This window comes from Lontra canadensis, unplaced genomic scaffold (genome assembly GCF_010015895.1).
Source record: "Lontra canadensis isolate GAN:19392208 unplaced genomic scaffold, GSC_riverotter_1.0 scaffold36, whole genome shotgun sequence".
Lineage (NCBI taxonomy): Eukaryota > Metazoa > Chordata > Mammalia > Carnivora > Mustelidae > Lontra > Lontra canadensis.
In genome coordinates this window covers 13,657,551-13,728,165 of record NW_022631030.1, presented here as the reverse complement: position 1 = coordinate 13,728,165, position 70,615 = coordinate 13,657,551, and the positions used below count along the sequence as shown (strand labels likewise).

Here is a 70,615-nt window from a genome sequence, read left to right as displayed (position 1 = left end):
ATCCCTTACCTTTTCTGAACCGCATTTTCAGACTATAAAATATAGTGATATTTAATAAGCCTGTTTGAAGAGCACTAAGATAAGGAATGCAGAAGAGCTTTATAAACTAAATGTCGTGCAATAGAAAGGTTGGAAGTGAGTTCTGTGTCCCATTATGAAGGGGAGTAGTCTTTGTCTCCATATATATATATATATATATATTTAAAGATTTTATTTATTTATTTGATAGAAATCACAAGTAGGCAGAGAGGCAGGCAGAGAGAGAGGGGGAGGCAGGCTCCCTGCTGATCAGAGAGCCCGATGCGGGGCTTGATCCCAGGACCCTGAGATCATGACCTGAGCCGAAGGCAAAGGCTTTAACACACTGAGCCACCCAGGTGCCCCTCCATATATTTTTAATTCAACATGATTTCGTCAAGTGTGCCCAGTATCTGATTGTATCTAGGTAAATTGGGAAAATAATCAGCAGTTTTAGCTTCTTTTGGGGGCCTGTATAACAAATCTTTGAATATCACATCCAGGATCATCCGGACCTTTTGACAGGGGACCTCACTCTCAATGACATCATGACTCGAGTAAATGCCGGCAGGAAGGGCTCTCTAGCAGGTAAAGATGTCCTTTTTAGGTATATATCATCGGACTGTTGTGTTACGTTATATGAGCCTGTCTGTGTGGCAAAAGTAAATGAGACCACAGCTTTCTTCTTGTTGATAGCTTTTGTTTAGTTATTGCTTCTTACGGACTTACAGATGGAAAATGAGTATAACGTCAATACGCTACATCTTTGGCTGTTTAATAGGTATTAAAATTAACTTGTGAAATCTCTCAGTGGGTTTGGTTAAAACAAAACAAAACAAAACAAAACAAAAAATAACTCAATGTCTTATTACTTAAGACTTTTTTTTCCCCATCTACTGGTGGGTGTTCGGAAAATAGCATTTAGATGGGACCCTCACTTCCTGATGTAGAAAATGCAGTTCTGTGATTTGTGTTGCCTTTTCTTCTAGCCCTATATGACTTGGCTGTCCTTAAAAAAAAGGTTAAGGAAAAAGAGGAGAAGAAGAAGAAGAAAATAAAACTGATCAAATCAGAGGCAGAGGATTTGGCCGAACCCTTAAGCAGTGCTGATGGGATCCCACCTCTCTCCCAGGCCCCTTCTCCGCTGGCTATACCTGCCATCAAGGAGGAGTAAGTGAGCAACAGAGATTCCTGCTCAAGGGTGAAAGATGCCCCCGCGGTTTACCCAGCACTGGTGCGTGGAAGGAGCCTGTGCATGTTGATTTTGCAAGACCAGAGTCCCGGGGGACCTGCTAGGGAGCGCGTTTGGTGTGGTCCTTGATTGAATTTTTGTGTAACTGTTAGAGGGTTTGGAGGACCTAAGCCGTCTGGGGATGTGTTCTTGGTCTCTTCAATTGTTCTTACATATTTTTTCCCCTCATTAGGCCCCTTGAAGATCTCAAACCTTGCCTTGGAATCAATGAAATATCTTCCAGTTTCTTCTCTCTTCTGTTAGAGATCTTGCTGCTAGAGGGGCAAGCTAGCCTTCCTATGGTAAGAGTTTTGGAAAGGTCAGATGTACATTGGAGTTTTCAAATTGTAGAAGATTGGCAGTGTTCAGCTGGAGAGAAATTCCGGGTTCCTCTCAGAGCTCTGCAGCTCACTTGCTCCGTGACTTGTAGATAGGCTCCAGCTTGCTCGGGCGTGTCTGCAGGGTTCCTGGTGTGGAACAGAACTCTGACTGGCTTCTGCCTTTGTGTTCCCTTAGCTGGAGGAACGGGTTTTGGATTGGCAGTCCTCTCCTGCCAGCTCCCTCAACAGCTGGTTCTCTGCGGCCCCCAACTGGGCAGAGTTGGTGTTACCAGCTCTGCAGTATCTTGCTGGGGAAAGTCGGGGTAAGATACTTTTTTCCTCAGGGTCAAGTATCCCCCTCCTGTTTAATTCAGTTTCCTGTAAACTGCAACATTCCTGGTTAAATCCGTGTGGTTTTATGTACTACTGTGCTGTGGGGGTCTCCACTGTCCTGATCCACTATGAAACATTCAGAAGTTCTCTTGGGGCTCAGGGATCGCAGTTATTCGGAGTTTTGCGCTCTTTCTGACCTGTGCCACTTGTTCATGTGATCCATTTCCTGGCAGCCGTACCTTCCAGTTTCTCTCCGTTTGTTGAGTTCAAAGAGAAAACCCAGCAGTGGAAATTGCTTGGTGAGTAATTCATTCTGCTCCTCATAGCAGTGGGTTTTCATCCTTTCCCATCCCCGCTCAGCTGCTTTTGCCTTCCAGTCCGTACAGCCCAATAGGATGTTGAGAACAGCAGTATTAAGCCTTACTTTGCTCAGTATAAAGAAGCAAAATATCTGTAAAAAAAGTCCTTCGTGACTCTTTTGGTATCTCAGGGTCTAAGTTTCACCCCTCCTCTGAATTTTGGCTCCCCCAAGTTGGGGTGGATGGCCTTTCTAGGACAATGCACTCTGGTGCTGGCTGGGTTTATATCCGTGGGGCTGTTTTACAGTAGGACCCATAGTCATATTAATTGCACCTGTTCTTGTAGATTAACCTGCAATAGTGTAACTATTTTTCTTTCCTAACAGTGGGCTTTGCTATTGAGGATAACATGCAGCAGGATGTCAGACAGCCCTGAATACACTATTTCCAAGTAGCAGGATTGTTTTTTTCTTTTTTAAATTTATAAAGTCCCACTTACTAAGTTTTAGTATCATGTATCTGAAGCACTTTGAGGACTCTTACCAGTGATGGTAATCAGAGGAAAATTCCATGTTGATTTCCTACTGAAACTCACTAACCTTTCTCTTTTCCCCCTAGAGTGGTCTGTGAAGGGAGAGAAGGTTTTAAATGCAGTAGATTAATTTATTCCTTATAATGTTTATTTGGCTTTTAGATGTCAGGGATTGTGTTAGGTGCCAGAGTATATAATGAACAAATATCCATTCACATGAAAAAACAAACATATACATTCTGTGAGGGGAAAGTACCAGAAAGATGGAAGTTTATGACAAGGTGTCGGTGAGGAAGGAACATTTCAGCAGAGATGTTAATGATGCCTAGGAGGGAGGGAGGCAGACGGAGGGGAAGAGCTTTCCATGTGGGGGAAGCAGTATGGGTCAGCTAGGGAAGATTGGATTAGAGAAAATCACACGGGCCTACGTAGAGATGATGAGAATCTGGAGGCGAGGAGAGAGAATGGACAAATTGAGAAAGTTGTAGGTGGTTAAAGCCATACGACTTGGTTATGACTGGCTGTGCGGAGTAAAGGGAGAGTGCTGTCAAGCATCACTTCTAGATTTGTGCCTTGTGGTGAAGCTGCCATTCATTGTGGTAGGCAGCTGTGGAGGGTGAGGGTGGAGATCCCGAGTTTAGTTTTGGACGTGCTGAGTGTGAGCTGCCTTCGAGGTATTTAAGTGTCAATGTTGAGTAGGCAGTGTGGGTGAGAGGAAGTAGAGTGTGTGGGTTTAGAATCCAGATGGGAGAGTCAAGGCAGGGAGTTGTTGGCATATCTACAGTAGTCAAACCCAGAGGCATAGGGAGGCAGTGTGAAGTGAAGAGAAATGAGAACCTTTGACTAGGCCTTGAGAAGCTCCACGGCAGGGCAGGCTGAGCAGGAGAGCATATGCCAAAGTGACTGTAGACTTGGGGGGAAACCATGAAGTAGTTGGATCTTGGAAGCCAGGGAAGGACCCAGTCAGGAAGTGGGGAGTAGTCATTAGCCTTGATCATCCTAAGGTTCAGTAAGATAAAGCCCATGGATTCGAGGACATGGAAGAACTGGTGAATTTCTTGTAAGAGTGATTCCTTATCAGGATGACGCGCATCAAGGACAGTGGGGAGCTGAAGGCAACCCGTGACTGCTGACTGTGTTGCTCTCTCTGACTCTGTCAGCCTACTGGTGGCTGGAAGTCAGCCTGGAAGAGGGCCTATGCCCGGGGTGACAGACCTTATACGACCAGCTAATAAGGATTTTAAGCTTGTGGACCAGCTAAGACAGGTGGCCAGTTTGCTGACCCGTATGTAATGTACCCCTTGGAAATCTGCGGGTGCTACCAGTCAGGGTCCCCTTTCCTATAGTCAGTTAAATATTGACCATCATACCTCTGGTTAAAGAGACGATGAATCTAAACACCTTCTTAGAGGCTTAACAGGGGAGGGGAGGATAGTAAGGGGGACTTGTGGCCAAGAGAGGCATTTTTTTTCAATGAGAGAAACTCTGAGTCTAAGTGTTGATGTGAAGAGTACAGTGGAGAGAGGGAGATTGAAAATGCAGAAGAGAAGGGAGAATTCACCATGAAAACGCCTGAGAAAGAGGGAAAGGGATTGGCTTTGGTCAACAGGCGAGAGTGCAGTTCTTACTGTGGGGGCAGGTGGTGGACACCCAGCAGTCGGCTGGCGGGCTGTGTTTTTAAAAGTTCCCAGGTGATGATTCTGTGGATGGGGCTGGGGTTGAGGAACACTGCATTAGGCATGTGGAGGATGGAGGAGTTTCAGGTAATGACCTTCTGTGAGTGTGGGAGTGAGTGGCTGGAGTGCAGTGGAGGGAGGAGGTTGTGTGGACAGAACCACGAGGTTTGCATATTGGCCATACTGTCCATCTGGATGTGCTAGTTGCCCAGTGTGCTGGCAGGAAGTGTCATGGTAAGGGGCCAGGTGAGCCAGTGCTCCGTGAGAAATGACTAGGTCAGTAGCTGCAAGAAGCAGGGGGCAGGGTGGAACAGGTGGATGGGTGATGGTAAGAGTCTTGGGACCAGGCCTTTGTTTTATTTTGATTTTCCAGAAGAGCTGGGGAGAGGTAGTCTGGCAGCAGTGATGGGATGGAAGGAGGAACTTGCTCAGCAGGGCGTGGCTGTGAGGATAGGCAGCCAGTACACCCCAGGGTAGACTGTGGAGAAGCAGACTTCACACCCAATAAGGATGTGGAGGGAGTGATTGAGAAGAGGATTAGGAGCAATTCTAGAAGGCAGAGGAGTAGGGGAGTCTTTCCAGGATGAGAAAGTGCAGTACTTTCCGGGGACAGTGGGGACTGTGCCTGACGAAGGAGAGCATGTTTGAGTCCTCAGAAGTGTCATCTCAGCTGCTTTGAGAAGGGTAGGCCCTGGGGGGCTGCATTCTTCCCACAAGCAGACCCAAGTGCTGGTGGTCTCTGTGGCTTCTAGCCTGGGCAGGAGACATAGGGACTGTCCTGTAATGGGTGCTTCCGCAGGAGACCAAACAAAGTAGTAGAGGAGGAGGGCACAGAGGGACGAGCTTATTTCTCTAGGTGGGTCAAGGGGGTCAAGCTTTTCTCCTGCCTGAGGGCCTGCTTATTGCTGTACCAGTTGGTAGAATGCTTCTGTTGCCCCACTATGAGAAGAAGCCTTTTCTGACCCCACAAAGATAGGAAAATTTCCCTAGGGTAAGCTCTCATGATATTTTTTGTGATACCTTACACTTTGAGATTTTATTAACATGTATTCTTTTCTCACTTGACTATAAACTCCATGAGAACAGAGATGAGTTCACTGAGTAACCCTGCCTAGCATGCAGTGTGTCCACATGGTGGCTGCTCAGCAAATACCTGGGGAATGAGCGATTCACTCAGGAAACATCAGAAGTGTGGGTCCAGGCAGACAGAGAATGGAAGGCTATACAGGCTGAGGGGATAGTAAGTGCAAAGGACCATTACACCATAGGTTCCTGATGGGTTCTTTCTCTGGCATAGATACAGCAGGTAAGAAGAAAGTGGGATTCTGAGTAATACCTTAGATTGTTCTATTATTATTGTTGTTGTTGTTGTTGTTGTTGTTGTTGTTGTTATTTGCCTTTTTATTTTTTTGATAGGCCAGGCCCAAGATAATGAAAAGGAATTAGCCGCACTCTTCCAGCTATGGCTAGAAACCAAAGACCAGGCTTTCTGTAAGGTACGGTTTTTAAGAAATAACCAGACTTTTCCTTGCGGTTTTCTAGAGTCCTTAAATTAGCCAAAATTCTTTAGTGTGTTTACCTGTTAATGTTTCTTCTTTCTCCAGCAAGAAAATGAAGACAGCTCAGATGCCACAACACCTGTACCTCGGGTGTGAGTATAATACTTTAATGGGGGGTGGTAGTCCATGAAATTATAGTTTAAGGTCCTGCCATGGTTTTGGTGACATTTCTTAGTATGTTAGTGTTATAGTGAACTAGGTGTCCCCTGATTCTGACCTGCTTTAACATACCTGAGAGGGGTAACATGCTCCCATCAGTAAGAATGGCTTTCCAAGCAAAGGATTCTGAACTGGGGAGAGGGTTGCATGCATAGTAGAGGCTCTGAAGAGCTTGTGATCCACCTTGTCGGAGGGCGTAGTCCTTTCCCTGGATTCTCCTTCAGTTCCCATTTGAGAAGGACCTGATCTTTCTTATTCTACCTATGAAGAAGTTGAGGCATGAGGTTAAATGACATGCTGAAGGTTAGTGACAGGACCGCCTATCTAGAATTTAGGCCTCTTGGCCTCTAATCATGAGCTCTTTATATCACATCGTTTTCACATGATAGTTTCCAGTCTGATGTGGTCCTTTTTGTCCTCCCCCCACCCCCACCCCACCAAGCCTTGTTGAGATAGAGTTGACATACAATATTGTGTAAGTTTGAAGTATACAACATGTTGAATTGATACATGTATATATTATGTATCGATTACCATAATATTAGTTATATTCATTATGTCACATAATCATCAGTTCATTTTTGTGGTGAGAACATTTAAGATCTCTATTAGCAACTTTTAAGTGTATGAAACAGTATTGATAACTAGTCATTTTGCTGTACGTCAGATCCCCAGAACAGACATGTGTTCTAACTGGAAGTTTATACCCTTTGACCAACCTCTCCCCATTCCCCATTTCACCCATCCACCACCCCTTGATTACTGCCATTGTCCTGTTTCTGTGAGTTCGGCTTTTTTTAGATTCCACATATGTGAGATCATAACAGTATTTGTCGTCTCTGACTTATTTCACTTAGCATAATGCCTTGAAGGGCCATCCATATTGTTGCAAATAGCAGGAGTTCCTTCTTTTTTACGGCTGCATAATATTCTGTCTTATGGAGTATTACATACCACATTTTCTGTGCCTATTCATCCATTGATAGGCAGTTGGGTTGTTTCTGTGTGTAGCTATTGTAAATAATGCCATGATGAACATAAAGGTGCACATACCTTTTCAAGATCGTGATTTCATTTCCTTCAGAAGTACACCCGGAAGTGGGATTGCCGAACCATGTGATAGTTTTAATTTTTTTTTTCAACCCAACTTTTTGAGGAATGTCCATAGGATTTCGGTGTAGTGGCTAAAGCAATTTACATTCCTGCCAGCAGTGCACAGTGGTTCTCTCTTCCCTGCATCCTTCCTAATGCTTATTTCTTATCTTTTTGGTAATAGCTGTTCTAACACGTGTGAAGTGGTATCTCATTGTGGTTATGATTTGCAAATATTTCCTCCCATTTGGTAGGTTGCTTTTTCATTTTGTTTTTTCCTTTGCAGTGCACAAGATTTTGATTGAAATAGTCTTACTTGTATATTTTTACTTTTATTGCTTGTGTTTTTGTATCATGTCTAAAAAATTGTTGCTTAGACCAGTGTCTAGGAAGCCTCTTTCATATGTTTTCTTCTAGGAGTTTTACAGTGTTAGGTGTTATGTTTAAGTCTTTAATCCATTTTGAGTTAATTTTTGTGAGTGGTATAGGATAGGATTCCAAATTCAGTCTTTCCCATGTGGCTTTCCACTTTTCCCAACACCCATTTATTGAAGAGACTGTCCTTTCCTTACTGAGTATTCTTGGCTCCATTGTCAAATATGGAGCCAGTGGTTTGACTGTATACACAATGGTTTGTTTCTGGTCTTTTGATTCTGTTCCATTGGCTTATGTGTCTGTTTTTATGCCAGTGCTGTACTGTACTATTTTGACTGTTATAACTTTGTAATAAAGTTTGAAATCAGCAAATGTGATGCCTCCCAGGATTGCGGTGGCTATTTGAGGTTGTTTGTGGTTCCATATAAATTTTAGGATTTTTTTTCTATTTCTGTGAAAAATGGTATTGGGCTTTTAATAGAGATTACATTGACTCTATAGGTGATTTAAGGTAATTGGACTTTTTTTTTTTTTTTTTTTAAAGATTGATTTAGAGAAGAGCAGTGGGGAGGTGGAAAGGGAGAGAAAGTCCCAAGCAGATTCCCTGCTGAGCGCAGAGCCCAAATCAGAGCTCTTATCATGATCCTGCGATCATGATATGAGCCAAAACTGAGTGATATTCTCAACCGATTGTGCCACCCAGGTGCCCCCGTAATGCAGACGTTTTAACAGTATTTTTCCGGTCCATGAACATAGGCAATCTTTTTGTTTATTTGTGTGTGTGTGGGTTTTTTTTTTTTTTTTTTTTCTTCAGTTTCTTTAATCAGATTCTTGTCGTTTTCAGTGTACAGATCTTTCTCCTCTTTGGTTAAATTTATTTCTAAGTATTTTATTGCTTTGATGCTGTGGTGTGGTTCTTTAGGTCCCTGAGCACCAGCACAGAGGGCCAGCCTGAATGTGGCAGAACCGTTGTCTTACATAACAGTGTGTAGAACTCATTTTCTCTTGGGAGCAGAAAAACTGTTCTTGTCATGTTACAAATTTGAAGTCCTTTGTTCCTCTAAGGCTGAATTTTTTTGTTGCCATTAGATCGGGTTTACTTAGCAACAGTACTGAAAACAGGTAAAAATATCAGCCTCTTTCTCACCTATCTAATAACTTTCTGGATTTCTAAGACTCAGGTAATTTTTGGAAATACAGGAGTTACTTGGTAGGGTCTGGAAAGTGGACTTTTTGGCCTTTGCAGGAACAGAATACTAATGAAGGGAAATTTTTTTCATGGTGCAAAGGACTGGTTCTGGGTACTGGAGAAGGGGTGATGGATACAGAATTCTTTATGTTCCAGAAGAACTGATTATGTGGTGCGGCCCAGCACGGGGGAGGAGAAACGAGTTTTTCAGGAGCAGGTAAGGGATTGCTAATACCCACTGAAAATCCTTTCATCTATGGGACCATGCAGAGAAAGCTCTGAGCCTGGCTCTCCTTGAGTCCATATTAGAGGAAACTCACACCCTTAACCTTAGATCTTCTCCTGGTTGAGATTGTTTGCTGGGGTGGAATTGGTGTGAAGAAGACAAATGATTTTGTTTTCAAAACAAATGTTTTGATGGGCTTTTGTTCCAGACAGCAGAATACCTCTATATTTCTCTCTCTGTCCCTTTGCTGGTGAGCTCTTTGGAAATCATCCTTTTCCCACTACGTTTGGCTCAGTATTCCTAGTGCAATAACCTCTTTCCTTGTTTTAGTCTCTCCAGGTCAACCCCTTATTGTATGAAAATGTTAGAACCCCACTAATTGTGACTTAGGAGCCCTGTCTCTTTTCTCTTGGTAGGAACGCTACAGATACAGCCAACCTCATAAGGCGTTCACCTTTCGCATGCATGGCTTCGAATCTGTAGTGGGGCCTGTGAAGGGTGTTTTTGACAAGGAGACCTCACTCAACAAGGCTCGGGAGCACTCCCTGCTACGCTCTGACCGGCCTGCCTATGTCACCATCCTGTCTCTTGGTATGTGCCATTTGTCTCTTGTCAGGGATCCCTTCTTTCTGTAATCAGCTGTGTCCCCTGCTAACTCCGAGAGGGGCTTTGAGGGTCAGATCAGTTTTAGGAGGCCTTGGAGTTTGGGACACGAAGGGGGAATTCTGTCCGCAGAGATTGATGTGGGAATCCGTGATTCTCCCCTGAAGTCTAGGCTCACATTTATTTTCCATGTAGAAATTTTTCACAGGCCAGCTAAATAGTTAAGTTTGGGAATTTGCTTTCTCTAGACTGAGCATTTTAAAGATGAGGTTTTTAACTTTTTTATGCCGTGAAGCTTTTTGGTGGTCTGGTAAATCCTACAGACTCCACCTCAGGATTTGGTATTTAAATGCATAAAATGAAATGCATAGAGTTACTAAAGAAAATGGTCCTGTTAAAATATTTATCAAAATGTTAAATTTATGATGCAGAAATATGTATGTTTTTATTACAATATTAAATGACAACTCTCAGCAGCAGGTCTTTTATCTCCTATAATTTCCAAATAGTGTTGAGTGGAAATGATGCTGTGATGTGATAATGAAAATACCTGATTTCTGATCCTATCACTGCCAACATAAGATTTGTTACCTTTGCTCATAATTGAAGGAAATGCTATATTTCAGTCAGATGTGGAAAATTTTTTCCCACCTGAATTTACGGACTTTAGTCTTGCCTGAACATATGAAGGGTGTAGGACACTGCCCCCTTATTACTGTCATAATAGATGATAATGCTGAGTCTGACTAAGGCTGAGGCACTCCTCCTCAGTGAGCTGCTTAGAGGACAGTGCTCTTCAGTGGCAGCCATGCTTGACTCTTGGACTTTTCCATTTTCTGATGCCATCAGTTCGAGATGCTGCGGCCCGGCTGCCTAATGGGGAAGGTACCCGGGCAGAGATCTGTGAGCTGCTCAAGGACTCCCAGTTTCTTGCCCCAGATGTCACCAGCACCCAGGTAAGATGGAAAAGAGATCGTGTTTGTTTCAGAACGTATTTAAGAAAACTTACAAGAAAACATAAAATGTCATAGTTTTTTTTTTTAATTGAATGAAGAAAAGGAAAGGAAGAGGTCCTGAGAAAGGGGAACAGTGATGACCTAAGACCCTGTGGAACACATATTTCTCTCGCACTTTCCTTCAGCTTCTGTGGCTTCTTGGTTCCCGCTCCTTCGGGGAGCAGCTCAGTCTCTCAGGAATCTTGGGAGTGTTCCTAGGTGCTGCAGTGAGCCGTCGGCAGTATGGCCAGCAGGCCGGAGAGGGTCTGTTTGTCACCTGCAGCTTAACACCTGGCGATTTGCCTCTGGTGTCCGAGTCTGACGGGTCCCTTTCCCCTTTGCTCTGGTTCTCAGGTGAACACAGTGGTGAGTGGAGCGCTGGATCGGCTGCATTATGAGAAAGACCCGTGTGTGAAATACGACATCGGGCGAAAGCTGTGGATCTACCTGCATCGAGACCGGAGTGAGGAGGAGTTCGGTGCGTTGAGGCCCCGAGCAGACTAGGGGTGCTTCGGCTTCCCGCCCCAGGGCCATGACACTTCCCAGTGACATTCAGGCAGGACCTAGCCTGCTGGGGAGGCCACCAGCCAGGGCTTGGCTCTTAATGAAGCCGCCCTGCGTACTGTGCTGAGGCTTACCACTCTTGTTCGCAGAGCGGATTCACCAGGCACAAGCTGCTGCAGCGAAGGCGCGGAAAGCCCTTCAGCAAAAACCCAAGCCCCAGTCCAAGGTGGTAAGTGATCTCTGAGGACAGCTGCCTTGAACCGCAGCGCCGTGCCATCCTTGGGTGACTTTGGTTAAACTGCACCTGCATTTCTCTTCTGCCTGTAGAAATCCGGTAGCAAGGAGAGTTCACTGAAGGTCCTCAGCAGTGGTCCCTCCGAGCAGAGCCAGATGAGCCTCAGTGACTCCAGCATGCCACCCACCCCGGTCACACCTGTGACCCCCACCACTCCAGCTCTGCCTGCCACTCCGATCTCCCCTCCACCTGTGTCAGCAGTGAACAAAAGTGGCCCTGCTACTGTCTCAGAACCAGCTAAATCTAGCTCAGGGTAAGGTCCTCCATTTTTTCCTCCTGCTTTCTCCCTCTAAAGGCCTTTCGGATGCGTGGCTTCAAGTGTTTGGTTTTTGTCAGGTTCCCCTCCACTCCCCTCATTTCCCCATCTCCTTGCAGTGTTCTTCTGGTGTCTTCACCAACAATGCCACAGCTAGGAACAATGCTTTCCCCGGCTTCCAGCCAGACTCCACCAAGTTCTCAGGCCCCCGCCCGTGTCGTGAGCCACTCTGGCTCGGCTGGACTGCCCCAGGTACGGGTGGTGGCCCAGCCGGGCCTTCCCACTGTGCCTCAGCAGTCCACGGGGCAGACACAGACGCTGCCCCAGATGCCGGCGGGACCACAGATTCGCGCTCCAGCCAGCGCTCCACAGACCAAAGTCATGCCCCAGGTAAACAGGGACAGCAATCCTGGACCCCACCATGGTCTCATGAGTCCAGTGGGCAGGCTGGGGAGGAACCAAGGAGCCTGACGCAGCAGCTCATTTAATGTTCACAGCCGAGTAAGCATGACTGATAAGTTGTGTTTTACATGGTGGGAATCAGAACTTCCGAGAAGTTTAGTGATTTACCCAGGATTGTAATGTCAGGACACTCGTGGAGGTGGGATGTGTTTCTAAATCTCAGGTTCCTAACGTTGTGCCTTTCATCTTAGTCATGCCATTAACTAGTTGGGTAAGTTTAGAGAAGAGTCTTACCTCCTGCCTCAGTTTCCTTTACCCTAAAAGGGGTATAATATTTGTTCTCATTGTGTAGGAATAAAATGGGAGGTTCAGCCTGAAAGCTTTCTGAAAATTAAGACGCTCCACACAGATACAAGAACTTTACAGTGTCTGCTTATGAGTGTAGCGAGCCTTAAGCAGTGGTAGAGTACATGTGTTCTTAGAGGGACACTTCTGGCTGGGGGCATGCTGGAGGCAGCTTGGTGGGCTGGGCTGCATTTCGGTTTCTAATCAAGCTCTTGGTCTCACACTTGAACTAGACAGTTATGGCCACTGTTCCAGTCAAAGCGCAGACTGCGGCAGCCACTGTGCAGCGTCCTGGCCCCGGGCAGACAGGGCTCACTATGACCAGTCTCCCTGCCACAGCCAACCCCGCAAGCAAGCCAGCCACGAGTTCTCCCGGAAGCTCCGCTCCAAGTGCTTCCACGGCTGCTGTCATTCAGAATGTCACAGGACAGAACATCATCAAGCAGGTTGGTGGAAATCTCTGGGTGGATTCGATGCCTTTGTCCTAAATCAGGACTGTTGGAGATTTTAATGATTTGTAATCTTTGATCTTTAGCTCATGGGTATTTCAAGGGTAAGTTCCCTGGTGTAGTCTTTTAGATGCCAAAGATTTCTTCTATTTCTTTTCCGTATAAATTAGCAGTTAGTTTCTGGATTCAGAGTAGATGTTCCATGAATTTATTTAATGACAATCTTGTGGTATAACATATACTTTGTTGGTGTTTTTGCTTATCTCTGATAACAGTAGGATACATTTGTACTTTCCTGCTTGTGAATATGCAAGGATGATCATTGAATTTTTGAACAATTGGTAAATAGTGGGGCACTTGGCTGACTCAGTCGGTGGAGCATGTGACTCTTGATCTCAGGGTTGTGAGTTATGGGTGCAGAGATTATTTAAAAATAAAATATTTTTTTAAAAAATCACAAAAAAACCCACAAAGAATTATTAGGCACAGTAGCAGTGATGTGCTTTTCATGTGCCTGCACTGTGCTTTTATAAGGACTGTGTAATTTAATCCTCATAATGCCATGGGATAGATGCTTTTATTATCCTTCTTTTATACATGAAGAAATGGAGTCATCTAATGGTAAAATAATGTCATTGTTTTCATTGAACAAATATTTATTGAGTGCTTTTTTTGTGCCAGGCACCGTCCAGAGTATTGGGGATGTAGTGGTGTATTCCAAGAGACCGAATCCCTGCCTTATTGGAGCTTATCTTCTCATAGAGCTGGGGGACAGAGCTGCTTCCGGGACAGGTGTAGTAGCTAAGGAGAGCAGTAAACGGAGAGGGGTAGAGAGTGACAGTGGGCCATTTTAGCTAAGGCCATTTACTCCGATGAAGTAAATGAAAGTGCAGGGAATCCGTTGTTTTCACGTCATACGCTTGAGGAGCAACGGGAAAGCCATTGTGTGTGAAACTTAGCAAGCAGGTGTGAAAGTGTTCGAAGGGGGTTGCTTGGGAAGTTGGCTGTGGTTAAATCACATCACACTTTGATTTTAATTTTAACGTGGGGAGCCACTGAAAGATCGTGGGCCAGAATAAGTTGATTGGTTTATGTTTAAAAAGCTCTCTGGCTGCTGCGTAGGATGGACTTCAGGAGACAGGAATGGAAGCAGGGAGACTGGGAGGTAGTCAAGGCAGTCCAGGAAGATGGTGCTGGCTTGTGTGCATCATCGTTGGAGGTCGGAGAGGTGCTGGGATTCTGGATATACGGTTGGTGGTCGAGCTTGTGTGATTCTCCGGTGGGCAAATTAGGGGGGTCTGTTGAAAGAAGGGATTTGAGTGTGTTCCACAGCTTCGGGCTTGAGTGATTAGGTAGATCTCTCATTAGGTAGATGATTAGGTATCATCTCCCGAGCTTGCAAACACTGAGGGGCAGATACTGGAATTCAGACCTAGAGAACAGTGTGTTTATGAAGTCAGCACCTGTATTGGCTGTGAAAGTGTGAGAGACGTGAGGCTGCAGGCGGATCACTCTCTGCTTGCTTGACTGGCCACCAGTGGATTGGTGGCTGTTTGGGAATGGGTTCAAGAGAGAATGTAAGGTGAGGAAATAGAGACAAGGAGTATTGGCAGTTTTTCAGCAATTCTGTTTTTGAAGAGAGCAGAGAAGTGGGGCTGGGAGCGGGGGTGGCATGTAGAGTAAATGAAGGTCTGTTGCTTTTTAGTAAATGAAGGTCTTTGCATACTGATGGCAGTCATCCAGTAGAGGGGGAAATGCAACGTAGAGAAGGTCCTTGAGGCTAGAAGAGTTCATGTGTTACACATGGGACAGTGACCTTAGATAGGAGTTGGTGTAGGAATCCAGGAAGTCTGGCTCCAAAGCCCATGCTGTGGACCACTGGTGCCATTGTCTGCTCTTGAAATTAAAGGTCATCATAACTGTAAATAAAAGACATTTTTGAAACAGTTGGGGAAATGCAAATATATATTATTAGGTACTATTTATAGATGATTATTAGGTTTTAGTAGTTGGGTGTGTTGGGGTGGAGGCTGTGGCCTAATATGTGATCTGTCTTGGAAAATGTTCTGTGTGCACTTAAGAACGTGTATTCTGCTCTTTTGGGATGGAATGTTCCATATATGTCTGTTAAACCCATCTGGTCTAATGTGTAGGTGATTTTTTTTTACTTTAAAAAAAAGTCCTTTTCTAGGTTAGAAGTGAGTACAGAAGTATTGATCAATAAAATGATATAGTGGTTTACTTTAAAATATTCCAACTCCTCTGTCACCCCCTCAAAAAAGGAAAAGTGGGGCAGATGAAACAAAATTGGCAAAGTGATCACTTTGAAGCTGGGTGCATGGATTTGTTATACACCGTTCTCCACTTTTGTAAACGTTCACCAGTTTTCAAAACAAAAAGTTAGAAAAATATCTGAAGCACACATCCCCAGGAAATGGAGGTTTGTCTCATTACACAAGCTTCTTAGCACCGTGGATCCCCTTGTCAGTGCTCTTTTTTCCCTATCCAGGTGGCCATCACTGGGCAGCTCGGTGTGAAGCCCCAGACGGGCAACAGCATTCCACTCACAGCCACTAACTTCCGTATCCAGGGTAAGGATGTCCTGCGTCTGCCACCCTCTTCCATCACCACAGATGCCAAAGGCCAGACGGTTCTGCGAATCACTCCGGACATGATGGCCACATTGGCCAAGTCCCAGGTCACGACAGTCAAATTGACCCAGGACCTCTTTGGGACAGGAAGCGGCACTGCGGGCAAAGGCATTTCTGCTACCTTACACGTCACTTCCAATCCGGTCCATGCCACGGAGAGCCCTGCCAAGGCCAGTTCAGCCAGTGCCCCTTCGTCCACTCCAACAGGTACCACCGTGGTTAAAGTGACTCCTGACCTCAAGCCAACAGAAGCCTCAAGTTCAGCTTTCCGCTTGATGCCAGCACTTGGTGTGAGTGTGGCAGACCAGAAGGCGAAAAACACGGTGGCTTCTTCAGAAGCAAAACCGGCTGCCACGATCCGCATCGTGCAGGGCCTGGGAGTGATGCCCCCCAAAGCAGGCCAGACCATCACAGTTGCGACCCATGCCAAGCAAGGGTCCTCAGTGGCCAGTGGGTCTGGAACTGTCCATACTTCAGCGGTGTCCTTGCCCAGTATGAATGCTGCTGTGTCCAAGACTGTGGCCGTGGCTTCTGGGGCTGCCAGCACGCCCATCAGCATCGGGACGGGAGCCTCTGCAGTGCGGCAGGTCCCTGTCAGCACCACGGTGGTTTCCACGTCCCAGGCTGTGAGTAACACGGGGAAGAGTAGCCCTTTTGCTTAGGGAGCTTCTCTTTTTAGGAACGGAGAGTACACCCTCTCTGTATTGCTTCATTTGACCCAAACAGGCTTACCTCCTAGTAGGCTTTTTTAAGCCTACTAGCTAGCCTACTAGCCTACTAGCTTTTTTTCTAAACAAATTTATGAAGTAGTATATGTGTTCGTTCTCATAAAGGATTAAAACAGTACAAAAGTACTTAGAGTAAAAGATAAAATTTTTTCAATCACCCTCTACTTCACTCTTCATGAGGGCTCATTACTACTGGTATTTTGGCATTTATCCTTCGTGTCCTTTTCCTGAGCGTTTTCATGCAGTATGTACACATAGTTTGAAAAGAAATCCCTGTGAGAGACCTTAAATCTGTATACCGTTCTGTGCTTTGCCTTACTTATTTAAAAATATATCTTGGGGATTATTCTAGATCCCCTGTGGATATTGATAGCATTCTTTTTACTGATACATGGTAATCCTGTATTAGTGCATATTCGTATTTTACTTTTCTAAGAAGGGGTGTGCTTGAACCTCTGTTCTGTTGAAGACCAGTGCTGTGGTGAATGCAGAAAAGCATCTGCGGAGTGGAGGATGCTAGAAGGGGGCAGGGATACACACGGAAAGCTTTGTTAACACCAGTCACGCAACCAAAAACCTCACACCACCTTACACTCCCCTTGGCAGCTCTCCTAACCAATGCTGGGTATCCTGGGATTTGTTTTAACTTTCTGTCACTGGTGAAGAGAGTTCTTCTGTTTCATTTCTCTGATCTTTAGAGGAGCTGGGCATCCATTTTGCCATGTGCTGTCCAGGGGTAAATAAATCTTTGCCAGTTTTCTTCTGGGGTGTTTGGCTTTTTCCCGTTGTTTGAGGTGGCTCTTTATTTCTTCTGGATGTTATTCTTGATGTGTGTAGAAAATACTTGGTTCCAGCCTGTCATTTTTTAACCTTGCGCACAGAGCCTTTGCTCTACAGGTATTTTATCAGTTTAGATCAACATTTTTTTTTATGGTTCCTGGGTTTTGCGTCTTGTGCTTTTCTTACTCCAGGGAATAAAGATATTAGCCTTCATTTTAATAAAATATTTTCAGGGTTTTAGAAAAAGTGTAGTTGATAATGCATTTGAAATATGTTCAGTGAATGGCATGTCGTAGAGATGTCATTTTATATTTCTTACTTTATTCCAACATCACTGACCAATTTATCCCTTACTCACTAACTTGAAATACTACACTTATCATAAAGCCAATTCCCATGTCAACATAGGTGTGTTTCTGGGTGCGTGTTTTTATTCTTTAGCCTGTGGATAGGGAGCATTCTTCTGTAGAGTGGGGTGCATATGCACAGTATTAAACACAGTTTTACTTTTCTAAGCAACATACATAGTAAATCCTCAGGAATTTGGATAAAAGCCAGAGTGGTGGAGGAAGGAGGACATTAGTAAAACCAGCCGGCCAAAAAACCCTGAAATATAGTGTGGCTTAAAAGAAAATATTTATTTAGGTTCTCATATCACAAAAGTTAAGGAAGCAAGAAGACAGTGTGTACTTGATCCACTTCTGTTTCTTTGAATCCTTCTCCTAACACAGAAACGTAGTAAGCCTGTGGCATCTACTCCGTCACAGCCCAAGAGCCTGTGAGAGGCACGAAGCATAAAGCAGTGATTTTTTTCCCGGTCTAGTCAGCGAGTTAGGCTGTTCACAAAGGGACGATTCCAGCTGGTGTTATGGTGGTCTGAAAGGTTGAAAGCAGCTTAGGCATTCTTTTTTTTTTCCTTTTAAGATTTTTATTTATTTATTTATTTATTTATTTGACAGAAATCACAAGTAGGCAGAGAGGCAGGCAGAGAGAGAGGGGGGCAAGCAGCTCTCCGCTGCGCAGAGAGCCCGATGCGGGACTCGATCTTAGGACCCTGGGATCATGACCTGAGCCGAAGGCAGAGGCTTTAACCCACTGAGCCACCCAGGCGCCCCAGCTGAGGCATTCTTAAGAAAATGAAACCATAAATAAATCCACCTGGAGGTACCATCTCAAGTTATTCTCTTGTCTGTTGACATCGTTGAGCTTTCTGATGGGCTACAACTTGTGCATCAGCTGGAGATTGGTATGGGGACCTGTGACACAGTTTTGTACCTGAGTGTCTGGCTTCTTGAGAAATAGCTTGCCCTTGGGAAGTGTTGATGCCTTTTCTGAGTATCCTAATGACCACCCCACTTGAACCTTTTTTTTTTTTTTTTTTTTAAGATTTTATTTATTTATCAGACAGCACAAGCACAGGGAGCAGCAGGCAGAGCAGGCAGAGGGAGAAGCAGGCTCCCTACCAAGCAGGGAGCCTGATGCAGGACTCGATCCCAGCACCCTGGGATCATGACCCGAGCATGACTGAGCCACTCAGGCGTCCCTTGAATCATTTTTTTTTTTTTTAAGGATTTTATTTATTTATTTGACAGACAGAGATCACAAGTAGGCAGTGAGGGAAGCAGGTTCCCCGATGAGCAGAGAGCCTGATGCAGGGCTCAATCCTGGGACTCTGGGATCATGATTTGAGCCAAAGGCAGAGGCTCTAACCCACTGAGCCACCCAGGCGCCCCTTGAATCATTTTTAAAAATCAGATTTACACAAGATTTTACTGTGTTTAAATTTTATTACCAGCCAAGGGCTAAGCAGGCAGCCTGAACATCGGTGATAAAGTGAGCTAATCTTCGCCATCCTGAAATGCAAACACTCTAGGCTTGTTCACCTTCTACTTTGTTCCTTTTCGGCCTTTATTGGCTTTGGGGTTGGACTTTTCACTTGGTTGAGTTTATTATTAATGTCCCTTAACTAACCTCTCTTATCTCTGGGAGAGAGGGAAAGCACCTGGAAAATGTGACTTGTTCCCAATCTAGCATGCAGAGCTGTGTGCACCGCGCCAGTGAGACCCGCTCCAGGGAAGCAGGACTGGGCACTTTAGTAACTGCGGCGTGCCTCTGTCCTTCGTCACACTTCCTGCCCATAGTAGTTGTGTGCCAAGTATCGGGAGGTACATGGATGATTGAGAGCCTACCCTCTACGGAGCTCAGACTCCTACTGTGCTTAAGTGAACACGATGCTTCCCTTTGCAGTTTCGTACACGTGTTTATGCTGATGGCAGTGGTTATCTGTGTTTGTTGCTGCTTTAGGGTGCATGAAGGAGGATGGTTAACGTCAGAAGAGACCTAAATAGAATAAATGAACACTACTACAGCCTGTCGGCAATTATAGGAGAGCAGCTTGGGCCCACCCCTCAGAAATACTGGGCCCCTGCAGAGTATAGGAAATGAGAGCATCGGGGTGCTTGCTCCTAGTTGGTGGCCCAGTAGGTGACACTTGGTGGTTTTTCTTCCCTCCTATGCCGTGAGCCTTATTTCTTTTTTTCTTTAGGGGAAGCTGCCCACGAGGATCACGGTTCCACTGTCTGTTATTAGCCAGCCTATGAAGGGCAAAAGTGTGGTCACGGCCCCCATCATCAAAGGCAACCTTGGAGCCAAGTAAGTGCTGGCGTGAAGGGCAGGGCTTCCACATGGCTCCCTGCCACACAGGGGAAGGGCAGCTTGTGTTTCTGGGGCTTTTGGATATTTCTGCTTTGTTTTGCTCATTAACATATTTATTGAGTACCTAGTATTGTTTAAAAACATGCTGGGGACACAGAGCCATGATTAAAACAGACAAAAGGCCATGCTGTTTTCAAGCTTACATTGTAGAGGGAGGAGTGAAATAATGGGAGTAAAATACCATGTAGCATGGTGAGATGTACTATGGAGAAAAAAGGAGGGGGATGGGAAGTGCTGGGATGGGTTGGGCTGGTACTGTGGCTCAGATGGCAGTTCGCAGTGTGGGTGTTAGGGAAGGCATCATTTTGACACTGAGCCCTGTGTTAGGGTAGTTCAGAGGAGGAGGACTTACCTGGGGGCTTTGTGTGGTCCTGACCTAAACAGGGATAAGGGGCATGATGAAATCAGATAGTCTTAAGACAGCTCTCTTGGGGAAGAGTTTCTTTTCTGGAATGCACATTTCCCTGGAGTCCTGTCCATTATTTCTGCTGATCTGGGTACAGTGTCAGAGCTGTTGTATTCAGAGCGCTGAGGGCCTTGGGGCTTTATGGGAAGCCTAGAAGCTAGGAGAAAGGTGGTCTCACCAGCTGGTTTCCATTTCAGTCCAGAATGCAGGAATTTTCACATGACTGCAGATATCCCTGTTATCCTTAAGCATGCAGCCTGCTTCTGGGCCAGAGGTGACACCTTGCCTATCAATGACGCCTCACCCCTGCTTTCCCTCCACAGCCTCAGTGGGTTGGGCCGCAATATCATCCTCACCACCATGCCAGCGGGTACTAAGCTCATTGCTGGCAATAAGCCTGTGAGTTTCCTCACTGCCCAGCAGTTGCAGCAGCTTCAGCAACAAGGTCAGGCCACACAGGTAAGGGCCAAGGCGAGCTGTTGGCCATACCAGGCTTCTCTCCCTGTCACGGTTTCTTTGCAGCTGAGGGGCTCATCTGTGACCTCCTAACCGGACCTTCTGTCTTTGTACACAGGTACGCATCCAGACTGTCCCCGCATCCCATCTTCAACAGGGAACAGCTTCTGGTTCCTCCAAAGCAGTCTCCACTGTCGTCGTGACCACAGCTCCATCTCCTAAACAGGCACCTGAACAGCAGTGATTCAGGGAGAGAGAGATGGCATCCGTGCACGCACTCATGCACGCCCGCCCGGTCTGCCCTCCTGGCCGAGACGAGCAGGGAGGTGGCGGCGTTCTCAGCTTGCCTGGTTGGGGAAGGCCGGCAGTGGCATGACGGCATCCGTGGCCTGGAATCTGCCGCCATACTCCATGGTGGAGCACACCGGAAAAGTCCCCGCCAGACTTCCTGGGGCCGTGCGGTTGCGATCGGGAGAAGCTCCTCTGTCAGGGTTGCGTGAGGTCATTGTTGTGCCACACGAGCCCCAGTTCTCTTCCTAAGAGCCAGACACCAGGGGCAGGTTCATAGCCACAGAGTGTGCAGACGGGCAGGAAGCCATGTTCTCTGTGGGGATTGGATTTTCTAGCTTCTGCTCTTCTCTGTGACTAGTGGTCTAGATAGGAGTTTTGTGTCCAGAAATTTTTATGTAACTTATTTTTTTAAAGAACCTATTGTACATGTTTATCCAATAGAAACTTGGGCTTTAGCCCTCTTCCCCCGCCCCTCAAACTGAGGACTTACTCTTGACCATAATGAGAGAATAGCAGGATTCTTAGTAAGTTGGTGGCTGACGTGATCACTGCATAGTAGTGGGGAGGCTTTAAGGTGGTCAGGAACCCTAGGGAGTGAGAGAGTGCGGGTTCCCCAAAATGGTATGAATTTGGCACCATCTCATAAAGATGAGGCATCAGGATCTTGATTGTGGTCCTTACCTTCACCTGCTGACTTGGTCCTCCTTGTCAAGCCTGTTCAAACCAAAGTCCAGAGTCAGTGGACAGAGTAGGCAAGTGCCAGCAGAAATGCTGCTGTCGCAGCTCAGACGTTATTACAGTTCAGAGATGATAGGTTTGCTTTGCTCCAGAGCAAGAGTCTGCAAACCACAGCCTCGGGGCTGGCTACCTGTTTTTGTAAATAAAGTCTTATTGGAACACAGCCTGTGGCCATTTGTCTCTGTATTACTCATGGCTGCTTTCAGTGAGAGGCAGACCTGAGTCATTGCCATAGAGTCTGTGTGGCTCTTAGGCCTAAAATACATCTGTAGGCCCTTTAGGTAAAACTTTGCTGACTTCTGCTCCAGAGTAGAGACAGCAAGAAGAGAGTGGTGTGCGCACCCTGCAGCTCGGTCTTAGGTCAGCTGGGATTTACCAGTCTTTTCATCCTGGCTGTGTCACCAAGCTCTAGGCAGAGCTCCGAACAATACTGGAAACTGTCAGATGTAATTAAAGCCCTGGTTGTTAACAGCATAGGCCTCTTTTGTGTGGGAGCAGGGGTTGGATGGTGGAGCTTTCCTGCAGGGTCAGAGCTTCCTTGTCTCTCTTGAGAGTGTCCCGATTATTAAAAACGTGTCTTTAATCTGTGGAAATTCAGTGATGATCTTTTATGTGGTCTGGGGAGGAAGTGAAGTTAAGGGGCAGAAAATTTCAGTGGCCTAGTTCAGAGGGGGTTGCTCGGTGGTGCTGAGTGATGAGATAGGCTGCAGAGGTCAGAGCGGCTGGTGGCTTTCTAGACCTCAGATTTGATTATTGAAGCAGTTCTATAAAATAGACATTCTTATCCCTCTTCTGACTTCTCATCCCTGTGACAAATGGCGAGTCTGAGTTGAGGTTAAAGAGAAGCAAGATGTAAATCCAGTCTTCTGATTCTAAGTCAAGTATCCTTTTTGCTGCCTTCCCCAGGGGAGGGTGGCTGTGATGGGTCCTGCTGAGAAGTGGGGACAAGTTGGAGTAAGGGTGGTAAGCCCCAGTTACAGAGCGCGGACATGAATTGGCTGAAGTGATCGGGGGCTGGCACAGAAGTCAGACTAGGAAGGGGGAAAGGTAGGGACTGCCATGAAGAAGAAAAATGGCCTTTTAGCTGAGTGGAGGAGAGGGCATCTGTTTTTTCCAGTCCTTTGATATTTGCATGTCATTGTTTCCTAAGAAGAGCCCACCTGACAGTTTCTAAATGAGAAAATGGTAGACATCTGAGGGACCCTGTCTCAGGTCTTTATTGCTGGTTAAAATACACCCTTCCTGAAGTTACTTAGCAAGAGATTGCAGGAAAGTAGTTGGGACGTTCAGCCGCAGCCCTGCCTCCCTCTTTTGTTTACTAAAGTCACCTGGCCGTGTCTGTCTCCTTAGTGCCTGGAGACCTCCACCTGCGTGCTCAGAGAACAGGGACGTTTCAGGATGCTAGGATAGGCCTGGGTCCCTGGTGAGTACGATTCGGTATGGCCTGGCCAGTCGGTGGAGTGCTGAGGAATGGCAGCCCCTGCTGGAGTTGTTCAAGGGATGTGAGCAGCATTTGCATCAAACATGGTTCCTTGGATACAGACCTCAAGGGTCTTGTAGAGATGTGGGAGCTATGGTGGATACTTTGGGGGAACATGTCCAGAAGAACTTATGGGAACAATTGAGCCTGTGTACCAAGGTTCAGAGGTTGGTACAGTTATTCAGACTGTGTGCCTAAGACTGACTTTGGTGACTAGCACGGTGATGGGTTTGTATTTTGATACCACTTCTAAGATTTTTCTCCAGGGTAGATGAGTTCCATGAAGGTGCCGTGAAAGGGGCGTCACAGTAATCAGTGTTTTCTCTCTGATCTTCACACCTCAGCCCCTCACTCTGGAGAAAATACATTTCCTTACAGTGTGCTGCACTGTCCTCGCCCCTTCCATCCGCAGTGGAGATCTTTACATGCAACTAACACTGTAAGTAGGTTCCTTACCCCCATGCCAGTCTCTAAGGAAAGAATGTGTTTTATGTTAATTGCGCATAATGGGTCCTCCAGTACTAACTGAATGGATGTTTGGGTTCCTACTTAGCAGGCAAATGGAAGTGGATCCTGAAAGGCGACCCACAGGTTCTCTTCTCATAATTAAATCCCAGTTTCAGGTAGCTAATTTTTAACCCCTTAGTTGTGAACTCAGTACTGAAGTGCTGGCTAACTGTGGGAGGTCAGCTCTCACGTAAGTGCATTTCTGCCAAAGAACACACAGTGCTTCATGTTGAAGATCTCTGCTGTATTTGTATGAAGTAGTGGTCGTGGGGAGGGGGTCCTCTATCGAGAAGTAAGCTGGCTTTGTAGTCCTAAAGGCTGGCTTTGCGACTTTGTAGCTCTGTGACCTTCGGCTCATCAGCTTCTCTGCAGAACCCAGTGTGCTTCCATTACACGTGGTTGTGCAAGTCACATGGGAGACAGTGCCTTTCAGAATGAGGGGAGTGCTGTACACACAAATGGTACTGTTGGTCTGGAAGACCTTTCCAGCTTGTCCTAGCCCACTTCTGTCAGTTTGTAGAACTTAACTCTGTGTTCCTTCATGATTTCGTGACCTTTGTGCTTCTTGTTCTCTATGCCTGGAATGTGCTTTTTCTACAGGGCAGACTCCCCATCTCCTCCCCTCCCTTGTGTTTCACGGTAGTTGCACTTACCCCTTATGGCACCAATCACCCTGTAGGTAACTGGTTGCATATCTCTCCCATTAGACTGAATTCCTGGTTGGACAGGTATCTCAGTGATCCTTCCAACCATTTCCATGCTGGTGCAAAGCAGATGTTTAATAAATATTTGTTGAAGGAAGTTAAAAAACAAAAAACATCCAGAACCAACATTACAGTGTTGAGACTTTACATTACTGGTTGAAGATCCAGTGTTGAGACTTTACATTACTGGTTGAAGATTCCTCTGCAGAATTCTTACCCTCTGCTTTCAGCTATATTTAAATTCAAGGTCTTTAGTAACCTGACTTTTTCTCTCTACCTCATTATACAAATTTCCTGTTAGCATCTTCTTATTAGAGTACTTTTGAGGACCCAGAACATCTATGTTCCAGCTCTCAGCTGGGCCACTAACTAGCTTCCTGATTTAAAAAAAAGAAGAAAAAAAAATCACCTTTGGCCCAGCATCATCACTTATCAATAGTATGCAGTATTCTGGAGTATTAATGGTTAATTAGGAAATGTTTGACAAGTAATATTTAAAGTACCAAGCTTGTGAATTTTTACTTTAAAAAAAATATATGTGCTAGAATTGCATCTTTAAAATAAAGGCAGTCTTGTTTACTTAATTTCTCTAAGAAAGTACCTGTTTTCTTGAGAGAAAAAGGAATAATTTATCAAAAGCAGTATTTTCTGCTGGATTCATATCCTGCATTCATCCATGAGGCCACATCCTATTCTGAAACTTTCAGAGTCTTTGATTTCCCTTCATACAGGAACGTAAATAAGGGCTTGTTGCTTCATTTTTCTCTATGAAGGATACCATAGCCACAGAAACCTTAGTTTAATGAGAAGGTGCCAATATATAAACCCTTCAGAGCAGACCACAGCAGGCACTGGAAGGGAGATGAGCTACCTCTTTGCACACTCTGGCATGTTGTACTCAGAGGGGCACATCCACCCCGCACTGGTGACGGGTGGCCTCTCATTCCTCATCCGAGCCACTCAAGAGGGCTGTCTGGTAAGTGTGATCTGACTTCAGCTTCTGAATGCCAATGATTTCTCCTCCAGGCCTTTTTAACCGGGTCAAATGGCTGTAACAGAGCAACAGTAAAAGCACATGACATTAGCTCTGAAGTCCCTTGTTCTCTCAACCAAGGACGTTAAGGCATCCGTTGGTTCTTAAAGCATTTTCTTTACATGTCTGTAAAATACTGTGGCTTTCTGCATATCTCACTTCTTGGACACTGTTCATTGGTAGATGATTAATAATATTTAATGGTTAATGTCATAACAGACTAAACATAGGTCTCCTGTCTCCCACTTTATTGTTTCACTGGCCAGGCAGTAGAACTAAAGGAAAAGTGTGACCTTAAGCTCACACTTTTGTGTGAAGTCTATCTGCTTTGGGAAGGGAGATTGGAAACTAGAAAAAATGAGGGGCAGCTACAACAGAACTAATTACTAGCATACCCCAAAAATCACTTGCTCCACAGTTCAAGGCCATGTCTGCTGCTGACTCAATGGGTGACTTCGATCAAGTTACTAAGTCTTTGAAGCCTTGGTTTCCCCATCTGTAAAACCTTACAGCACATTACTTCATAAAATAATGAGGATTCAGTGGGATAATAGACATGCGGTTCTTACTGCAGGGCCTGGGACAGTGAGTGCCTGGGAATGGTCAGCTATTCTAGTAACCTCTGACGAGCACTTGAAAGCACGCCTGCTGTTACGGCACTGATTGCCACATCTCTGGGAAGGAGGTGGGGCGAACCCAGGAATAAGGTGATGGGTTCAAAACAATGGCGGAGCGGCGTCTGCAGTCCAGCACTGATGCCTAATTCAGAGTTTTCCTTTCACATCACAGCCTTCAAGTCCATCAGAACTGCCTTTAAAACCTGGGTCTGTTGGGTTACTATGACCATACAGTCCTTTAACTTCTCAGAATCTCATCACCTTCCTCCGCAGCACTGGGCAGATAGTTGGCTCTCAAGAAGTGGTACAAGATAGCACTGCTTATTTATGGAAGCTTAGTCACTGGAAATAAAAATGATGTAGTGTAATAGATTTTAGGGACAAGAGGTTGTTAGGAGGAAAAAAACTAGACAGAAGTTGTCTTCCCTTGGACTTACCAGAAAACGAGCGAGTAGCCGATGGCCACAATGCAGAGGGCAGCCAAGTAGTGCCAGCAGAAGCACATGGTGATGAACATGAGGTTTGCGTGATCTTTCTGGTCCCATTCAGGTCCTCCAAAAGGTGGGAACAGCACAAACCCGATCTGGTGGGTTATACAGAGAAGCTGGCTTTAGTTGCTCCTGAGAAGTGAGCTTGCTGCCTCCCCATACTACCCCCATTGTCCGTATCTCCCCCACTAGGATCTCCCCCACTGGCTCGTCTTCCCCATACCTATACCAGAGGCAGAGAAAGGCCTTTTTGTGCGGGAGGATTACTCTCCTGGGTTTAGCATGAGCTTATTTAAAGACAACATTTCAGGACATGCATTTCAGGTGAGCAGACAAGTGGAGCCTGTAACAGTGTCTGCACCACAGGGCAGATGGGGCGTTCTTTAATATGCTCGCTGTGTGCTGCGCGGTTCCGAAGCCTGTTAACCCATCAGTAAGATGCTACCGGATGAAATCACTTAAGGGGGTGGGTAGGCGTGGGAAGACAAGTTGCCCTGCGGAGCCCTTCCTGTGCTGGCCCGGCGGGACCTGCCTTACCCGAGCTCAGCATGGCTCCTGGAATCCATGCGTGTGAAGAGCACCGTTTTGGATAATTACCTGCCAGAACCAGGTGCCCTGAAGAATAACGAGACTGGTTCGGAAGAGCTGCAGCACGATATTGTCCCTGAGGATCACCTCTACGAAGATGCTGAAGGCCCCTCCGAACACGGCGCACAGCAGGAGCGAGTGGATGTGCTGGTCCAGGGGTGGGCGGTTATGGACGTGGTAGTAGAAGAGAAAACCTGCACAAAGCAATTTCAGCCACCACGGGTTCGCGGCATTCTGCTCGGAAGGCTTCATCTGCACTGTTCCCGTTCCTAGAACGCCCTCCTACACCCATCTCAAAGCTCGATGTTTCAGCACTTACGAAGTCAGCTGATACAACATTACAGGTTGTATACAGGTTGATACAGCAGGTTGCTTTCGTGTTATGTACGAAGTGGATCTGTGCTGCAAGGGATGGATCCTTTAAGTAAATGCCTTCATGCAGATGCGTAGGTGAAACATGTTGCTGATTTGTGACGGACTGTGTGCGTGTGTACTAGAAGTTCAGTTTTGCCCTCATTCAACCTTTCCACCCCGCCCCCCAGCTCTTCCTGAGGTACAGAGGTAGTAGAGGAGGTTGCTGGATTACAAAATGCTTTTTCCTTATCCCGGTTAGTGTGAGCTCTGTTGGGAGATGGGGCCTAGCTGCTGGGTGGGTCTCCTGAGGGTTGTGATGGAGTCCAGACAGGAACACACTCCAGGGTGGGAGGTGGAGTGCAGTCTCCTTCCCCGAGTAGAGGGAGTTCTGATGCGTGGTGGCATCTGGCCAGGTTTGGGCCAGCTACTGTGTATGTGAGTGTGGATGTGCACACGTGCAAGCATGATGGGGGAGGGGCTAGGGAGTTTGTGCACCAAGATCCAGAGACTTGGGCTCAAAGCCTTATGTTTTCGTGTGCTGTTTTACGGACTATGTCCCCTGTATCATCCAGAGCACGGGACCAAGTCCTGTTCAGGTTTCTGAAATTCAGCGATTGGGGCTTTCTGGGGGAAAGTTCCTGTATTTGCAGTATTTGTCTCTTGCTTTGCTCTTTTTCCCATCCGCACCACTAAGTTACCTTCGGTGAATGTCGCCACGGCCATAACCAGTCTGTCCAGCCCCAGGGGGACATGGCTGACGAGGCAGGTGAGCAGATCCACGATCCCTGAGACCGCGAAGAATAAGTACATGGTGCTGTGCTGCCAGTTCATTAACTTCACCCACTCGCTTTCGTGGTACAGGTGGAGGTGGGGCCCGTCGGGAACAAACTGCTCCGCCAGGATCCCTGTGGGGGATGAGAGCGGAGCATGAGAGGGAGGAGGAGCTCAACACAGACGAAAACACCTGCAGGTCATGAGTGAAGTTGAGACGGGTGAAAGTCTACTTTGCTCCCTCAGATGCAGCTATTTCAGTGCAAAATAAGGCTTTTGCCGGGGAACCTGTGTGGACATCTTGCCTTTGTTCCTTTGGGGATGGGATGCGGAGAGAAGCAGCAGTAGAAACAGTCACACAGGTCCCCGGGATATTTGTTTGGTGACTGAGCTGAAAGCAAGGCACAATCACTTCGGTGAGAATGTGGCTGATGCATTAATCTTTGGGCTAAGTGAGCAGTGAAGGAAATCCTGGAACGAAACCATTAGGTTGAAAATAAGGGGACCCGAGCAAAGACACTGGTGGTGGAGACAGTGGAGTGCGCCTGAGGGGGGAGAAGCAGCTCCCGGTGCGTGTTCATCAGGGCAGCCTTAGAGTGAGTGGTTTTCCTGAGCACAGAGTGAGCTCTCTGAGCTGTGAGCCCTTCCCGTAGCTTTCGGTCTCCGTAACCTAAATACTGGGAAAAGCAGGTGGAGGCATGTCACTGGGGTTTCTGTGTCTTACAAGAGGCAACCCTTTGAGACAGTGGCTCATAGTTCTTAGCCTTCCTACTTCATCATCTGTTTTGGAAGGCAACAGATTGGCCTTTATGCCCAGTGCCCTGAATGTTGTTGGGGCCTAGAATAATGCTCCATGACAACATTCTGGACCCTGTTCCCCAAACGTTTTTCCCTTAAACCCAGCCCCTTCCCAAATTTATATGTGAAGGGTCAAGGAATTGGTGGCAAGGACCAGGGGAAGAAGTCCCACTGACACTGGAATGGGAGCTCTGTGAGGGCAGGGACTCTGCTTGGTTCCCCACTGTATCCCCGAGACCTGGAATGGTGAGTTCCTGCTGGGTAGGAGCTCAGGAGATCTCGTTGGATGAGCAGTGGTCTTACCCAGCGAAGAGGCCAAAGACTTTTCTAGCTCTTTTTCTAGGCAACACTGATGCTGTCCTTAGCATTTAAGCTGTGTAGTTCCCGTCACTTCTTGACTCCAGAAAGACAAGATGCCCGAATGACTGCCTGGGGGATGGGAAAACCCAGCGGGGCTGGGCGAAGCAAGCTAGGTGCCTCCGCTCACTCCTAGAGGGGCTGCTTGTGTTGCTTCAGCTCCTTCTGAGACGCTATAGGCCTAAGATGAGAAGCAGCAACATGCAACTGCAGAATGAAGTCCCGTTACCCCTATGATGGGCAGATCCCGAGGAAGAACACTTTCTACTGTTGGCCCTGCAGGCCCCTTCTCATGTGGCCACGAGTGGAATGGAAGGGATGACGAGTCACCTTGGAAGTGCATGGGTTTTGCTGGAACGGGCACAGTAAAGGAAAATCCCTTTCCAACAGCCCTCGGCTGGCTTTCTTCAGTCTCTTCCCCGGCCTCTCTTACTAGTCCTCTAGCATAAAGTCCCTGTCTTGGTGATTGCTTGAGGTATGGGGATGGAGGATATGCCAAGGAATTAGGTGGTAACGACTCCTGAGATTCTAGTGGAGAGACAACTGGAAGGAAAGATGATTTTTCTAAACTCCATTTAGTACTTCCCTAATTCATGTACATGAGCTTACTCTATTATTTTTTCTATTATTTATGTTTTATCTCTTTCATCAAGTAGGTCTTCTATTCCTACAACTTAACACCTATGTCCTTCCAGGGCAAAGAATGTTTTTTTGGTAGTTTTTCACAGCGCACTATGTTGTAAAGTGCTATTAACTATTAACACTGACAAAGCTCGGATCACAATAGATACTATAAAATATTTAGTGGCGCACTGAAAATCCTTGTTTTGTTAACTGCCAGTGGAAACATTCCATTTCACAGAGTCCAGAAAATGGGTTAAAGTTGCTGGGTGTGGTGGGGAGATCCCCTGGACCAGATGACCCCCTTCTTACCAATGACTGAAAACAAGGTTCTGATTGCGGCTTCAATGATCTCGAGACGCTGTTGGTAACGAGTCAGTTGGCTGCTTTTCCCCTTCTGGTGAAAGTATATCAGCGGGTACTTTACTGACCACCACAGCCCAACTATCAAGAAGAAACTCCCTGGGAGAGCATGGCCCTTAAAGTTCGCCATTGTGTTCTCTGGCACCTAAGAAAATAAGGGACAGCTGTCATGTGGCTGGACGAAGAAAACAGAAAAGGCTATTTTGGCAGGAAACACAATATGTGACAGAATTCCAAATCATAAGCCCAGGGAAGAAGGCCCCCCTCATTCTCATGGGCAGGCGCTCAGCAGATAAGACTTCAAGGGCATAACATGAAGGCTTATTTTATGAGAATGACTATTCCAACCCTGGCTGTCAGGACTTCCACCCCCGAGCACTGGCTACATGGTCTGTTTCACATCTGATGCCCTTAGGATTGAGCATCCCACCCTTCCTTAAGAACTTTCCCAAGTTTTAAAAAACCCTTATCGTTAAAAACAAGTCAAACCATATTTAAAAGGCTTCTAATGGAAAGCAGCAGCCCTGTGATGCTTCCCTCCTCACCCACTAGTGAAATCACTCTAATTTCTTCTGGTATTTGCCTGCAGGATTCTCGTGCATTTGTGCAGGCTGCCGTTTGCTCGTTCATCTCGGTGGGGCCTTGTCTGCCAGCTTCCTGCAGCTCTCCCTCCTCAGCCCTCACGGGCACCGCAGTCACATGATGTTCATTTGCTTCAATCATCACTTTCATTATTATGGCTCTGTCGATCCAAAGTCCTTACCACGGCTGATAAGCCCTACATGATCCCAGCTATCCCTTTGACCTCTCCGACCTCCCCCTCCAGCCCCGCGCCATGGGGTCCCTTCCCAGGCCTCCATTCCCAAACACAGACAGCTCCTGCTTCAGGGCTTGGGCCATCTGTCATTGCCAGCGGGCTTTCCACAAAAAGCCAATAGGTCTCCCTTCATGTTTCTCAAGTCTCCATTCAAATGTTACTCTATTCCCAGACTACTTTGTGTAAAGTAGCAGGCACGTCCCATTTTTCAATCCAGGTATGCTTTTTTAAAAAATTTATTCATTGTATGTTTATTACTTACAGCTAATAACTACCTACCAAATGCTATCCAGGTATACGTCTAAGTTTTCTTTAGAAAGCATGGATCACTATCTGATATTACATATTGATTTTTTTTTTTAAGCACCCAGCTCTATCCACTGGAATATAAAGTCCCTGAAAGTAGGGATTTGCTCTGTTTTGTTATTGCAGTTAGCTCAGTGCCTACAGGGGGGCCCGAGTAAGCACTCAAGTATTTGTGGACAAGTACATGCTCATCCAAGTAGTATATTACAGGGTACATTTTCAGCATTTTTTTTTTTTAGAGCTGTTGTAGGTTTACAACAAAATTGAGAGTAAGATAGATTTTTCACACAGCTTTTGCCTGCACACATGCATCGTCTCCCCCCATTATGGATATCGCTCACCTGAGTGGCGCTTTTTTTCATTACTATGTTAGTCACCATACAGTACATCATCAGTCTTTGATGCAGTGCTCCATGATTCATCATTTGCGTATAACACCCAGTGCTCCATGCAATCTGTGCCCTCCCTAATACCCACCACCCGGCCAACCCATCTCCCCTTCCCTTTAAAACCCTCAGTTTGTTTCCTGCAGTCCACAGTCTCTCATGATTCATCTCCCCCTCTGATTTCCAACCCCTTCATTTTCCCCTTTCTTCTCCTAATGTCCTCCATGCTATCCCTTGTGTTCCACATATAAGGGAAACCATATAATTGTCTTTCTCTGATTGACTTATTTCACTCAGCAGAATCCCCTCTGGTTCCACCCCGGAGGGATGGAGGATACCCCTCCAAAATGGTGGGTATTGATCCTTTCTGATGCCTGAGTAATATTCGGTGATTTTTTTTTTTAAACCAAGGATGAATCCACACTGACACATCATCATCACCCCAAGTCCACAGTTCACCTTAGGGTTCACCTTTTTTTTTTTTTTTTAAGATTTTGTTTATTTGAGAGAGAGTGTGCAGGTATTGGGTGGGGGTGGTGGGAAGGGTACAGGGAGAGGGAGAAGCAGGCTCCCCACTGAGCAGGGGGCCTAATCTGGGGCTCCATCCCAGGACCCCAGGATCATGACCTGAGCTGAAGACAGACGCTTAACTGACTGAACCAGCCAGGTGCCCCTAGGGTTCACTCTTGATGTTACAAAAGTGTAATGACATGTGTCCATCACTATAAATATCACACAGTATTTTCACTGCCCTAAAAATTCTCTGTGCTCTGCCTATTCGTCTCTCCCCCTCCCCCACCCCCGACACCACCCCTTTTTACTGTCTCCACAGTTTTGCTTTTTCTAGAATGTCGAAGGTTGGAATCGTAAAATATGTAGCCTCTTCAGATTGGCTTCTCTCATTTAGTAATATGCACTTTTCTTTTCTGTCTTTTCATGTCTGGATGTGCCACAGTTTATCCATTCACCTACTGTAGGACATCTTGATCGCTTTTAAGATTTGGGAATCATGAATAAAGCTGTTACATCTGTGTGCGAGTGTTTGTGTGAACGTTAAGTTTTTATCTCCTTCGGTTAAACACCAAGGAGCGAGACTGCTGGATTGTATGGTAAGTGTGTGTTTTGTAGGAACTGCCAAACTGTCTTCCAGAGTGGCTGTACCACTTTGCATTCTCACTAGAAACCTATGCAGCACCAGCATTTGGTGTTGTCAGTGTTGCAGACACTGAATTTGGCCGTTCTAAGAGGTATGTAGTAGTATGTCATCATTTGAATTTGCAGTTATCTGAAGACATACTACGATGGGGAGCATCTTTTCAGATGCTTATTTGTATATCTTTGGTGAAGTGTCTGTCAAGGTGTTTGACTCATTTTTAATTTTTTTTTTCTTCAGTTTTAAGAGTTGTTTATTTTGGATAGCAGTCCTTTATCAGATGTCTTTTGCAAATATTGTCTTCCAGTCTGTGGCTTGTCTTCTCATTTTCTTGATTTTGTCTTTTGCAGAGCAGAAGTTTTTAATTTTAACATTATATAATTATATATAGGAAACACAGTTAGTTGCCAGAGTTATCATTATTATAGGAATCAAATGAGACAAAGTATTATAAAGTACTTTAAAAAGCATATTATAAAATGTTTTTATAAACATTTTTTTTTAAGATTTTATTTATTTATTTGACAGAGAGATCACAAGTAGACAGAGAGGCAGGCGGAGAGAGAGGAGGGAGCAGGCTCCCTGCTGAGCAGAGAGCCTGACGCAGGACTCGATCCCAGGGCCCTGAGATCATGACCCCAGCCGAAGGCAGCGGCTTAACCCACTGAGCCACCCAGGCGCCCTATAAACATTTTTATAAACATTAATTTTAGGGGTGCCTGGATGGCTCAGTCATTGGGTGTCTGCCTTCAGCTTGGGTCATGATCCTGGGATTGAGCCCCCCGTTGGGCTCCCTGCCACGGTGGAAAGTCTGCTTCTCCCTCTCCCACTCCCCCTGCTTGTGCTCTCTCTCTCTCTCACTGTGTCTCTCTCTCTGTCAAATAAATAAATAAAATCTTTTAAAAAAATTATTAATTTTAATGAAGTCCAACTTACCAGTTATTTCTTTCATGGATTATGTCTTTGGTGTTGTATCTAAAAAAGCATCACCATACCCCGGGTCATCTAGGTTTACTCTTATATGTCTTCTAGGAATTTTATAGCTTTACATTTTACATTTAGATCTATGGTTCATTTTGAGTCATCTTTTGTGATGGGTGTAAGGTCTGTGTCTAGGTTAATTTTTTTGCAAGTGGATATCCAGTTGTTCAGAGCTACTTGTTGAAGGGACCATATTGCTCCATTGTGTTAGTTACCTTGGCTCTTTTGTCAAAGATCAATTGATCAGGGTCTGTTTCTGGGCTCTATATCTCTGTTTCATTGATCTCTATTTCCCGATTTCTTTGCCAATACCACAGTCTCTTGATAACTGTAGATTTATAATAAGTCTTGAAGTTGGGTCACATGAGTCCTTTGTTCTTTGTTCTTCTTCAATATTGTGTTGGCTATTCTGGGTCTTTTGCCTCTCCATATAAACTTTAGGATCAATTTGTCTATATCCATGAAATAACTTGCTGGGCTCTTTTCTTCTTTCTTTCTTTTTTTTTCTTTTTTAAAGATTTTATTTATTTATTTAACAGAGAGAGAGAGCACAAGTAGGCAGAGAGGCAGGCGGGGGTGGGGGGAAGCAGGCTCCCTGCTGAGCAGAGAGCCCTATGTGGGACTCAATCCCAGGACCCTGAGATCATGACCTGAGCTGAAGGCAGAGGCTCAACCCACTGAACCACCCAGGCGCCCCAACTTGCTGGGCTCTTGATTGAGATTACATTTAATTATCAGTTGAGTCAGGAAGAACTAATATCTTGACCATATCAAGACCTTGTCTTCCTATCCATGCACATGGAATATTTCCCCATTTATTTAGTTCTCTCGTTTCATTCATCCGAGTTCTGTGGTTTTCTTCAGATCTTGTACTTATTGTGTTAGTTTTACACCTAAGTATTTCTTTTCGGGGGGTTGCTAATGTAAATGTGTTTTTAATTTCAAATTCCTCTTGTTCTCTCATACCTTTTTTGTTCCTCTGTTCCTTATTTACTGCTGTCTTTTGTCTATCACATAATTTGGATGTACTATTCTAATTCCTCTTTTCATTTTTTTTAGCTATAGTTTTGAAAATATTCTTTTCTAATGCTGGCTCTAGAAATTACCATATGCATCACTGTCTATGTTAGGTTAATATTAACTTAATTCTGGTAAAATATAGCCATTTTGCTAATTTATAGCTCCATATCCTACGCCCTTCATCATGCCATTGTTGAGATATGTATTAATGATGAAGAAATATAAATTTGTGTATATAACATCTATATTATAAACCAACAGCATTACAATTATTGCTTTAAATAGTCATTTCAAAAAACTTCTTAATAAGTTTTTAATTTTAATTCCAGTATAGTTAACATATGTGTTATATTAGTTTTAGATGTACAATATAGTGATTTAATACAAAAATATGTTTGCATATCCTGCTTGTGCAGAGGCCATGTTAATCTTCTCTGTATCATTCCAATTTTAGTATCTATACTGTTGAACTGACCACTAAATAGTCTTACATTTTTCAGGAAATAGAGACGGATATATAGCCTTTATATTTAATTACATATTTACCATTTCGAGTGCTCTTCATTCCTTCCTGTGCATTTGAATAACACTTTAATCTCATTTACTTCCAACAGGAAGGAGATCCTTTAATATTTCTTATAGATCAGTTCTGTTACCAATGAATTCTTTCTGTTTTGTTTATCCGGAAATATCTTTATTTCATTTTCATTTTTGAAAAATAGGCTGGATACAGAAGTCTTAGTTGGCAGTTTTTCCTTTCAACACTTTGATTATGTCATTCCATTGGCTTCTGGCTGATGAGAAATCAGCTATTAATTATATTGTTATCCCCCAGGGAGTTACTTTTCTTCCTGCATTCAAGTTTTTCCTCTTATCTTTGGCTTTCAGCCGTCTGACTCTAATATATCTTTTTGCGGTTCTTCTGTGTTTTGTTTTGTTTTATTCTTTGATCTTGGCTGAGCGGCTTGGGTCTGTAGCTTAATATTTTTCACCAAACTTGAGAAGTTTTCAGCCATTAATTCCTCAGTTATCTTTTCTGACTCCCCCCTCTCTCTGCCTCCCCTTCTCTGCTCATTCCCGTGTTTAACTCTTAGAGCCAAAGATTTTCAACCCTCCAGTCACCACCCTAAACTGCATCTGTTTCTCCTGGCAGCAAAACTACTTGTTTACATAGCTAGCTCCACATTACTTCACAGACCTGTACCCCTGGGGCAAATAATACATTATATGTCAATTAAAAAAAAAAAAAAAGGAAAAACAAGTCATTGACTGAGTGGAGGTGTTAATGGCAGCAGCCTCAGGCAAAAAGTCCATGGCCTCCAACTGTTTTGCCTGAAGATATAGTAGCTTTTCAACAACAAAAGCTGCTGTTGGGAGTTTAGCTGAATTACTCCATAATACCGCGGTCTCCTCCACCATTTTGTGTGGGCAGGTGGCCAGCAGAGGCCTTGAACTGGCATGAGCCCGTCCTGCGAGCATGCCCCAGAGATCAACTGCAGAGTCATGAGTACAGGGAAGTTCCTGGTACCACTACCCCAGGGGTGTGTCCCCCCCCCCCCCCCCCCCCCCCCCACTCACCTCCCCGCTCAGGGCCTTCCCCGTGTGCACTCCTTAAATAAGACTCCTGTGAAGCCTACCAAATCCTGTTCTTTCTGATTGGAACTGACCAGTCTGGGCCTAGCCTGGGAATCCCAGGGGTTCCACTTGTGGATATGTGTGCCAGGTCCTGTCACACTCTCTACCTGCACTCTGCCTTGACCTCCCCATGTGGTTCCAAGGTGTGACTTTCACCTTCTCCAGGACCTTTGAAAAATACAAATCTCTGTTTCGATAGTCGTCTTTTGGTGAACAGAGACTCGCCATCAGATGCCCCAGGACTCTTACTTAACAAACGTCAATTTAACAAAGTCACAACAGTGTCTTGATTCATGGTCTGACTTTGGTCAATTTCCAGTTCCTGGAAATGGCTAGTTTTGACAATTTTTTCTAGCTTTATACATTTTTTTGTTTGGTTTGTGCAGAAAGAAATTGCCTGTCTATTCATGCTTCCATTACTGGAAGGCTCTCTTCTCATTCTTTTTAAACCCTGTATCGATCAACATTTTAAAAAAGCCTCCATTTTCATTTAATCTTCAACACAGGTCCCCTTCATGATCAAGCCTGTTCTACTCCCTTGTTTTCTTAGCCAGAAGTGCAGAAAAACCAGCTCTGCAAATCTTTCCTGTCCTTCCCCATTTTTTGAGGAGCAATACCCTGAATGAAGGCAGAGTCCTTGTCTGTTCACACCTGTTTGTCAGGCTTTACCCTCCCTTTTTATCTGGTTTCGGATTCACATCAGTGAATGCAGGGCCTGCAGCACGTCTGTAGACACTATTTCTAAACCTACTTATGCTACTTGGAAAGATGAGTACCTTGATTTGATGAGGGAGAGGAGCAGGGAGGTAGATTTCTTCCAGTAACCAATTATTAGATTACTTTACTTGATTAGCTACCTCATAGGACATGTAGTAGAGATATAGGATAGGTCAGTTTCAATAAGGAGGAAAAAGGAAATAACTAACTTCAAATTAAAAAATAAAAATTTAGAATTCTAATAATTTGGATAACACCATTCAAAGAGGCTAAGTCCCTGAGGAGTCTAGCTTTAAAAAAAATAATTTAAAAATAAATTAAAAAGCAGATGTTTAAGGGATAAATCCTTTAGAATTACACCCTAAAATACTTCAGAGGTACCTGGGTGGTTCAGTCAGTTAAGCGTCCAACTCCTGATTTCAGCTCAGGTCTTTTTTCCCCTTTTTTTAAAAGTAGGCTCCACAGGGCTTATACTCACAAACCTGAGATTTAAAAAAAAAAAAAAATCAATCTAAGAAAAACCCACAGAGAAAACATCAGAAAGTGCTTCTGCAAAGATAATCTTCCTTTCTTATTTTAATATATTTGCTCTTTTTTTGATATTGCACAAGCTACAGTGTGAAGGGAGGGCTGAGTGTTTTGGAGAGGTAGTAGCTTTGTTACAGCTGACATCTGAGAGACTAGTGGTTTGGGTACCTTTTCATGTCCTGTCTAAGGAGATCACTGGACAAGGAACATCATTTGCATAAGAGGTTTGACATGCTTTTCCTTGTCCTCCTTATCTTTAACCATTTCCCTCCTCTACATTCTCTAATTTTAATTTGAGATAAGTGAAATGGAAGACAAGTTGAAGATGTCCAGAAGAGAAAAAAGAGGGAAGAGTAAGGAGGAGGAGAAGACAGGGAAAGAAGAGGACTGGAGAGTCAGAGAAGTAGAGGGAGTGAGCAGAGGAAAGGAGAAATTATGCTTGATGCAGTTTGCCTGTAGTTAAAAATAAAACTTGATATGGTGCCTTTTGTTTCTTAATAAAGCCCATATTTTCCCTTATTTTAGATGAAGAAAGTAGGGAAAGGATGTATTTAGATGAGTGAGAGAATCAAAAATAAGGAGATTGAATTTTATTTTCTTCCTTGAGTGCCTGGGCTTAGCAACCAGCACTCTCTAACATTAGAACTAAGGACTTGGCATTCATGGAAGGGGGGTTGGAATTAAAGCCAATTTCTCCCAATTTGAGATGACAGGATACAAATGTATAGATTACCAAATATCAGAGAACCTGGACCTCTTCTTAGTTCTAGCCATCCATTTGACTTAGTAAATTATGGTTTATCTTCATGATGGGAAATTATGTAATCATTAAAAAGAATGAATTAGAGCTATACCAGCTGTACTGGAAGGTTTTCCATGAGAGAGTTGGCCGAGACTAGCATGATGGAAAAGAATACTTATAATATGACCTATTTAAAACAAAACAAAACAAAACAAAACAAAAACAAATAATATGAACCATTTGGAGCAACAGTGGTACTGTCCTGCATATGTATATTATATATGTGTACAGGTATATGATTATATGAACAGGGAAAGCAATATGGAATGGTACTTTGAGGGTATGTAACATTATATATTAAGTATGTCTGGCTCTCTCTCTTCTGGGCACATGGTATGATTGCATTTTCTGGCCCCCTGTGGTTGGGTGGGGTCTTGGGAATTGTGGGCAGAAGTGTTAGTTCTGGGCAGAAACATGTTCAAGACACCGCCCCCCCAGAACACATTTCCCTTTACCACGTTACCATCAATGTTCATGACAGTAGCTCTTCTAAGAACCTAGATTCCAGAGTGAGGAGACATGGAGCAGAACCCCAAACAAGCCACGATGAACACATGGCATGAGAAAAATAAACATTTGTAATGAGCCACTAAGCTTTGAGGATTGTTATCCAGCATTACCTAAATTGTTCTGAGTCATACGGATGTACAGGATCAACATGTTATAGGTAGGACACAGGCTTTTGCAGTTTCTTTAAAAAGATATTGGAAAGCTTTACTATTTCAAGGGAAGAAGTTATGATGTCATGAAGAATGGCAGAATTTGTACCAAAAAGTTGTGAAAGACAATTTTGGCAAATTGTATCTGGAACTGTCCTGACTCCCTCCTTGTCTTTCTGATATCTGATAGACACATTTTCTCTTTCGAAATGGTGCCTGAGTTCTTCTACCTCCACCCTACTGCCCTGCCTTTAAAGGCAGCAAAATTAAAATTCAAGCAAGTGGGGGTCTGTTTGTTACATTGTAAGGTTAACCTCTGGGGCCATTTCTCCAGCCCCTGCCATGTTCTCAACAGTGGCGATGTGTCTATGGATACTTTTGGTCGTTGTCACAACTGGGGGTGTTGGCGGTGTTGTTCGCATCCAGTGGGTGGAGTCTGGAAGTCCTGCTAAGCGTCTTGCACTATGCAGGACAGCCCCCACGACAAAACAATTCTGCAGCTCAACTCTCAGTAATGCTGAGGCTGTGAGACCCTGAGACCCTGATCTATTCTAGGCCAGCTCCCTATCTTATTTTCTGAAGGAAGCAGAGATCCAGCTGCCTTTATTTGTTGTGTATGTCACCACTTATTAGAGTGTTCTACCTTCAAAACTGTTTATGGGGCATAAACTCACTTTCCTAGAAATTATCTCCCTTGCTTTCCATGATGCCCTTTTTTTTTTTTTAAAGTAACAGCTTTATGGATATATAATTCACATACCATTTTCACCTACAGTATAAAATTCAGTGGTTTTGCATAGATCTATGGAGTTGTACAATCAATCACCACAGTCAATTTTAGAACATTTTCATACCCACAAAAAAATTCCCCTAACCCATTAGTGACTCCATTTTCCCAAGTCCTCTTTCCTAAAAGCCCTAGGGAACCACTAATGTACTTTTTATTTCTACTAATTTACCTATTCTGGACATTTTACATAAATTGAATCAAAAAATGTAGTCACTTGAGACTGACTTTCTTTTTTTTTAAATTGTTTAATTGCTACACCCAGGATGGGGCTCGAACTCACAACCCCAAGATCAAGAGTCACATGCTCTCCTGACTGAGCCAGCCAGGAGCCCCTAGACTGGTTTCTTTCTTTTTGCATCATGTTTTCAAGGTTCATCCACGTTGTGGCATGCATCGCTACTTATCCCTTTCTGTGGCTGAATATTTCATTGTACGCATATAATGCATTTATTGGTTTGCTGGGGCTGCTGTAACAAACCACACTGGGTGGTTTAAAAAAAAAAACCAAAATTTATTTTTTCACAGTTCTGGAGGTTAGAAGTCTGAGATGGAGGTGTTGGCAGTTTTCTGAGGCCTTTGTCCTGGGTTTGAAGATGGCGCACCTTCACATTTATCTTCCCTTGGTATGCGCCTGTGTCCTCTTCTTATAGGACAACAGCTAGATTAGATTAGAGCCCTCCCTGATGACGTCATTTTAACTTAATTATCTCTTTACAGACCATGTCTTCAAATATAGTCACTTTCTGAAGTACTGGAGGTTAGGACTTCAACAACATATGAATTGGTGGGGGGTGGGGAGCATAATTCAGCCCATAACACCCCATTTTATTTATCTGTTCATCACTTAATGCACAGTTCCATATACTTTTATAGATTTAATTACTAAACCACTACAAAAGACAACTCAGATGTATCTAAGAAGACACTCTGAAGGTTTCAACAACTTTGCTAAGTGTTCCTGCTTTGTATTCCTGGGACAGTTTTTCCTAATGAATCTGAAAGTCACCCTCATATGGTTCTAGAAGTCTTAGTGCTTTCTTGCTATTTCTCTTTTTCTTTTTTCAAATAATAGCTTTGTTGACATATAATTCATATAAAATGCAGTACTTTAAAGCATATAATTCAATGATTGCTGGTATCCTCACAGTTGTGCAACCATTACCACCGTCTGATTTTAGAACATTTTCATCAACCCAAAGCCATCATTTCCCACTTCCCATTCCCCATTTCTTCCCAATCCCTCTGCTCCTGGCAACAACTAGCCTCCTTTATGTCTCCATGGGTTTGCCTATTCTAGATATTTCCTATAAGTGTAATCATATATCTCTGCCTCTTTCACTTAGTATGGTTTCAAGGTTCAGCCAATCTTGTAGCATGTATCAGTGCTTCACTCCTTTTTATTGCCGTTGTTGTTGTTTCAGAGGGAGAGAGAGAGAGAATGCATGCAGGAGGAGGGAGAGAGGGGGGGAGAGTAAGAATCCTCAAGCAAACTCCCTGCTGAGCGGGGAGCCCAACTTGAGGGACTCTATCTTATGACCCTAAGATCTTGGAAACCAAGAGTCGGATGCTTACCAACTGAGCCACCCAGGCACCCCCATTCATTTTTATTGTTGAATAATACTCCATTGTACAGATTTGGCATATTTTGTTTAGCCATGCATTTGGTTTTTAAATTTTAATCTTTCAAAAATCTTTAAAAATATTTATTTGAGGGGCGCCTGGGTGGCTCAGTGGGTTAAAGCCTCTGCCTTCAGCTCAGGTCGTGGTCTCAGGGTCCTGGGATTGAGCCCCACATGGGGCTCTCTGCTCAGCGGGGAGCCTGCTTCCCCTTCTCTCTCTGCCTGCCTCTCTGCCTGCTGTGATCTCTCTCTGTCAAAATAAATAAATAAAATTAAAAAAATATATTTATTTGAGAGAGAGAGAGAGAGAGAGGGAACGAGCACACAGGCAGCAGAAGCAGTAGAGGGAGAGGGAGAAGCAGGCTCTCTACTGAGCAGGGAGCCTGATGCAGAGCTGGATCTCAGGACCCTGGGATCATGACCTGAGCTGAAGGCAGATGCTTAACCGACAGAGCCACCCATGCATCCCAGAAGCTTTTGATTTTAATGAAGTTCAGTTTACCTATTTTTTTCTTTTGTTGTTTGTGCTTTTGGTGTCCTAAGAAACCATTGCTTAACTCAAGAACATGAAGATTCACTCCTGTGTTTTCTTCTAAGATTTTTACAGTTTTATTTCTTACATTTATGTCTATGATCCATTTTAATTAACTTTTGTATATGGTGTGAGGTCATGATCCAACTTCATTTTTGCATATCCAACTGTCCCAGCCATCTGGTGAAGAGATTCTTTGCCCCTTTGAATTGTCTTGGTGCCTGTCCGTTTACCTTTCTACTCTTGAAAATGGATTTTGTCAATCTTCAGAGGACCTTGACTACAATAAGGTGAAACTCTGGTGAAGAAAGAGTACTTCAACTCTTATGACACATATATTAAATATTTTAATAGAGTGTGCAGTTATGACAATGAAAGGAGGATTCTGACTCACCCCGGAAGAAATAGGAGAAAGATTATAGAGGGAAGTGTCCCTAAAACTTCCTTGAAAAACAGGTAAGCATAGGTAGGGTGGATACAGTGCCAGGCAGAGCAAATAGTACATGCAAAGGCGAAGAAGCAGGTGCAGCTAATCATCCATATAGTCAGATCTGAGACAGGTAATGTTGCTTACTCTCTTCACCCTGCCCTTCCTACCTTCTTTACCAACAAAGACCAAATGTCACTCTCTTCCATGGGTCGAATCCATTAACCCTTGAAATTATCTCAGATTGGGAATGAACAAAGCAGTATACTTCAAGTCAAATAAGCCAAACCTTGGGGTCCTGTGTGCCCAAGGGTCTCTGGAAAGGATATGAACCAACTCACAAAGGGACCCGAGGAAGGTTAAGTTAGAAAAGATGCAAGTCAAGTTTTATATTATTTCGGGTGGAATCAATTTCCCAGATTTCCCTAAAGGAAACTGGGTTCTTACATGTTCCTTTAAGGGGAAATATAGTCACATAATAGAAAGAACATGAACTAAGTATATAGATCCTTCTTTTGCTACTCCTGCTGGTAAGAGCTTGCATAAGTTCCCTAACTTCTCTGGATTTCAGTACCCCCTTTTCCAAAACAGGGACCTTAACAGAAGCATCTTGTGAGGATTAACTGAGAGTTTCTAGCAGCTAACTAGAGTGAGTGTTTAACAAATGTTAGTTTCCTCTCTTCTCTGGTATTCTTATACTTATTCCCACAATTAATGGGGGGAGAAACCTGGGCTTCTCTCTTAGGGGAAGTATAATTATTGAACTAAGGCTGTTGTCCTTAGCCTTTCGTACTTATTTCCAAGTGGGAAGGGAGGAATCATATGGCACATTTACTGATCCTGGAGAAGGTAGCCGTTGAATATCTTTTTTTTTTTTTAAGGTTTTATTTATTTATTTGACAGTGAGAGAGGGAACACAAGCAGGGGGAGTGGGAGAGGGAGAAGCAGGCTTCCCACTGAGCAGGGAGCCCGATGCAGGGCTCGATCCCAGGACTCCAGGACCACGACCTGAGCTGAAGGCAGATGCTTAACGACTGAGCCACCCAGGCACCCCTGGTTGAATATCTTTTTAATAGGAATGGGATGTGTGTTTGGTCAGTAGGCAAGTAGGTTATGGGGAGGATATAGAATATTACTTTAGTCCACGACACGGTTTTTATACTTTTTGAATCTATTCTTGCCAACAAAAACACTCAGATGGCTTCTGGTCTGAGTTTACTTTGGAATATAACAAACCCTACCGGACTCAGCTTTCTGTTACTCTGCAAATAACAAGCTTAATGCCCCTCCTTCTTCTATGAGCTGCTTGGTAGTAAAATGCAGAGAAAGCAGAAGTACAGAGGTGAAAGTTCTCTGTTGCCCACAGCTGATGTGACAGTGAACTTCACTGAACTTCAGGCAGAGTGTACCCCTGCTTTACAGTAGCCCAAGAGCCCTTACGTCACTCTGGAAGCCATCACTCTTTTTAAAATTTCATAGCTACTACTGTCACTGTTATTTTCTCTGTAGGTGGGTAGGTGTGTCCTTGGAACAACTGGTCAGAATGCGTAAGACCAGAATAAGAATCTGAACCTTGTCTGGCATGAGTTCATGAGCTATGGAACAACATTCCATGAACTTGACATGGTTTCAAGGTTCATCCAATCTTGTAGCATGTATCAGTGCTTCATTCCTATCAGAGCTCAGTTACTTTCCAGCTGAGTTTTATTTCTAAGCAAAAGATGGTCTTAGTCCTGCCTGCTTGCTTGCTTGCTTTCTTTCTTTCTTCCTTCCTTTCTTTCTTTCTTTCCCCCCTTCATGTGATCCTATTAACTAGAAGACTCTGTGCTGGGTGATGAGGAAATAATAAAATGAATAAGAAATGACCCCTCCTAAAATTTGTATGGACCCACAAAAGATCCTGAATAACCAAAGCAATCTTGAAAAAGAAAAGTAAAGCTGGAAGCATCACAATTCTGATTTTAGTATATGTGCTGCGGAAGCGAGTACAGAATCACAATTCTGAACTTCATTATAGTACAAAGCTGTAGTAGTCAATACAGTATAGTATAGTCATAAAGATAGACACAGAGATGAATGGAACAAAATAGAAAATCCAGAAACAAACCCACAATTATATCATTAATTAATCTTCGATGAAGCAGAAAAGAGTATCTATTGGGAGAAATATAGTGTCTTCAGCAAATGCCATTGGGAAAACTGGATGGCAACATGCAAAAGGATGAAACCGGACCACTTTCTTTCTTTCTTTAAAAAAAAAAAAAGATTTTATTTATTTATTTGACAGACAGAAATCACAAGTAAGCAGAGAGGCAGGCGGGGGCGGGGGGAGGACAGGCGCAGAGCAGAGAGCCTGATGCGGGCCTCGATCCCAGGAACCTGAGATCATGACCCCGAGATGAAGGCAGAGGCTCAACCCACTGAACCACCCAGGTGCCCAAAACTATAGATTCTTAACTATAGAGAACAAACATGGTTACCAGAGAAGAGGTGGGTGGGGGATGGGTGAAATAGGTGATGGGGATTAAGGAGTGCACGTGTCATGATAAGCGCCAGATGATTAAAATAAAAACTTAAGAAAAAAGAAATGACCCCTATCCTTAAGGAGTTTATAATCTAGTATGGAGCTATATACTTGTGAAAGTTTGAATGTCAGGAAATATATGGATTGTAATTCTCTAGTCACAGAGGGGGATGGCATTACAGTTGGGCCTTTCTTAATTGCCTCTTTCAATCTGTCATGAAAATTAGTCAGTCTTACTGGAATCTTGAATTAAAAACTGAAGAACATATCTGGGCTAAGTTCCATGATTTCTCAAGAACTAATAAAGAACACTGGCCTCTGAGTCAGCTGACCTGGGTTCTAGTCCACGTTTTGTTATGAACTTACTTTGTGACCTTGAGCAAGATATGTAACCTCTCAGGATCATAACTTCTTTGTTAAATGGTAGTTTGGAAGAGGTCCTCTCCATGGCTTCTCCTAGTTCTAAAATCACTTTCCATGTTCGCTCCTAACACAACACAAAAAATGAAGTGAAACATGAAAAGGACAGAGCAAGTTCAGACATGAACATGGGGGGAAAATGGAACTAAAGTTGTGGATATGACCAAAGAGGACAAGCAGTCACTTCAGCGTACATTAGAGCAGGAGGGGCATCCCTGGACTTGAAAGGCTGGCTTATTTTTTAAGCACCAAGGAACCATTTCTCGTGTATTTTTCCTTCCTTCTGTACTATCAGTGAGCGTGTCTGGCATTTACATCAGTGAACAAGATGGATGCTGGGCCTTCTACTGCACTCAGCAGCGCTTCTGGACACATGCAAGGTCTTACTTCCATTTCCCATAGACTGGTGTCTGAAAACTCGTCCCTTCCCTCAAAGCTGAGTTCACTCAACCCTGGGTAAACCTTTCCTCTCATTCCATGAACACAATCGAGACTACAAGGCACCAATCATCTCAATTTCCTTTTCCTCACCTATGAATTCATATCTATCCACACCTATTCTTCTCAAATTCACTCCTCTGATAGGCCAGTCTTCCATCTGTGTCCTCTGGGTCTACATCTATTACTCAGGAACTTCTCTCACTTGTTGTTGCTTTCTTCCTTCCAACTATAACCAGGCACAAGGCTTTTCCCACACAAAATAACAAAAGAAAACAGGAAAAAGAAACAAAAAAACATCTGACCCTGGCTCTCTGAAGAACCCCTGTGTACCTCTCCCTATTTATTATTTCAAACATAAAAATAACATAGCTAATGTATATAAAGAGTTATAAAGAGTAACTTAACAACTGTGTCCGATGACCCAGCTTAAGAAAGAGAACATTACTAACATCCTTGGAGCTTCCTGTTGACACCTCTTGATGGCTTCTCCCCTTCCTCCCTCTTGAGAAATAAGCATCATTTTGAAATGTGTGTTTAGCATTCACTCACTTTTGTTTTACTATATACTATATACTTGCTACATATTTACTACATATATTATCTCCAAACAAAATATAGTTTTACAAAGTTTTCAACTTTATATATGTATATTTTTTCTCAAAATACGTGGATCTTTTTCTCACCATCTCCCCTAGTCCAGAGCCAAAATACCTTTGATAATAGGTCTACTTATAGATAATTAAAAACAATTTCTAATATTAAAATTCTTTGACAAGTCAGTAATTACTGAAATAAATTACCACTTACATGAAATTTTCTTTGGATAGAAAGGAATTTCGATGGTTTTGTGTAATGCAATCAAACACTGTCGAAATCATTTAAATTTCTTGGAAAAACTTGGAAATACAACTGCTTTCTCCATTAATTGCTCCTCCTTCACCACCATGACAATGAAATGATTCATAGATGTCACCAAATGTTCCTCATACTGTTTCAATGAAGTCTTTAATATATCATGTAAATAGACCTCTCTTCTGTTCTTGTGCTGCTCCAGTTGAAGATGTCACTTAGTCACTTAATTTTGGAATTAACCTTCTGTTTTTGGCTTTCATGATACTCTTCTGTCCTGGCTCTCTTCATCTTCTGTAATCTTCTTCCTCTACTTTGACTTCCTCTCCTTTGACTCCTGTCCTGTCTCTTAAACACTAGCAGACTTTGGTCCACTGTTCTTCTATATATCTTCTTCTTGCAAGAACACACACACACCCATAGTTCAATAACCATCTGCACACTGATGACTCTTATCTCTAGCCTTGACCTCTTCCCGGAGTTTCAGACTCATATATTTAACTACCTGCTGAACCAACACACACACAAACACACAGATTCTTCTTAGACATCTCAAGTCAACATGTCCCAACCTGAATTCATCATCTTCCTTCCCCATCAGTTTGGCTTCTGTTCTGTATCTCAAACTCAGGTAACCGCTTAACATTCAGTCACTCCTAAAGTCAGATTCCTAAGACTCATCCTAGACACCCCCTCATCCTCCACTCTGCCCTGCAGTATTCCAATTTCACGAGAGACTAAAATACTCTGCTTATTTTGTTTCTCCAAATTTTCTGGTGTTCTATTTCCTTTCTGTTCCTACAAGAGTTATCTCATTTAGGCTCTTATTGTCTTTTGCTTTGACTACTGTAATGCTTATAATCATGCCTTCCATAAATCCTCCTTCCATTCTGCTACTAGAGTCATCTGCTTACAGATCTTACAATCTGACTACACTACCATAAAATTTAAAATATTTCATTGACTAACCACCACACCAATGTACTCCGCCCCTTTGCATGGCATATACCCAGAACCTGGCTCTTAGCCTGTCCCTTGAGCCTCATTTCCCATTTCTTCCCACCACAAACCTTATAGTATACATTTTGTTCATGTTATTCCCTCCACCTTTTTCTGTTTTACCATAGTATCTTATACATATCTTGATTTTTATCACTTAGCTTGTCATATGAAAATTACACATTTACATGCCTTACTCACGAGACCATACGTACCTCAAAAGCAGAGATCTTATCTGCTTCACCTTAAACTTCCCATGGCTTAGCACAAAACCTGCCATATAATAATAGTTCTTGATCTGAACTGAACTGATTCACCTTAGCTATAATCCTGAATCATGAGGAAACTAGCTCCTAAATCTAGTAATTAGTAAGGCTATGGCTAACATTACTTTTGCATATGATTTTTAGAGCTAAATGAGTCCTTCAGAGATCATCTTGTACTATGCCTCTTAGACCCATGTATGGTTAAGCCAAAATATATCTGGAATCACATGACTCACATGGTTATCATCCTGGAGTACCAATTTCACTTCAAGATTTTGGAGAAAATGATTTTCAAGTTAAAACAAATAGAGATGTATTTTGGGGTAGCATATACGTTTTTAGCATTAAGAGAGACTGTAGCTTAAGCCATCCTAATTTCATCCAAGACTCCATGCCATGAGAGTACAAGTTCTGTGGTGAGTAATAGTGTTTGAGAGACGCTAATCTACCGATCACTGTTTTACAATGATCTTGTAGTTTAGCTCTTGTTCTTAGAGCCTTCCATATAAAAACAAACAATCCCAGTGGGAACAAAGCATATTGATGGGTATTGAACACATTTTGTTGAGTGCCTCCTGTGCTTAGAATAACACAATGCACCAAACCAATTAGGCTCTTTCCTTCATGGAATGTGGAATACAGTTAGAGCTGAAGAATCTACAGATATTTGAGTCCAGGATTCAGAGAGGCTATGGTTTGCTATCACAGACACCAAAGCAACAGAGTACATCAAACTGAACAACTTGATTTATATACATATCTAGGAAATCCTCAAGAGACCACATGCTGGAAAGAGTCTGAACGCCGGGAGGCCTAACTTCTAACAAAGTAGGTTTGGGTACTTGCTTAGTTTTCCCTGTATCTCCCCTTGCTCTTTGAAAAAAACTAAAAGATTGGGCTTGGTAATATTTCAGGCTATGCTCAGCTCTAAAATATTTTTGCAGTTACACTGAACAAAGGTTCGCATGAAATCTACCAAACAAGAATGTTTCTGAATTTAGATTCTAAGAGTTCAAGTCAGAGACTATATTCAATAAAAAAGTCAGGAGAAACTATCACAAACAACTCCCTATCCTCAAATTAAATGAACAAATAAAAAGACACCGTGTAGGGTACTGAGATATTATGGAAGAAGTTCTGGTTTGAGTCCTGGCCCTGCCACTTACCAGTTAGATAATCCCAGGCCAGATACTCAGTATTATAAGACTCACCTTCTCCATTTATGAACTAAGCAATTACTCTTTCCTCACACTGCTGCTTATGGAAATCACCTTGTACACTGTAAAGCCCTCTTATGATGTGATACCAGCAAGATATCAATAATGGCTCATTACATCTAAATCTGCAAGGGAATACATGAGTATGCTTTGGTATTTTCAGTTTAAATTCTTTGTCACATAAGGCGGATACATGTTTTGAGTTTCTCTGTCCCTTCAGGAGTGCAGCCTGTGACACAGAGAAAAGAGAAGACAAAGACAAAGATCTAAAATTCAAATCACCTCTAGCCCCCAGCAAAGGTCTGGGGGACAAGACTGGTTAAAAGGAAGGCTGAGTTCAAAGGAAGTGTGGGGATTACAGGACTTACTGGTTCCTCTAATTGTTCCTACTGGATATTGTGTAGTACTGTGCATGATCTAGTTTTGGGTCTTGCAACCTGTCTCTAGAAATAAATACAGATGTGAAATCTGTCTGGTATACATCCATTAGTTGATGACACAGTGGTGACTTCCACTCTCTTAAGCGCAATTATAAAAAATTTTGCAATAACAGAACTTTGGCTATGGGAGCGTTTCTACATATGGTAAAACTGCCCTTATCCATTTCCAACAGGCAAACTCGTTTGAGGAAAAGAGATAATCCTTTGATTATAATCAGCAGAAGTAATATCTGAACTTTGACCGATTAAGCATGGCAGCCGTTGTTACCTTTCAAGTTAGCAGATGTCTGTCTTTCTTTTTACTCCTTTTTTCTCCCCATCTCACAGTGCCATTTGCTAAGATTAGGTAAGAGACACAACCAAGGACATACTGGGGCACACCCCAAATAGAATCACTGGTGTCAAACTCCAGCTTTGATAGGTTCACCTGGGTCATCATAACCATTGCCCACCAGAAGGGTGAGGGAGGAATCCACAGAATACAAGGAAAAACCTGCAGCATGAGGTAAGGAGTGGTACTGTCGCTACCTCCCATGGAAGAAGTGAGAGGAAACCAAAGTCCTTTAAAGGAAACAATGCGTGGCTGTCCTCACACCAGAACTAATAATGCCCAACCAGAAGTAACGCTTCTCTTTTGCTTACATTAGGCATTCTCCCTTGTAAAATCAAGACACCATATTCAATAAGGCCTTCGTATCAATTCCACGTCTGTTCCAGAAACTCCAGGAGCAGAGGGCAAGCACAGCCTCACGAAGCGGAAGAACCCTCCGCCAAGAAGGGCGCCGCCGGAAGTGACGCCGACCCACGTCTTCCGGTATGTTATGACTCTCCTCCACAAGGTTTGACACCAACAATCTCCAGACTGTACCGAACAGGTTAAGTAGTACATGTTTCTTAGAACAATAAGTCGTACTACCTATTAAAGTGAATGCAAAGACCCAGATAAGATTCTTACGCCACTTTATGATCCCAGCAACCACTGTTGGAGCGGTGGGCGGGGCCGGGGGGCAAACGGTCAGGGATGCGGAGGAACATGGCAGCTGTGAAGGGGCATGGCCGGAGGGCATGTGGAATAAATGGTCGCTTCGCAGAAGAGGTGCTGTCTAAAATTCTTTCAGAGTTCTATTTCATGATGCGACCGGTTTCCCTTTCTGAAGCGCAAATCCTTCCTACATCTGGGGCTGGAATGTATCTCCAGAGGTTAGACTCTGGACCCAGACGGGTCGCCTGAAACGATGTTTGGGTCCAGTGTAAACCTCCCCGAGCCCTGCTCGTCGCCCCTCGGCCCCTACCCACGGAGGCCGCAGTGGAAGCTAAGCCACGACTCAGGGAGCTTTGTCGGCCGGTCGCCTGTTGTTTTCCCGGCTCGGGGAGAGGCTCAGGCTCGTCGTATTTGTGGGCAGGCGCTCACGAGGCCGGACGGTAGGGCGCTGAGTGCCCGCGGCGACGTGGGACCGGCCGGTCTCCGGCCTGAGAGGAGCCGTGCGGGCGGGGTGTCCTCGGATCCTGGGACCCGCGGAGCGGAATGGGCCGGCGGGGGCTTCGCACTTCGAAGCTCCTCTGGCCCAGCCGCACGGTCTGCCTGACCGGCCGCGGCCGCCGGCGACCCGACAGCGGTGCGCGCTCAGGGGCCTCCCGGATCAGCTGCCCCAGTCCTGGGCGGGCCGGCCCCTCCGACTCCCCTGCCCGCGGCATGCCCTCCACCCTTCCGCCCCATCCACCCCTCCGGAGGCCGCGTCCCCTGGCCCGGCCCGCTGGCCGTCCTAGCCCCCAGCCCGCAGCGGCGGCTCACCTGCCCCGAGCGCCCCGGAGTCTTCCGCTGCCCGCGTCGAGCGCCGACTGCTGCAGCCACCCGGCAGGTGCGAGCGCCCGGCCGGGCCCAGGCAGCGCCGCCAGCCCGCCCTCCCCACCCCTGGCCGGCTCTCCCCGCCCTCGCGGGCGTGCGGGGCCTCCCGTCCCAATGCCCGCACTTCCCTCCACGCCCCTGACACTCCCGCCGAGGTGCTCTCCGGTCCCAAGACACGCCCTGGGGTGTGCTCGGACGGCGGCAGGTTCCTGGGCACCCGAGGCGGACGGCGAGCCACCGTGACCTCCTATGATGCAAAGCGCTTGCAGAGCCTGGGAGGCGGCGAGGCTTCGCGAGCAGAGGCTGTCGCAAGAAGGCTGTTTACCGAGCGGGCAGTCGCGGTGAACACACCGGCGACCCAGTCCCGGATCTCCCTGCAGCAAAGGAATGCTGTGGAGTCATATCCTGGACCAGAGTCCGATTTTCTGGTTTTAGCTTAGGGTCACACGCAGATCTGTCGCATGTTAGATCCGCACGTGTCTAGGCACTGGAGAAAGAGCTGCGAAGGAAAGCCGCTGCTGGAACGGGCTCGCTTCCGACGAAGAAATGCGCGACTTTCTTTGTAGTATCGTGCAGGCTCAGTGCCCTCATCTGTAAGGGGTTGGCCTCGTAGTTTCCTACTCTTACTCATAACACCCTGCGGAAGTTAAAAACTTCCCCCTTAGCAAGAGCTAAGGCTCCACGTCAGACCTACCGATCCGAATCTGGGAAGGAGTGAGGGCAGAAGGACCTGTTATAAAAGTTACCTAGGTGACCGCAGGAAGTCAGGGTTGAGAACCTCGCTTCTAGATCTCTAAGATGCCTTCCAGCTTGTTCCGTTGTTGTCAGTGCTGGAAACCAAGAAAGCCTTCATGGACAAGATGGTCCACGTAGGTTTTAAAGAAAGGCGAAGGATATACAGGAGCAGGGCGGCAGGGGACCAGATCCCAACTACAGCTCTTTTGATCAAGTAACCTTTCTTTTCTATAAAGTCAAATGAAGGCGCTTCTGAGAATAAGGCATTAACCTGAGCAAGTCTTTCCTCTATGAGACAGAGTGAATGAGGCCTGATGGAAGATAATGGCAGAGAGGTGCTGCTATCAGTTAAAAGGATAATTGAGCCACGCAATTCAGATGGATTGTGTGCCAGCCCCAGGAGCTGGGAGAGCTCCTCTTTTATTTCCCATCAACTTGGGAATTTAGCTAGCGACCAGACCTCATCTTGGCACTTGCTCACATCCATTGTTTTTGAAATGGGTGAGAACATGGAGTCCTGGATGTCTGTTACCATGGGAAACTCTGTTCCCTGTCGCTAGAAGATCCCTGCAATGGTCAGGCTTTCTCTTCAGTGATGTTTTCCTCTAAGGCTATGGGAATGAAACAGATGTGTGACCTTTCAGTTGTAGTTACTGCTGGGTAGAGATGCTTCTTAACATTGAAAAATTGGAACTAAGAAAATTATACCTGCCTCAAATTATAATATCCAAGTGCCAGGACAAACTAGTTTTTGCAAATTAAGTTTGACTGTCCTTAACTTGATCTGTACAAACAACACAAATCAAGTAGCTTCAATCAGTTAACAAAAAATAAGTAATTAATATATCAACAGCCATAAATTATTACAAGAACAGCTACCAATTATGATAAAACCATTTAATATAACAATGAAACAGATTAGTGTCTAGAAACAGATCCAAGTGTATGCAGGTCTTGATAAACACAAGGATGGCTTTTTAATTAAATTCAATGGGAAATTGTTTGCTTTATAAATACTGGGGACATAATGGGCTGTTCTTTTGGAAGCTCTTATCACAGACTTGACCATTATCTGATCTCCCCTGGGCCATCATGATACTAATAGGGCACATGGACACCTGGAATGAGTCCCATTTTTTCCAGCCTCCCTTTTAGCTAGGATGGGTTGTATGACTAAGTTCAGGACAATAGGTAAGAGCCGGAAGTGTGGTACAGGCAACTGCTGGGTGGAGTCTAGAAAAGAAGGGGATGTGCCCATCCTCTCCCCTTGCTGTCCTGCTGACCGGAATGTGGAGGTGGTAGTGAGCCATCTTGGAAAATGACTGGTGGAATAAGGGGATGAAAGAAGGCTGGGTTCCGTACCAGTCCTGGAATGCCCATCTCCAGGTGGTTATGTGAAAGAGACATAAAATTATATCTGGTATAAGTCCCAGCAGTTGGAGGTTTTTGTCGTATGCAGCCAAATCCATAACCTAACTAATGCAGAGCGTCTTTCCTCCTTGCTTTAAACCATGAATAAACAAAAGTTGAGGGTAGATTAAAGAAAGACCTAAATATACTATGTACTTTGCCCAGTAATTGCAGTTTGAAGGCTCCATTGTATGGAACTGATACATCATATGAACCTTAAAGATTTGGACCACAGCATTATTTATAATAGCAAATGTTTGTAGTGTGGGAGTGGTTAAATCTGGCATAGCATGTCCTTTTATGATATAGTGTGCAGTTATTAAAAAGGCTGAATTTGATTTGTATATAGGGACCAGGAAAATAGTCATGGTATATTGTTAAAGAGTTTGGAGAGTGGTATGGGATGTGTGTGTGTGTGTGTGTGTGTGTGTGTGTGTGTGTTAAAATATAGAAAACATAAAAATTGCCATTTTAACCATTTTAAATTATATACAACAGTGGTATCAATTACGTTCACATTAATGTACCGTCATTACCACCATCTATCTCCAGAGCTTTTTCATCATCCTATACTGAAACTCTATACCCATCAAGCAGTAACGACACATTCCTCGGTCCCCCAGCTCCTGGTAACCACTTTTCTAGATTCTGTCTATAAATTTAACTACTCGAGGTATCTCATAAAAGTGGAATCATACAATATCTGTCCTTTTGTGTCCAGCTTATTTCCATTAGCATAATGTCTTCAAGCTTCACCCATGTTGTAGCATGTATCAATTTCTTTCCTTTTAAGGCAGAAATATATATGACACACACTACATATAATATGCTACATTTTGTTTATCCACTCATCTGTCCATGGACCTTTTGATTGTTTCAACCTTTGGCTATGTGAACCATGCTGTTACAAACTTTGGTATACAAATAACTCTTTGGGTTCCTGCTTTCAATTCTTTGGTGTATATAACCAAAAGGAGTGTTGCATCAAATGGTAATTCTGGTTTTTTTTGAGAAACTGCCTTACTGTTTTCTGGAGCAGCTGCACCATTTTACATTCCCACCAGTAGTACACAGGGTTCCAATTTCTACACATCCTCGCTAACATTTGTGTTCTGTTTGTTGATAATAGCCATCCTAGGGGCGCCTGGGTGGCTCAGTGGGTTAAGCCTCCTTCTTCAGCTCAGGTCATGATCTCAGGTTCCTGGGATTGAGCCCCATGTTGGGCTCTCTGCTCAGCAGGGAGCCTGCTTCTCCCTCTCTCTCTGCCTGCTGCTCTGCCTACTTGTGATCTCTCTCTCTCTCTGTCAAATAAATAAATAAAATCTTAAAAAAAATAGCCATCCTAATGAGTACAAAACCAAATGAGTATTTTTGATTTGTATTTCCCTAATTATTAATGCTGGTGAACCTCTTTTCTTGTGCTTATTGGCCATTTGTATATATCTTCTTTAGAGTAATGTCTGTTGCTCATTTTTGAATTGGGTATTCTGCTGTCATTCACTTCTAGGAATTCTCTACATATTTGATATTAATCTTTTATCAGATATGTGATTTGCAAATATTTTCTCCCAATCTGTGGGTTGATTTTTACTCTGTTAGTGTCTATTGATGCAACAAGTTTTAATTTTGATAAAATCCAGTTTTCTATTTTTGCTTTTGTTGCCTGTGCTCTTGGATATGATGTCATATCCAAGAAATCACTGCCAAGTTCAATGTCATGAAGATTTCCCCCATGTTCTCTTCTGAGAGTTGCATAGTTATAGCTCCTAATCTTTAAATCTTTTATCCATTTTGACTTAATTTTTGTAAATGGTGTTAAATAAGGATATAACTTCATTCTTTTATCTGTGGATATCTAGTTTTCCTAGCACCATTTGTTTAAAAGATTATGCTTTCCCCACTGAATCATCTTGGCATGCCTGCAAAAAAAAAAAAAAATCACTTGATTTTTATATGCAAGGGTTTATTTTTGGGATCTCTATTTTATTACCTTGATCTATATGCTTGACTTTATGCCAGCTCTACATTGTTTTGATTATTGTGGCTTTGCAGTGAATTTTAGGTCAGGAAGTATGAGTCTTCCAAATTTGTTCGTCTTTTTCAAGATTGTTTTGGTTATTTGGGAATCCTTGAATTTCATATGAATTTTTGGATGGATTTTTCTATTCCTGAAAAAAAAAATCTTTCGGATTTTGATAGGGATTGCACTGACTCTGTAGATTACTTTGGGTAGCATTAAAATTGTCTTCCAATCTGTGGACACAAGACGTCTTTCCATTTCTTTATGTTTTCTTTAATTCCTTTCAACAATATTTTGTAGTTTCTAGTGTACAAGACTGTCACCTTCTTGGTTAAGTTAATTCCTAAGTATTTTATTCCTTCTAAAAAAATTTATTTATTTGAGACAGAGAGAGAGGGGAGGGGCAAAAGGAGAGGGAGGGAGAGAATCCCAAGCAGACTCCTCGCTGTGTGCAGAGCCTGATGTAGGCTTGATTCCACAACCCTGAGATCATAACCTGAGCTAAAACCAAGAGTAAACTGTTTAACTGACTGAGCACCCCCGGTACCCCAATATTTAATTCTCTTTGGTGTTTTGGAAATAGAATTGTTTTCTTAATTTCTTTTTCAGATTTCTGTTGTTGGTGTATAGAAACACAACTGATTTTTGAGTGTTGATTTTATATTCTGCCCCTTTGCTGAATTACTTTATTATTTCTAACAGTTTATGTGTGTGTAAGCACGTGTGTGTAACAGGGTTTTCTAAATAAAAGATCATATTATTTTTGAATAGAAATAATTTTATTTCTTCCTTTCTAACTTTTCTTGCCTGATTGATCTGGCTAGAATGGATGAAATGAATGAATAAGAATGAAAATGAATGAATATGAACGGAAAAAGTGAACATAATTTTCTTGTTTTAATCTTAGAGGAAAAGCTTTCAGTTTCTCACCACTGAATACCCTGTTAACTGTGGATTTTTCATATATGATTTTTATTATGTTGAGGTAGTCTCTTTCTATTCTAAGTTTATTGAGTGTTTTTTGTGAAGGGGTATTGAATTTTCTAAAATTCTTTTTCTGTTCATTGAGATGATCATATCATGCTTTCTCCCCTTTCGTTCTGTTAATATGGTATATTACATTGATTTTCTTCTTTTTTAAGATTTTATTTATTTATTTGATATATATAGAGAGACAGTGAGAGAGGGAGCACCAGCAGCGGTAATGGGAGAGGGAGAAGCAGGCTTCCCACCAAGCAGAGAGCCCAATGTGGGGCTCCATTCCAGGCCCCTGGGATCATGACCTGAGCCAAAGGCAGACACTTAATGACTGAGCCACCCAGGTGCCCCTCAGTTGATTTTCATATGTTGAACTATCCTTGCATTTCATGAATAAGTTTCATTTGGTTATGTTATATAATCCTTTTGAGATGTTGTTGAATTCTATTTGTTTGTATTTCATTAAGGATTTCTGCATCAATGTTCATAGTGATTTTGGTCTATAATTTTCTTTAATTGCAGTGTTTTTATTTGGTTTTGGTATCAGGAAAAGGCAGAACTCATAAAAATGAGTTAGAACATATTTTTTCTGCTTCAATTTTTTGGAAGAGTTTGAGAAAGATTGGTGTTAGTTCTTCCTTAAATGTTTGGTAGAATTAATCTGTGAAGACATTAGGTCCAAGACTTTTCTTTATCAGGAGGATTTTGAGTACTGAGTCAATGTTTTTAAGAGTTAGGGGTCTGGGGTGTTTGTGTGGCTCAGTCTGTTAAGCCTCTGACTCTTTTTTAAGAAAATTAAAAAGAAATTTTACTAATTTTTTATTAACATATAATGTATTATTACCCCCAGGGGTACAGTTTTGTGAATCGCCAGGTTTACACACTTCACAGCACTCACCATAGCACATACCTTCCCCAATGTCCATAACCCCACCCCCCTCTCCCTACCCCCACCCCCATAACCCTCAGTTTGTTTTGTGAGATTAAGAGTCTCTTATGGTTTGTCTCCCTCCCGATCCCATCTTGTTTCATTTATTCTTTTCCTAAACCCCAAGCCCCCCACGTTGCCTCTCGACTTCCTCATATCAGGGAGATCATATGATAATTGTCTTTCTCTGATCGACTTATTTTGTTAAGCATAATACATTCTAGTTCCATCCATGTGGTCGCAAATGGCAAGATTTCATTTCTTTTGATAAACCTCTGACTCTTGATTTTGTCTCAGGTCATGATCTCAGGGTTGTGAGATTGAGCCCGAGTCAGGCTCCGCATTGGGTGTGAAGCCTGCTTAAGATTCTCTCTCTCCTTCTGCCCCTCTCCCCCTTAAAAAAAAAAAAAAAAGAGAGAGAGAGAGAGATTGAGAAAGGAGTCTGTTCAGGTTTTATATTTTTTCATGATTCAATCTTGGTAGATTGTGTGCTTCTAGGAATTCGTCCATTTCATCTAGGTTATGATTGTTGGCCTATGGTCATTCATAGTACAATTGTTCTCTCATATTCCTTTTTATTTCTATAGAATAGGTAGTAATTTGTCTGCACTTTCATTTCATATTTTAGTACTTTGAGGCTTCTCTTTTTCTCTCAGTCAGGCTAGCTAAAGGTTTGTCAGTTTTGTTGATCTTTTTGAAAAACTAACTTTCAGTCTCCTTGATTTCCTGGTCTCTCTTTCACTTATCTCTTGGACATAATTTTTATTATGTCCTTCCTCCTGCTACCACTGGGCTTAAATTTTCTTTTCTTTCTAGTTCCTCGAGTGGTTAAGCTAGATTGTTAATTTGAGATCTTGATTTTAATGTAAGGATTTCTAGCTATAAATTTCCCTCTTAGTATCTTTTTATTGCAACCCATAAGTTTTAGTGTGTTGTTTTCATTCTCATTCATCACTAAGTATTTCCTAACTTCCCTCATGATTTCTTCTTTGACTCATTGAGAATTTAAGGTGTGTTGTATAACTTCCCACAAATTTGTGAATTTTCTTGTTTTCTTTCTGTTATTGATTTCTAACTGCCTCTTCTTGTGTTCAGAGAATTACTTTGTATGATATCTGTCTTTTAAAATCTACTTAGAGTTGATTTGTGGCTTGACATATGGTATATACTGGAGAATGTCCTATATGCCCTTGAGAAGAATGTGTATTCTGTCCTTGTTGGGTGAAGCATTCTGTATATGTCTGTTAGATCCAGTTTATCTTTTCTTCTCTTTTTGTGTGTTGTTTCATTCACAATCATGAGGTTATACTACATACACACACACAAGTGCAGGGTGTGTGTGTTACATGTATGAGTAAAAAGTAAAGTGTGAAAAGCTACCTTGATTACCTCATGAGAATAACAACACTGGACCAGAGACAGAACTTTTTCAGAAGTGTGCCCAAGCTAAAGGGCTGGTGGGGGTGAATTAGACTGGGTCATATGTGATGACCAGTCACAGCCTCAGAAGCAGCGGAGCTGTGGGGACTGGTGTTTGTTTCACTAATCCTTTTGCAGAAATGGAGATCAGCCAGGGCACGAAAGGAACCCCTTGATGGATTGGACTGAAGAGAAGAATGAGTGCCTCAAAATGGATAGCACTAGACATCTCTTGTGCAACCCCTCAGAATCATCTCAGTCACACTTTTCAATTTAGTTGCCGGTGTGGTGAGCAGTTCAGCTGAGTTTTGACAGGCTTTGTGTAGGTACGGTCACAGAGCGCATCCCTCCTGGTTGTGCAACGGTCTCTTGCTTCCTGCCTTGGGGCTTTTTTGAGGCTTGCAGGATGTAGAACATTGGCATGACTCCACTCGGTGGTCATGAATGTGCAAGTGGGAATTTGGGAAGAATAAATGCCATGAAGCCATTCTCCATCAATGGGGAATAATATCTAAGCAACAAATGCTTTCCCTTTTTGTCCCATGGGTGGATAGTTTTTTTTTAAAAGATTTTATTTAGTTATTTGAGAAAGCGCACAGGGGGAGTGGGAGAGGGAGATGGGGAGCCCGATATGGGGCTCGATCCCAGGACTCCAGGATCACGACCTCAGCCAAAGGCAGATGCTTAACCGACTGAGTCACCCAGGTGACTGGGTAGATAATTCTGATACATATTTTAAAAAATTCCTCAAGAAGTACCAGTCAAAAAATTCCCAGTGGCCAACTTGTCCCTCCTTCCTGCGACACTCCCCTCTCTGCGACACTTCCTGCTCTCTGGAATCACCTGCCCGAATATACTACTTGCATAAAAACTTTTTTCTCAGTCTTTGACTTGGGGAAACCTAGGTAAGAACAGGAGCTTTGTCAAAAGGACAAGGAAGCTAGCTTGAAGGGACACTCTAAAGATGGGACAAATTGAAAATCCAATAGATTACCAACCATTTATAAAAACATAGTGATATTCAAAAGAGAAAGATAAATAAAAATATTGGGTAGTAGGGACGCCTGGGTGGCTCAGTCGGTTAGGCGGCTGCCTTCGGCTCAGGTCATGATCCCAGGGTCCTGGAATTGAGTCCAGCATCGGGCTCCTTGCTCCACGGGGAGCCTGCTTCTCCCTCTGCTTCTGCCTGCCACTTTGCCTGCCTGTACTCTCTCTCTCTCACTCTAACAAATAAATAAATAAATAAAATCTTTAAAAAAAATGTTGGGTAGAACACCACACTGGTTACCAATCCCAGGAGAGGACCCTTACTGCACAGAGGATAGCAAAGCTCATCACAGTGTCAATTACCGGGAATAGTAATCCACACATTCTGCCCACTGTCTCTTGGTTTCAGAGTCAGCAAGGGAAACACACATTGTAAAGCACTGGACAGAGCAATGCTTTACTCACACGGAGAAGAAACAGTTCGAAGAGTGTGCCTTTCTAGCCCTGGCAGCCAATGTAGGGCAACTGGTCTACATGCATCCCCTCACGCTAGAGCAGAAGGACCCCAGCTCCTCTGCCGTACAGTGTGAGAAACTGAATGCTGGGGTATGCCTGAGGGGCACTGATGCAGTCTCAAGCAGAACAAAGGAGCATACACTGAGTCTGAAACTGGGACAGGTTTTCCTACACAAGGCTGGAAGCCCAGCACAGTTGTGTGGGCTTTCTGTCTTTTGGTGAGGAAGTGTTCCAGACCTAAGACCCATCCTTATGGGGCCTTGAGGGTTGAAAGACTGCACATGAGACTGCCTTTCTGAGCCTCCCACCCCCAAATCCTCACCCATTCACCGAAGCAGCAGATGAAACACATCAAATCAGCAGGACCTTTGCCCACCTTGAATTGGGAGGTGAAATCTGGTCTTATGGGGCCACTAAACCACCTACTAGATGGATGTGGTTTGTTGCCTCTCTGTTATTTTGAAACAACACTTTACAGCGTTATTAGAGGGACCAAACCCAAGAGGATAGCCAGGCCTTCCTGGAGGATGGTCCTCAAACAGAAACCCCAAGTGCTCGTGTTATTCCAACTAAACACATCAAGGTCTACGGGGATCTGCGAGCTGATAACCATTCCATCAGAGCCTGGATTTTCTAGTTTGGTTTCTACATTCCCTGAATTATTGATATTTTACACAGCAAGAGGCATTGGCAACAGCACGGATACCGCCCTGTTCCATCACCTCCACGTCTAGTGAGTTCACGGAGAATAGCGTGGGGAGCGGTGTTAACTATCTCTGTCATAGTTAATGACATACCATTTTTTTTTCCAGAGCATGTGAGCCTTTGCCAGGTATGAGGACACAGTCAGCAGAATGGAACCAGTTGTCCAGTTGTTTTTCTAGTAGTGTCTCTGGAAACCCTGCAGTGTGGCCCAGTTGTGGGGCCCTTCCAATTTAGAGTATCATTTTGTAGCAACACCCAAGAACCCTGAAATTCCAAAGAGAAAGCCCCCTCTGAGGGTGACAAGCACTTCATAAGCCAGTGTACCCCTCAGAGAACATCTAACTCAGAAGAGCACATGTCTCTCTGGTCAGGGAGCACTCGTTAGAAGAGTCTCTAGACCAATTGTATGAAGCTCATGGCTGGTTTAACTGCAGGTTAGGTGGCAAAGTAAAGTTGCCTGATGGATGACGGTCCTCTACCATCGGTGATATTTAAAGTCTGCTTCTCGCTTGGTGTCTATGTTCCAGGAAAGCTTCATGGATGGGGTAGTAGGTACCCTGTGGATCTGAACCTGCACTGAGGGCATCAGCCTCTGACCAGAACCCCTGATGACTTGGGACCCCCCTCAAAGGAGCAACAGGCCACGCATGGACTGTTTGAGCCTGGGGGGGAAAGGCTCAAAATATGTGGGTGGCAGATCCAGTAACACTTCGAACCTCCCTCTTGGTTGGATGGTATGTCCATTGGCAAGAATCCCAAGATTGTACTTTGTCCTTAGTCTTGCCATCTTCCAGCATCACTACTTGGGCTTTGCATTTTGCTGCATCTCAAGTGGGCTTCCATGTCCAGTTCATTGATGTATCCATTGGGCTACTATCGTTACTCCTTGGGCACAAGCTTCATTAGTATTAGAGTTCATTCATGTTCCATTTAAAGATTTTTTTTTTTTAATTTATTGATTTGAGAGAGAGACAGTGAGAGAGAGCATGAGCAAGGAGAAGGTCAGAGAGAGAAGCAGACTCCCTGCGGAGCCGGGAGCCCGATGCGGGACTCGAGCCCGATGCGGGACTCGATCCCGGGACTCCAGGATCATGACCTGAGCCGAAGGCAGTCGTCCAACCAACTGAGCCACCCAGGCATCTCATCATGTTCCATTTAAAAAAAGTCCTTTGCCATGAGCATTACTATATATTTTTCCTTTCCAGGCAGCAAGCTGCTGATGTAGTTCTTGTCCCCACACAGGGAATCCCTTAATAGTCCAATCATTCAGTTGCCATTCTCCCGACCAGATGGCTAGGCCATTGGCAGTGACCCACAAGTTGGTGAAAATGTGACAAGGGTTGGTTACATTGTATGGGTGGCCTGCACAACCATCACCACAACCACCACTGGAGTTCAGCCCACTGAGCAGAATGTCCATATCCAGTCCCAGCCAAAAGATGACCACTATGGCTAAATGGTGGCCACAGCTGTGATGACTTTTTCTGTCTTTAGTTTTGCAGAGCCATCAGTGAACCATGCCACATTGTCAGCAGGCATATCTTTGAATCTTGGGCACTGAGTAGCCATGGAGGTAAAGCAAAGCGTTCCCTCTGGGTTGCTCAACCCTTCCTGGTGAACTGGCTTGTTCATGGAGGCTATTGGTCCTTGGGGCCGTGGCTAGGCCTCACCTTGGATATACCATTCCTACTTAATAATTGAGCTCTATTGAGCTTGTCTAATTTTATTGGTGGAGTCTGCAAGCACCCAAGCAAGAATGGGCAGTTCAGGTCACAGAGTCACAGGTGGTGCTCTGGCTCTGAGATGTTTAGTCTCTACCAGTGCTGGAAAACAAGCAAGGAATTAATCTTCAACAGGAGTGTGTACGGTGGCTGCCTTAGGCAACTTAAGGTCCAGGATCCATGAGGCCAGCACCCCCTAGTGGCAGTTTTTTGTTGCCACGTATCCTAATCAGCATGTAGGGAGGCTGTGGACACCTGTGGTGTCTAGGCTCTGAAGGTCCCAAATGCAGTGGCTGGGCCACAGATAGTTGATGAGCTTTCTAGACCTGCTGCAACAAAGGGCATGATTCAAAACTGATAGCCTTGTGGGTCACCTTAACTAGGGGGAACAAAAGAACATCCAAGTGGGGTACATGCTGTCTCCAGGACCCAAAAAGGTCTATGAGATGTTGGACCTCCTTTTTAGTAGTGGATGCCACCAGAGCCAACAATTCCTTTACTCTCTCGAGGGTACTTCTTTGGCTTTGTGCCCAAGTGACCCCTAGGAAATGCACCTGCTGTTTTGGGTCCTGTACTTCCCCTGGGTTTATAGCCCAGCTGCCACTAGTCATTGTACCAATGACTAACTGAAGTGTCACCTCCTCCTGTTTTTTGGTGGACTTTCCAGCTAAGATATCATTGATGTGATGGATGGCCAAAACAGCTGTGGTGACCTGGGTTAGTTGAAGGTCAAGTCCCACCCAAAGTTAGCATATTGAGCATATGAGTGCCTGTCTGCCATGGGTCACCTCATTTACCCCCAAATGTCCCAAAGTCATTAATTTTCATGTCCTTATGGCACCTGTATCCAGGAGCCCCATAAAAGTCTTGATTTCTCTCTTTTCCCTTTTTATCCTGACAGAGGTACAGGGCCACTGACCTCGGCCCCATCCTTAACTGTGCCCCCCAGACTGAGACATTTGGGTCTGCAGTGTCTCTTTATCAGATGGAAACACCAGCCATGCTGCAAGATATTACCCTGGCCTCTGTCTGTATCTGTCTTCCAGTTTTTGTATTTCATTTTCAGATAAGGATCTTATTTCAACAGTTTTGTGTTTAGCGATGCCATCAGTAGTTTGGCATTGAGCGAAAACAGGTCTTATGTGAGGTCCCAAAATGAGGGGGACTAGGTGGAACTCCCCCCACAGGGCTCCCTTACTTCCCTTGGACATCACTAGTGACCCTGTTGCTTCACAACCTTGGGAGCCTCCCAGAAAAAATCTGAAACTGGTCACCATACCCAGAGGGCAGGAAGAGACTGAAGAGGCAGGCCATTCCAGATTGGTAGATGGCAGGTTTAACAAGCAAGGGAACTTAAATATGAGGCTTGTCTTGGGCAGCTACAAGATGAATAGAGCTCTATACCTACCTACTGAATCTCAAGTTTGTGTAGACGCCTTACCCGGGTTTAGTCCTATTTACTATCCAGATGGTCTCAATACTACATCACTCTGTCTTTGGCTATAACCACTATATCCAAGGCTATATCCTTGGGGCAGCTTCTGGGAGCTGGAAAGCTGAGCAGGATGCACATTCTAAGGACAGGGAGGGGACGAAGAGCCTCCATTGCCTGAGTCCAGCTTGCAAGTCAACCGGCAGTCATGTCGTCTCAATGAGCTCCCCCGACAGACCTTTGGGATACCATGGGAGTTGGCTGGTGGTGTGGCAATGCGAGGGTGGCCAAGAGCCAGGGTATAGGTGTTCTTAGGACCCACCTCTTTTATCTCTGTATCCCTCATCCATTGCAGCAGCTCAGTCCTATGGACAGGGAGATTATCTACATCCCATTTATGCCCATAAGGCAGAGGAAAGCAGTCCATGATCCTTGAGGGGCCAGCACCACCCCGGGACAATGAAGATGACAAGCTCTTGTGCTTCCACCATGCCACAGTTGGGTGACACTGCTCACTGTGCCAGACTGTCAAGCAGAACACAGTGAGGGGAGGACTCCAACTACCTAGAGGATAGCAAAGCTTATCACAACGCCAGCCACCTGGGGTAGAAGTCCAGACACTGTGCTCACTGCATCTTGGTGTCAGAGGCACCAAGGAAAACAAAGCCAGCAGAGCACTGGATGGAATAAAGCTTTACTCTCACAGAGAACAAAACAGCACAAGGTCAGTTCCAATAGTGTGTGTGGCCACCCCGTGGCCACCAAGGTCCCCCTCCATTCCTGACAGCCACTGCAGGGCAATAGGTCTGTAGGTGCCCTTCTTGTCCAGAGTGGAAAGACCCCCAACACCTCCCCATGTTGCCTGAAATAACGAATCCTAGGGGTGTGCCTGAGGCCATTGACGTGTTTAAGCAGAAGAAGGCTGTAAGCCTGGAACAGGTGTACAGGCTCCGTGTCTCTTGGTAAGGAAGTGTTCCAGGCCCACGGCCCATTCTTAGGGTGTTGACTGGGGATTGAAAGACTGCACATGAGATTTCCTTTACTAATGAGCACAACTAGTGAGTTTTGGGGGTTGCTGGAGTGCCAGCTCATTAGTAACTAAAGGGAAGAAATTAAGCATTTATCCTGCCTTTCTTCTTCCTCTTCCTCTTCTTCCTCTGCCTCCTCCTCCTCCTCTCCTTCTCCCCCTCCCCCTCCTCCTCCTCCTTTTTCTTCCCCTTGCCCTCCTCCTCCTTCCTCTTTCTCTTCTCCTCCTCCTCCACCTCCTCCTCCTCCTCCACCTCCTTCTCCTCCACCTCCGTCTTCTTTAAAAAAAAAAAAACTTATTTAATTATTTTAGAGAGAGAATGAGAGCATAAGCAGGAGGGCAGAGGGAGAGGGAGAGAGAGAATCTCAACCAGGCTCCGTTCTGGGCTTCAGCTTGATCTCATGACTCCGAGATCAGGCTGGAGCCGAAACCGAGTCGGACACTCGACCAACTGTGCCACCCATGTGCCCCTATCCTTCCGTCCTTATATGAACAGTAAAGCTGAGAAATTAGATAGTTTTAGAAAATGCAGGAGAGTATTCGTAGAAAAATTAGGAAGTACAGAATGGATGATAGAATTAGAAAATTACCATTTGGAATTTTTTTTTCTTTTTTTTGAGAAAGAGTGAGAGAGAACAAGCATGGGAGGGAAGGAGGGGCAGAGAGAGAATCTTAAGGAGGTTCCGTGCCCAGCACAGGGAGGAATGGGGAGAGCCCTCCATCTCACGACCCTGAGATCATGGCCTGAACTGAAATCAAGAGTCAGAGGCTCAACTGAGTGAGCCACCCAGGTGCCCCACCATTTGGCAATTTCTAATGAAACAATTAATTTAGGTAATCATCATTAATAAATAAATCTAACACAATATGTCCAGACTTCTACCCAGAAACCTATAAAACAGCACTGAGAGAGTTGGAAGAAGACCTATGTAAAAGAGAGATATATCATGTTCACATTTTGAAAGATTCAGTATGATTTAATCTTCTCTAAATTGATCTATAGAGTCAATGTGATCTCAATCACTCAAGATGTGTGTGTGTGGAAAACAACAAACTGATTTTAAAACAGACACAGAAATGCAAAAACGGTAAGAACTGCTAAGACAAACTTGAAGAACAAAGCTGAAAGACTCATGTTATCAGGTATCAAGACTTACTACAAAGTTGCAGTAAGCACGATAGTATGGAAATTGGCACAAGAACAGACCAATTAACAAAAAGAACAGAAAACAGAGTCCAGAAGCTGACTCATGCATAATCAGTCACTTGAATTATGTCAAAGTTTGCAGTGCACTGGTGGAAAGGATAGTCTTTCAATAAATAGAGCTGGGTCAATTGTACACCTATACAGAAGTGTTTACACATTGATGCCTCCCTCTCACTGCTCCCCAGAATGGATTACAGTGGATTGGAGATCTAATTGTGAGGGGCAAAATAATAAAGACTTTAGGAGACAATATGGAAAAATATCTTTACAACCCGGGGAATAAGAAACTATTTCCTATATGGGGAGCTGGGTGGCTCAGTGGGTTAAGCCTCTGCCTTAAGCTTGGGTCATGATCTCGGGGTCCTGGGATCGAGCCCGGAGTCGGGCTCTCTGCTTGGCGGGGAGCCTCCTTCCCTTCCTCTCTCTCTGCCTGCCTCTCTGCCTACTTGTGACCTCTGTCTGTTAAATAAATAAATAAAATCTTAAAAAAAACCCCAAACTTATGAAAAAAAAGAAACTATTTCCTATAAAGTGCATAAAAAAGCACCAATTATAAAAGAAAAGACTCATAAATGAGACCTGATTATAATAAGAAGTTGTGTTTAGAAAAGGACAAGGTTAAGAAACTGAAAAGACAAGCCACAGATGGGAAGAAAATATTTGCAACATGTATTGATAAAGGAGGTGTATACAAAATAGACAAATAATGTCCTCAAGCTGGTGAGAAATAGGCAGAAAGCACATTTAAAATATAAACAAAGGAGGGCACCTGTGTGGCTCAGTGGGTTAAGCCTCTGCCTTCTGCTCAGGTCATGATCTCAAGGTCCTGGGATTGAGCCCCGCATGGGGGCGGGAGGGGGGTGTCTCTGCTCAACAGGGAGCCTGCTTCTCTCTCTCTCTCTCTGCCTGCTTCTCTGCCTGCTTGTGATCTCTCTCTCTGTCAAATAAATAAACAAAATCTTTAAAAAATATATAAACAAAGGAGTTAAATAGCCACTTGAAAAAAGAGGAATAAATATCCAGTAAAATATGTAAAAATTCTCAATTTTTTTCAGCTTTATTGGGCTATGATTGCCATATAACATGTCATTTTAAGATTTACAATGTGATAACCTGATATATGTATATTTTGGGAAATGTTTATCACAATAACATAGTTAACACATCTGTCACTTCACATAATTACCATTTTTGGGGAGTTGTTGTTACAGTGGGATCATTTAAGATCTATGCTTAGCTGTGGGAAACCCAAAAGACTCCACTCCAAAACTGCTAGAACTTGTACAGGAATTCAGTAAAGTGTCAGGATATAAAATCAATGCACAGAAATCAGTTGCATTTCTCTACACCAACAACAACACAGAAGAAAGAGAAATTAAGGAGTCCATCCCATTTACAATTGCACCCAAAACTATAAGATACCTAGGAATAAACCTAACCGAAGAGGCTAAGAATCTATACTCAGAAAACTATAAAGTACTCATGAAAGAAATTGAGGAAGACACAAAGAAATGGAAAAATGTTCCATGCTCCTGGATTGGAAGAATAAATATTGTGAAAATGTCTATGCTACCTAAAGCAATCTACACATTTAATGCAATTCCTATCAAAGTACCATCCATTTTTTTCAAAGAAATGGAACAAATAATCCCAAAATTTATATGGAACCAGAAAAGACCTCGAATAGCCAAAGGAATATTGAAAAAGAAAGCCAAAGTTGGTGGCATCACAATCCCGGACTTCACGCTCTTTTACAAAGCTGTCATCATCAAGACAGCATGGTACTGGCACAAAAACAGACACATAGATCAATGGAACAGAATAGAGAGCCCAGAAATAGACCCTCAACTCTATGGTCAACTAATCTTTGACAAAGCAGGAAAGAATGTCCAATGGAAAAAAGACAGCCTCTTCAATAAATGGTGTTGGGAAAATTGGACAGCCACATGCAGAAAAGTGAAATTGGATCATTTCCTTATACCACACACGAAAATAGACTCAAAATGGATGAAGGACCTCAATGTGAGAAAGGAATCCATCAAAATCCTTGAGGAGAACACAGGCAGCAACCTCTTCGACCTCAGCCGCAGCAACATCTTCCTAGGAACATCGCCAAAGGCAAGGGAAGCAAGGGCAAAAATGAACTATTGGGATTTTATCAAGATCGAAAGCTTTTGCACAGCAAAGGAAACAGTCAACAAAACCAAAAGACAACTGACAGAATGGGAGAAGATATTTGCAAGCGACATATCAGATAAAGGACTAGTGTCCAAAATCTATAAAGAACTTAGCAAACTCAACACCCAAAGAACAAATAATCCAATCAAGAAATGGGCAGAGGACATGAGCAGACGTTTCTGCAAAGAAGACATCCAGATGGCCAACAGACACATGAAAAAGTGCTCCATATCACTCGGCATCAGGGAAATACAAATCAAAACTACAATGAGATACCACCTCACACCAGTCAGAATGGCTAAAATTAACAAGTCAGGAAATGACAGATGCTGGCGAGGATGCGGAGAAAGGGGAACCCTCCTACACTGTTAGTGGGAATGCAAGCTGGTGCAACCACTCTGGAAAATAGCATGGAGGTTCCTCAAAATGTTGAAAATAGAACTACCCTATGACCCAGCAATTGCACTGCTGGGTATTTACCCTAAAGATACAAACGTAGTGATCCGAAGGGGCACGTGCACCCGAATGTTTATAGCAGCAATGTCTACCATAGCCAAACTATGGAAAGAACCTAGATGTCCATCAACAGATGAATGGATAAAGAGATGTGGTATATATACACAATGGAATACTATGTAGCCATCAAAAGAAATGAAATCTTGCCATTTGCGATGACGCGGATGGAACTAGAGGGTATCATGCTTAGTGAAATAAGTCAATCGGAGAAAGACAATTATCATATGATCTCCCTGATATGAGGGAGAGGAGATGCAACATGGGGGGTTAAGGGGGTAGGAGAAGAGTAAATTAAACAAGATGGGATTGGGAGGGAGACAAACCATAAGTGACTCTTAATCTCACAAAACAAACTGAGGGTTGATGGGGGGAAGGGGGTTGGGAGAGGGGGGGTGGGGTTATGGACATTGGGGAGGGTATGTGCTATGGTGAGTGCTGTGAAATGTGTAAACCTGGCGATTCACAGACCTGTACCCCTGGGGATAAAAATATATTATATGTTTTAAAAAATAAAATTTATAAAAAAAAAAGATCTATGCTTAGCAACATTCAAGTATACAATACAGTGTATTTATTATAGTCACCCTTCTGATATTAGATTTCCAGAACTTATTCAACTTATAACTGAAGGTTTATACCCTTGGACCAACATCTCCTCATTTCCCCCACTCCCTAGCCCTAGGCAATCACCCATTACTCTCCAGTTCTATGAGTTTGGATATTTAGATTCCATATATAAGTGAAATCATATGGTATTTGTCTTTCTTTGTCTGACTTTTTTCAGTTAGCATTATGCCCTCAAAGTTCATCTGTGTTGCAAAGAACAGAATTTCCTTCCTCTTTATCGCTGAATAAAATTCCATATGTAGATAGATATAGATATGGACAAATTGATATATCTCATGTTTTCTTTATCCATTCATATGTAGATGGATTGTTCCCATGTCTTGGCCATTGTAAATAATGCTGCAATGAACGCAGAGATGTAGATATCTTGATCAGATAGTGATCTCATTTTATTGGGGTATACACCCAGGAGTGGGATTGCTGGATCATATGGTAGTTCTATTTAAAAAAATTTTCCATACCTATTCCTGTAGTAACTATATTCTGTATATTCAACTTACATTCCCACCAACAGTACACAAAGGTTCCTTT

At 43.9% G+C, this 70,615-nt stretch overlaps 2 protein-coding genes and 1 pseudogene across 5 annotated transcripts in view; 1 reads left to right on the top strand and 2 right to left on the bottom strand.

Moving 5' to 3' along the window:
* NFRKB (nuclear factor related to kappaB binding protein) overlaps nucleotides 1-20,907 on the top strand; it is a 38,862-nt gene extending 17,955 nt beyond the window's left edge. For all 3 annotated transcript variants that reach the window (XM_032868921.1, XM_032868922.1, XM_032868923.1), the window contains 19 exons: nucleotides 522-606; nucleotides 1,008-1,188; nucleotides 1,443-1,551; nucleotides 1,766-1,892; nucleotides 2,136-2,201; nucleotides 5,826-5,905; nucleotides 6,014-6,060; nucleotides 8,940-9,000; nucleotides 9,426-9,600; nucleotides 10,462-10,568; nucleotides 10,962-11,085; nucleotides 11,261-11,340; nucleotides 11,439-11,659; nucleotides 11,782-12,052; nucleotides 12,643-12,855; nucleotides 15,368-16,135; nucleotides 19,563-19,669; nucleotides 20,462-20,597; nucleotides 20,713-20,907. In XM_032868921.1, coding sequence (XP_032724812.1) covers nucleotides 522-606; nucleotides 1,008-1,188; nucleotides 1,443-1,551; nucleotides 1,766-1,892; nucleotides 2,136-2,201; nucleotides 5,826-5,905; nucleotides 6,014-6,060; nucleotides 8,940-9,000; nucleotides 9,426-9,600; nucleotides 10,462-10,568; nucleotides 10,962-11,085; nucleotides 11,261-11,340; nucleotides 11,439-11,659; nucleotides 11,782-12,052; nucleotides 12,643-12,855; nucleotides 15,368-16,135; nucleotides 19,563-19,669; nucleotides 20,462-20,597; nucleotides 20,713-20,838 — 3,084 coding nt within the window. In that variant the 3' untranslated portion in view covers nucleotides 20,839-20,907. The remainder of the gene's footprint in view (nucleotides 1-521; nucleotides 607-1,007; nucleotides 1,189-1,442; nucleotides 1,552-1,765; nucleotides 1,893-2,135; nucleotides 2,202-5,825; nucleotides 5,906-6,013; nucleotides 6,061-8,939; nucleotides 9,001-9,425; nucleotides 9,601-10,461; nucleotides 10,569-10,961; nucleotides 11,086-11,260; nucleotides 11,341-11,438; nucleotides 11,660-11,781; nucleotides 12,053-12,642; nucleotides 12,856-15,367; nucleotides 16,136-19,562; nucleotides 19,670-20,461; nucleotides 20,598-20,712) is intronic.
* A 3,824-nt stretch (nucleotides 20,908-24,731) lies between these two features.
* Nucleotides 24,732-52,124, bottom strand: TMEM45B (transmembrane protein 45B). Of its 2 annotated transcripts, none has more exons than XM_032868925.1 (6): nucleotides 51,625-52,124; nucleotides 30,254-30,449; nucleotides 28,093-28,299; nucleotides 27,050-27,234; nucleotides 26,402-26,547; nucleotides 24,732-25,363 (listed from the first exon to the last, which is right to left on the bottom strand). In XM_032868925.1, exons 2-6 carry the CDS (start codon nucleotides 30,432-30,434, stop codon nucleotides 25,255-25,257), a joined length of 828 nt encoding a protein of 275 aa, XP_032724816.1. In that variant the 5' UTR covers nucleotides 30,435-30,449; nucleotides 51,625-52,124; the 3' UTR covers nucleotides 24,732-25,254. The 2 variants fall into 2 exon arrangements, with proteins under 2 accessions (XP_032724816.1, XP_032724815.1); XM_032868924.1 differs by lacking the exon at nucleotides 51,625-52,124 and adding an exon at nucleotides 37,701-37,767.
* On the bottom strand, nucleotides 35,353-35,445 carry LOC116874409 (annotated as a pseudogene).
* Nucleotides 52,125-70,615: the final 18,491 nt, after the last annotated feature.

Excerpts from the sequence above, each read along its gene's own strand:
- TMEM45B (XM_032868925.1), bottom strand. The coding sequence starts at position 30,434 with ATGGCGAACTTTAAGGGCCATGCTCTCCCAGGGAGTTTCTTCTTGATA. Across the intron at positions 27,235-28,092 it reads CGTGGCGACATTCACCGAAG|GTTTTCTCTTCTACTACCAC; the intron begins GTAACTTAGTGG and ends TGCTTTGTGCAG. Across the intron at positions 25,364-26,401 it reads GGCTACTCGCTCGTTTTCTG|CCATTTGACCCGGTTAAAAA; the intron begins GTAAGTCCAAGG and ends GCTCTGTTACAG.